General features: G+C 41.1%; 1 long non-coding RNA gene across 1 annotated transcript; it reads left to right on the top strand.

Annotated features, from left to right (window-relative positions):
• Positions 1-53,427: 53,427 nt before the first annotated feature.
• On the top strand, positions 53,428-57,767 carry LOC131401683 (uncharacterized). The gene is made up of 4 exons (XR_009217836.1): positions 53,428-53,465; positions 55,960-55,995; positions 57,511-57,632; positions 57,707-57,767. It is a non-coding gene; the product is annotated as an uncharacterized LOC131401683 (long non-coding RNA).
• The last annotated feature ends 14,322 nt before the right edge of the window (positions 57,768-72,089 follow it).

Raw genomic sequence — 72,089 nt, 5'->3', positions numbered from 1 at the left:
TTTCTGTTATATGACCATACCACAGTTTATCTCTTCTATTGATGGACGCCTGAGCTGTTTTCAATTTTGGCACTATTGTGAATGAAACTCCTACAAGCATTCTTGTACAAGGCTTTTTGTGAACGTAAATTTCTGTTGCTCTTGGATGTATACCTAGGAGTGGAATTGCTGGGTTTCAGTTAAGAAACTGCCTAACAGTTTTTTAAAGTGATTGTACCATTTTACACACCAAAATATGAGAGTTCCAGTTGTTTCTCATCTTCACCAACACTTGGTGTTGTCTGTCTTTTTCATTTTAACCATCCTAATGGGTGTGTGGAAGTATCTCATGGGGTTAATTTGCATTTTACTGATGACTTATGATGTTGAGAACTTTTTCATGTGTTCACTGGCCATTTCTTCTTTGTTCACTGTTTACTCAAGTTTTTTGTCCTTTTAAAAAAGTTGGATTGTCTGTTTATTATTGAGTTGTAGAAGTTCTTTATATGTTCTTGACACAAGTCTTTTGTCAGATACATGTGTTGAGAATATTTTCCCCAATCTGTAGCTTGCCTATTGATTTTCTTGATGAATAAGTGTTGAATCCTGGATCCTAGGAAAGAGCTTGCAAATGGATCAACTCTCCCTTATTCAACTTATGTTCCAGTCCTCTTGATCAAGCACCCTAGACTCCAGTCTCACACACACTCTTCTGACTTATACTGGTCCATGCTGGGTAGGTTTTGTAGCTCCTTGGGGCACAGTCCCTTTGCTCCCTTGTGAGCCTCAATGTGTCAGCAGCTGGCTTATGTTGTGACTTAATCCTAATTTTGAGATTAATTCACAGTTGTAGGGATTAAAGTCCTGGTGGCCAGGAAGGCAGATTCTGAATATCCACACCCCACTGAGCTGGAGGTGGGTGGGTGAACATTGTCTTGTGGGGAAGCAGCCTCTGTATCATCTCCAAGCAAGTGGGAGACAGGAGGTTAGTGAATAATGGAAAGGAGTGGGCTACCTCCGGAGGCTCAGAGGGTTCAGGGGAATCTGGGAATTCAGGATCTTCAGGGACATCAATCTAGATAACTCCATCCATCTTTTTCCCAACCGGGCCCTGACCTTGGTACAGCAGACCTATATTTGTTGGGAATTTATCCATCTTTGGAGTTTGGCTGTTCTGACCATTAAGTCTTGGGCCTGGTCCCCAGTTTCTATGCCTTCCCACAGAGGAGATGAGAGCCTGTTTGTATACTGCCAAAGTGGCTATGGTGGTTTTAAGATATGTCCACAAGTTCTTTGATATTCTTCCCTTCAAAAGGTGGAGGCTAATTCCCCTCTCCTTGAGTGTGGGCAAAACTTGACTACTCACTCCTAACAAATAGAAGAAAGTGAAAGTGATGTTGTACATTTCAGAAACTGGGTCAGAAAAGGCACTGAGGTGTCTTCCTTGCTCTCTCTTGGATTTCTTGCTCAGGAGGAAGTCAGCTGACATGTCATGAGGAAACTCAGGCAACAGATGGAGAAATCCTTGAGGTGAAGAACGGAGGCCTCGTGCCAGCAGCCACATGAGTGATTTTAGAAGCAGATCCTTCAGCCTCAATCAAGTCTTCAGATGACTGTAGCCTCAGCTGATATCTTTTATTGTTGTTGTTTTGTGTGTTGATTGTGAAGTGTTGGTTAGAAGTGAGCTCGTTTTACTAATAGAGGCAATTCTCACTTTAAAGAACATTTTTTTGATGCATAGATAAAAGGAGGGTATGTTGGGAGAATAAAAAAATAGTAGATTAAAGATAGACTTTGAAATACTGGACACCAGAGATGTTCTAGAATGACAAACTCAAAGATGATGGTACATTGTACAATAAGACAGGGGTCAGCAAACCATGGCCTTTGTGTTGACAACCTGTTTTTGTTTTAAATAAACTCCAGGTGTTACAATATTATTACGGTGGTAGAGTTTTTATTTTATAACTTTTTGAGATATATGTCACATACCATATGATTCACCCACTTAAAGTACACAGTGCAGTAGTTTTTAGTATATTTACAGTTTTACAACCATCACTACAGTCTAATTTTAGAACATTTTCAACACCGCAAAATGAAACCCCGAGCACATTAGCATCTCTCCCCATTCCTGCTCCATCACTTGACCCGGCCCCAAGCAACCACTGTTCCGTCTCTAAGCATTTACTATTCTAGACCTCTGCTCATTGAGTTCTGCAGATCTTCCAAGTGTTGACACGTTTCATTATACGAAAACAAAACAAAACAAAATACCATACAGTGCTTAACACTACCCCTGACCTATCAGAAAAGTCTTACATAGTGGAAAGCTGTCAAGCTCTTTGTATCAAGTGTAAGTTTTCCATAATTTTGGCTGAGAGCTTGAATTTTGTCATTGTCAACAAATACCGTCAGTTGTTTTCCTTGAAGTGATAGGCTCTTGGAGGTAATTTTTGAGAAAATGTGTGCCAAATACCCAAAACTGAATAACCCCAGTTTGTCAGTCGTTCTTCTAAGTAAAAATGACGTTCTATCAAGAGTGGCTAGGTCAGCTCAGATTGTCACACAAGTGCTTCTCCTCAAGACAGCCATTGTCCTTCAGTGCGTAACAGAAGTGCTTCCCGCACACTTCCCATTTCATCACATACTACGTATTATATCAAAATATTAAAAAGAGGTATAGTCAAGGTCAAGATTTAATAAAGTCAATAACATATGGGCCGGCCCCGTGGCATAGCGGTTAAGTGTGCGTGCTCCGCTGCTGGCGGCCCGGGTTCTCATCCTGGGCGCGTACTGAGGCACCGCTTCTCCAGCCATGCTGAGGCCGTGTCCCACATACAGCAACTAGAAGGATGTGCAACTATGACATACAACTATCTATTGGGGCTTTGGGGGAAAAATAAATAAATAAATAAAATTAAAAAAATAATAATATTTACTGCTCCATCAAGAACGTTCTTTACGGGCCAGCCCCGGGCGCAAGCAGTTAAGTGCCTGCGCTCCGCTGCGGCGGCACGGGGTTTGCCAATTTGGATCCTGGCACTCACCGGTGCACTGCTTGTCGAGCCATACTGTGGCAGCATCCCATATAAAGTAGAGGAAGATGGGCACGGATGTTAGCCCAGGGCTGATCTTCCTCACAAAAAAAGAAGAATGTTCTTTAGTAAAACTGGCTTTTTTTTTTTTCCCAGCGTGAGGTCATGCCTGTGAATACTATGATGACTCTAATATATTTTGGTGCCACCACCTTGATTTGTGCTGAGGCGTCATCTCTCTTCAGTCATATCTGCTCCCCTCCACCTGGGGGCACATGACATCTGTCCCAGCTTCCAGTGAGACAGCTAAGTTTTGCCTGTTTCTGAACTTCATATAAATGGAATCATAGAGAATATGTTTTTCGTGCCCGGCTTCTTTCACACAGCATTATGTTTGTGAGATTCATACGTGTGTATGGCTACAGTTTATTCTCATTGCTATTTATATTTTCCTTGTAGAAATATTTGTCCCTTCTGTTGTAGATAGATATTTGGGTTATGGCCATGTTTTTGTTTTTGACTCATGTGAGTAGTGCTGCTCTGAGTACTGTACCTGTCTTTGATGAGCATATGTGCATGTTTCTCTTGGTATTTACCTAGGAGTAGAATTGCTAGGTTCTAAAGTATGTGTATTTCAGCTTAGCAACTGCTGCTGGTTGGTTTTCTATGATGTTATGTTTTTGAAATCATGAAATTAGATTGGACAAACAACTGTGAGTTATATATAACAAAATAAAAGATGGGAAAATGTGTACTAGATTGGAGAGGCTGTTTGGGGCCACACGCTTCGGAGCCTGAATGCCATGTGAAGGCAGAGTGGGCCGGGTGGTACAGTGAAGATGGGGTTATGTTGAATCCACTCCTTACATTCTGTGTTACCTTGGCCAAGTTACTTAACCTTCTTCAACATTAGTTTCCTCATCAGTAAAACGGGGATAGTCCCCACCTAAAAGTGTTGTTTAGATGATGAAATAAATAATGTATGAAAACTGCTTAGAAGAGGGCCTGGTACCTAAGACATCCCCCAAAGTATTAGTTTCTTTCCTCCCAAAGGATTTTATTTGGAAATATTAGGAGATATTGATAATATTTGAGCAGGAAGATACATCATGAACTGTTATATCCCTTAAAGTGTTTAATAAGCTAAAGGTAAGTCTGAGACTGAAGTGTTGGAGTTGCAATCCGCTAGTTTTCTGCTGGCGGGTATATTTTATGCCTGGCACAGAATGGGAGTGAGTGCATTTTGAGCTTCATTCTCAAGATATTGTTCTACGGAATGCACAGACCTGCCCATAGATCTACAGGGCTTTGAAGAGTAGAAATAACTTATTGTCATCACATAGCAAAAGCATTTCAGCATTCTTCTTTCTGTAGCATCTGCCCCAGAGGATGAAGCCCTAAAAGAGAGACCAAGGATGCAAATAATTGGTCTTTGTCTCAGCTGTAAAGAGATGACCATTGCTGTCATAGCCAAAGAAAGGCAAGGCCAAAGGAGCTGAAGTCCCAAAGTCTTAGGACCTAATAGCATGAGCAGTGACGTCAGATATAAGGAGAAGGTAAGGAACAGCATCAGATGAACCTGACTGGAACAAAGGGAGGTGGCCTGGAGATGCTGGTGTTTTGTCTGGATGTAGGGGAGGAGGGAGCAGAGTGGAGGGCACCTCCTGCTTTCCCAGTGGACACAGGCTGAGTAAAGACTTGTCTTCTTCAGTCTCATCATAAATGTGTCAGCCTGTGATTTAGTTATCTGTGGTCTCTTCCAATTAAACAAGATACGTGCAGCCATGACCATCCTGGAGATGCTCATCCAGAAACTGTTGTTGGAGGATAACTGTTCACAAAGCTTATGTAAAAAAAACATGAGAGCTCCCTATAGGGAGGCTGAGTGGATTAGTGGCATCTTCCTCTCATCCTTCAGTCGCACACCATGCCAGAATAATCTTCCTAAAGTACCACATTGATCATGGGAAGCCCTACATCGAATGCTTAAGTGGCTCTCATTGCCTATAAAATCAGTCAGACTTCTCACCCTGGCATTCATGGTCCTTGCTGAGCTGACCTCATTCTGTTGTGAGCCTTCTTTCTGATGACTCAGTAAAACATAATTTCTTCTTTAGGAAAACTAGTTTACTTGAGATTTTATGACTTTTTAATTCTTTGTGCTTTTATAAATCCTACTCATTCTTCAGGGGCCAATTCAAATTTATTTTCTGTCTTCCCTGAAGTTTTTTCTTTCAAGCCCAGCTGCCAGTATTTTCCTTCCTGTGAATTTCTGTAGCAAATAATTTGTTCATATTTAATTTGGCAACTAATCTTGTTCCATCTTGTGATGATATTTTATGGTGGACTGTTGTTTACACCTTTTTCTCTTTGCTTACATTTTCATTGTTTTATTTTTTCTCCAACGAATTCATGAGCTCCTTAAGCCAGAGTCCCTGTTATCAAGTTACTTTTTAAAAGAATGAGGTTACTTTTCATGTCTCACTATATCAAGCTAGTGATTTACAAGTAATAGGCCCTTAATGAGAGTTTCTGTGTTTGTGTGTGATTATATGTGTCTTTTGAGAGTAAAAATGAAGATAAATAAAACTATATGCCAGAAAACATCAAGGATATCTTACAAAACCAAAGATTTTCATAAGAAAAACAGAACTGAATTTTCCTGGAGCCAGACATGATGAGATGTTGCACAGAACTGAGGATGCCACGTCTACTGTGCAGAGACTGGATTGTTGGAGGCAGGTGTGGAAGCAGAGAGATGAGTGAAGAGGCTGTTTCACTCATCCAGGGGAGAGAGAATTGTAGCATATGCCACTGTGTTAGCAGCGGAACTGCAGAGAAGTTGATAGACTTGATGTGTAATTTTTGACAATACAATTGATAGAACTTGTTGATAGATTAAATGTTTGGGGAGAGCTAAAATCAAGGAGATGAGAGAAAAATCAGGGATGACTTTTGGAGGTGGTCAACGTTGTAGAAAGAAAAGTAGGAAAGTGTCGGGTCATGAAAGTTGAATATAGCTGGGAAATCAGCTAAGATGAAGAAAAGAGCATCTATTGGATTTAGCAACGTGAAGCCTAGTGGCGATCTTAGCAGAACATTTTGGGTGTGTTGTAGGAACAGAATACACATCACTGTGTGTTGAATAGTGAATGAAGACTGGGAGGGGAAGAAGTGGAAACATGGTGATGAGAGTCTTTGGAGAAGCTTGTCAGTGAAAGAGAGCAGAGAGAGAGCCATCACTGAAGGAGGCCAGAAGGTCAAGGAAGCAGGAGATAAGACAGGCTTACTAAGCAAGTCGGTATTCTGTGTCAAGGACCCTTTGTGGGCAGTGTCAGCAGAAACATGTGGACTGATGATGAGTAACGATGGTTTCTCCACCTTTGTCCTCAATGCAGATACATACCATGGCTCCACAGAAGCCCCCAGCTGAGGACACGGTCCCAGGGCCAGGGTGGACTCAGCTTCTGAATTGAAGGAGATTATTTCTGACACCTAGAGAATGGGGGAGCCTAACAGACTTTAAGGTCCCAAAGAAAAAAGGCAATGGCATGGTTTGCCACCTGAGCGTGTGCACTGAAATTTGAAACCATTACACTTCTGTGGTGTTCCCAGTGGTATTCTTCTGTTATTTCTGCTGCCTGGACTCCTCTCCAACTTACATCGCCCCTTCTGCACTTTCTGTCATTCAAGAGTCAGCTCAGTGGCCCCAACTTCTGGGGTGAGAGTACCCCTCCATGCTCCGATGGCACCTGGGTGCCCACTTCCATCCGACTTACTGTGTTGGGTTGGGATGGCACCCACCTGTCTCCCAGTGTGCATTCTCTTTCTCTCTATGCCCCATCATGAGCCTGAAACCTGGAAGCAGAGCAGCTGAAACACAGTTGACATCTGGCAGTTAGGAATGAGCCCAAACTCCCGAGTCATATTTGAGCGCCACCATTTCTTGACTGTGTGGCCTCAGGCACATTATTTAACTTCTTTGTGTTTTGTTCTTTATCTGTAAAATGGGGGATACTAAAAGCACTTACCTCATAACACTGTTGTGAGGATTAAATGAAATAATACCTATAAAGCAGAACCAGGCATATAGTAAGCGCTCAATAAATGTTGCTATCATTATTAAGACATGGTAGATATTGATACATTTTTTATTGAAAGAATAAGTGAGTAAAAGGAAGAATAAAATCTGATGTAAAAGGAACCAGAACATGTGTCAGCCTGTTTTTCAATGCCTCTTCTGTCAGGCCGACTTGAGTACATCTCTGGTGAATTGCATAAGTTCTCTGAGCCAATGTTCAGGCCATGTACAAGGAGGAGTGAGGACAGACAAGCAGTGGTTTCCTGGGGGTGCCTGGAAACTGACAGAGCCGTCTGGCCAGTCTGATCAATGAGGATCAAAGGAAAGCTGCCTCTCCATGGGAAGGACAGTATTACTCTTGACCTCTCCCTGCTCTCTCACTCCTGGTACCTCCCAAATTAAGTATCTATGTACAAGACCTTGTCTCCAGCTCTGCCTTTATTGATAAAGTTGAGACACAGATTGATAAAGGAGAAGTATGTAAATGCGATTGTGTGAATCAGCGTTCTCCAGAGAAACAGAACCACTAGGAGACATAGGAGTGCCATGACCTTCCGTCTGCAAGCTGGAGACTCAGGAAGGCTGGAGGTGTAGTTCCAGTCTGAATCCAAAAGCCTGAGAATCAGGAACAACAATGGTATAAGTTCCAGTTCAAGGGCGGTAGAAGACTGATGTCCCAGCTCAAATCTTCAGACAGAGAGAGAGAGAGAGACAGAGAATTCAACTTTCCTCGGCATTTTTGTTCTATTCAGGACCTCAGTAGGTTGGATGAGGCCCACACACAACAGGGAGGGCAATCTGCTTCACTTAGCCCACCAATTCAACTGCTAATCCCTTCCAGAAACACTTTTACAGACACCCTCAGAAATAACGTTTAGCCAGCGATCTGGGCACCTCATGGCCTGGTCAAGTTGACCTATTTAACAGCCTAACTAATGATCACAATTATTAATATAGTTATGGGATATTTACGTATTTATGAAATGTGTATACCACTTTCAACTGTTCTTTGATAAGCAGGACTGTCTTCTGATATGAGTTTATGGCCTTTCTGATTTCTTGGTTTTAAATAGCTGTTCTTTTACAAACTGGCAATGATGATAGATAGTAGTCTCTTAAAAAATCTTGACTTGTCAGAATTAAAAAATCCATAACCCTACTTGAGTCTCTTGTATTTCTAAAACATTTAACTTTGAAGGGATATCCAAAAGACAGAACTCTTTGTTTGAGATTTGGGGGCCAAAGGGTATGGTGATGAACCCTGCAACGGGAAGCAGAGCCACGAGGTGGTGATGCTGGCCCGTCAATTTTGTTGCTCTTGTTCGTGGAGAAACAGGCTAAAACAGCCTCAAAGCTGGTTTTGGCCAATGAAGAGATAGATTAGGGTGACAACTGGGCTTTTCCGTTTTATTTTCAAGACCTGCTTGGTTTTGTATCTTGGCTGTATCTTGGTAAATACTTGCACATTTGTCCCAAGGTTTACATGGCAAAGATGGACTTACAGCAAAATATCAGCTCCCCTAATGTGTGAAAAATGTCTGCTCATGTTAGCCAAGCTCAGTTGTCCCCCACCTATGCTGACATTTTCCTGTGGACGTTCTGATTTCTTAGTTACTTTGGGGTAGCTGAAATTCTCTAGTAGGAAAGAATGAACTTAATTAGTCTTATGTATTTTAATTTCTCATTATACAAATAATATATGAAACAGTACCTTTGTAAAACATTAATTAATTAAAAGTTATATATGGATCAAGCTAAAGGCTCCTTTAACCACAGCCCCACATATATCTGTTGCTGTAGAAAAAATATTCTTTTCTTTTTGCTTTGTGTGTTTAAAGAAAATGGTATAAGATGCACCTCATTCTGCAGCCTCCTCTTTTCACCCAAAACTATATGGGAGATACTTCTGTAACAATTTGCTTGGATCTACTCCATTCTTTGTCACTCTGACACGTTACTATGAATAAACTACGTCTTGTGGAACCATTCTTCTTTTGGTGCACGTTTGGGTTGTCCCCATTTTTTGCTATTACAATATTATGAAGAGTATTCTTATACATGTTTCTTTTTGCATCTGTGTGAAGGTATCTCCTGGGCAGATACTAATAAACAGAACTGCTGAGTCATAGAAAATGCTCATTTGAAAAATTCAACAGGTATTTTCAATTTGTTCTCCAAAAGTTGTGCTTCAGTACTGTATGAGTGGATTCATTTTTCCCTGTAACCAACACCTGAAACAAACTTTGTAAATGTTTGTCAATCTGATATCGAAGGCATGTCTCTTTGTTGATTTATTTCGTATTTCTGTCATCTCTGGGAAGGTTGAACACTTCTTGATTACTGGCATTTCATATTTCCTCCACTGAGAATTGTTTGGCTGTTCGTATCCTTTGCCACACTTCCACTGGATGGTTTGTCTCTCATCAGTTTACAGGAGTTCTTCATATAGTCTGCAGAGAAACCCTTGATTACATGTTGGAGTGTTTTCTTCTGTTTTTTTACTTAATTTACGGTGCCTTTGGTCTTACAAAGTTGTATTTTGCTGTAGTTAGTTTTATGAATCCTATCAATTAGAGTTCTGCTTTCTGAGTCTCATTTAGTAAGACTGTCTATTATCCAAGATATAAAGATGTTCTATAATCTTTTTAAAACAATCTAATACTTTTAATATTCATTACACTTTCATTGTTTATTATATTCAGATTTGGAGTTGATTTTTAAGGAGTGGTATGAGAACAAATAGAATATATATATTTATTAATATTTTGTCAAATGAATATCTGATTGTCCCAAAATAATTTACTGGCTATTACCAGACTTTATTAACATACGTAGTGAATAGTTATGTCAAGTGCTGGTAGATCAAGTAAATCACAGACTGACAAATGACTGTAGGATTTAGCAATGTGGTGGTCACTTGTGACTTTGGAATAAAGAGTTGTAGTGGAGTGGTGGGGGTTCATTGGAATGGGTTCAAGAGAGAATGAGAGAAATCAGAGATGGTGAGTACACACAGCCATTCCTGAGGTCAATCAGTTGTTCTTTTAAACCAATCAGAAGATGTTTTTTGACATTTTTAACAAATGGCTCAAAACAATGAAACTCTTCATGTAGATTTTAAAGCAGATTAGAAAGCTTTCCATGTTTAAGTTCTGAAGTATGAGTTTCATACACTCATTGTTTTTGGCAACAGAACAGAGTCAATCTTCCTTATTCAGTAATTTGATATTCGTGAATTCACCTAGTCACTAAAATTTACAGGTGAATCCAAACCCAACACACACTGTGTTTTCCCTGGTAATTCCTGGACGGGTGCAGAGTGGCAGAAAGTTGGAGTTGCCTGAGGCGCACATTCACAGCTGAGGTACAACAAGGTGACACTCTTGTTTCAGCTCTCAGGTCAACAAGTGTCCTTTTCCTGGTCTATTAAATGGTACGTTTTTCACCTTTTTTGCCTCTTGCTGCTGTTTTTCCTCTTTGTAATGATCCACAAACATAATGCTGAAGTGTTGTGTAGCGTTCCTAAGCACAAGAAGCCTGTGGTGGGCCATATGTAGAAAACACTTGTGTTAGATGAGCTTCCTTCAGGCATGGGTTATGGATAGTGATATTGGCTGGGAGTTCAAATAATGTGTCTACAGTCTGTACTAAATAAGATCTTTTCAAAAGAGACAAACATAAAACAAGGCTATGCATTGATAGGTTCCCAAACATGTCACAACCAAAGGCTGCAGAAACCTAACCTTGTCCTTCCCCTAGGAGCACTGGTTCAGTCTGGCTCATGCAGTGTTTGCTAAAAATTGATAGAATGTAACTCTTCCAAATAGGGAGGACCAATGGTAACATGATGAAGATATTTTCAAACCTCTCTTTTAAAAATGATGTCTAAAAAGCAGGTACTTTCTCAACTAATGGTTGACTTGTCATCTTTACTTTGAAAGGACAGTGTTTTTAACAGCATCTGCTCAGAAACATATCTTTGATAGACACATAAAAAATCTCAGCAAATTGGGGACAACTGTCTTTTAGCAAAAGAAAATGTGTATGGAATACATATATTAACTTCAAGACAGTAGTTACTTTTGGGGAGGAAAGAGAGAGGAAGAAGAACGGTGCCTTCCACTGTGTATGTAATATTTCTTAAAAAACGACATCAATAAGGTGTGCTCTGTTAAATCTGAGCAAATAATAAATGGTTTTTATTATGCCATTCTCCTTCTAAGTATACTTAAAATAAATATGTAACTAGAACTGAGATGAAATAACACTAATGTAATATATGTTATTTGCTGGAGTGCTTCCACCATCTGATGGACAGCTCGTGATTGGTTGGTGATGTCACTGACCCCATCCAAAGGTCACGACATGCTGTTTATCAGCTGTGGAGCTAGAAAAGGCTTGGTCACCAGCAGCAGAGCCAGAGTTACCTCGACCTACAAAGTTAGAGCCACATAGCACCAGATCCTGCTCCAGCTGTGGACTAGTGACAGCTCTGGCACCAGCTCTAGAGCTCAGTTGCGGCCAGCTCCAGAACTAGAGCTCCCTCCAGCTCCCACAATTGACCAGCTCCAGAGCAGCCGCCATTTCCATCACTGGCTCCTGCACCAAGTCTGTCAACAATGCAGAGCTAGAGTCGGTCTCAGCACTGAAGCCAATTCTAGAGGCAGGTCTATCACCATCGCCTGAGACAGACCCTGCTCCAGCCCCAGAACAGGTCCAGCTCCTGGGCCAGTTGCACAGACAGAGCTGGTGGGATCTCAAACATCAGCCACAGCAGTGGCTCCAGCGCTAGAGCAGCTGCAGCACTGCACTCATCGCCAGCAACTAAGGCCCGCCCGGCTTCAGCTCCACCCCAGGGCTGTCCTTCACCTTGCCTGTGAGGGGAGGATGTCTTTTCACTTTTCTATGTTTTATGATTTCTTATGTTTTATGTGTTCCAATTTAGATTCAATAAAGTTTAGTGTTTTCATCACTTAAAGTTGTACAATTCAGGGCCGGCCATTAACTACATCTTCTATGCTGTGTACCGTCACCGTTATCTAGTTCCAGATCATTGCATCACCCCACCAGAACCCCTGTACCCATGAAGCAGCCATGCCTCCATATCCACTCCGCCACCACCTGACAAGCACTGATCTGCTTCCTGTCTCTGTGCATTTCCCTGTCACTGGTGTGGCTGTCCTGAGAACAGCCAACCCTCCTTGGCCCCTCCCCCCCATGCTGAAGACCCCTGAGGATGCCAATGTGTTCAGTGCCATGAACCCAATGTCTAGTATGACTTTGACCTGAAGAAGCCCACCGTCACCAAGGGGGTGAGGTCAGGCATGGAGCCAGTTCAATCCTGCTTCACATGAAGAAGAGGGACTCGATATTGCCAAGGGCACCTTCCCCTCAGTCCCTAGTGCTGTTCAGCCACAGGGCCACCCTCCCCAGGGTCTGGCTAGCTGGGGAGACAAGCACGTACAGACTAGAGTGACAAAAACCAGGTGGCCATCTTTTCTGTCCAACCCGCTGGCCCAGGCTAACCAGGAGCAGTTTCACCCTGAACCTCTCCTGCTGCAGGCCTGATACCTGACAGTCAGCAGGCTGTCCTGGCCTCCCGTGGACGACTGGCAGCCTTAGGTGCCTTCTGCCCTCTAGGGTGACATTTGCCAAGGAGTGCTGCCCACGGGCATGAAGCCCTGCCTACCACTGAGGCACTGCCCTCTGTGCACCTCCGTCACACCTTCCCAGGTGTGGGTCACTTGCATCTGTGACTTTAGGTGTCCCAGAGTCCCCACTCCCCGGGGGCGTGACCTCTGCAAATGCAGCCCTTCCATCCAGCCTCCAAGCCTCCAGGCCCCAAGACAGGCTTCAGGACCAGGGGCAGCTCCCACTCCAAGTGCTGGGACATCTCAGGTGGGGCCAGGACATCAGTGGCAGGGACATTGTCCAATGCTTAGAGAGCACTTGGCTGGTACCTCCAGCTCCAAGGTGGAGGAGAGCAACATGAGTTTTGACCCAGAGTCCCCTGATGGCAAAGAAAAGAAGGTGGCTGCCCTACCCATAATCCCTGACAGCCCATTCCCAGTCCCTTCTTGTCCGGGACCAGTGTTCCTCATCGACACCTACAAAGGGGCCAAGAAGCCCAGGAGCTGGATGCCGGCCTAGGGTGTCCTGCCGGGTCCAGAGACTCTGCTGATCATGCCAACGCCCACAGTTATGGAAATCAACCGCCCCCTGGTCCCTGATGGTCTCTGGTTTCATCTTGGCCTCCAGCAACACCTCTTCCTCCTCAGCCTCCACCACACCCATGGCAGCTTTGGTCACACACAAGCGTTGTGTCTCAGGCTCTTCAACCATAGCTCCTCGCTGGCTCTCTGCATCTAGCCAGTGGGTGATGCTGCATCATCCCTGTCCACCTGGAATAAACAACAGCAACATGGACAGGAGCGTCTTGGTTAACCCACTGGTGGGACGTGCCTTTGGTCCCATCACTCAGAGCTCTCTGAGCACAGATCTGTCCTGAATGGCTACTTTGACAAGAAGCCCTCTTTGGGCCCTCCAGGCAGCATCCCCAGCCCGGGCAGGAGGTAGGCGACTGCCACAGTGCCCACTGTACATGGGAGGAAATGGAGGCAGCCTTCTCGTCCTGTTGGTTCTTGGGGATCTGGTCTTGAGTGGAGGTGGATAAGGTGCCCACACCAAGCTCCCTCCAAATCTAGGTTCTAACCGCCTGAGGCTCTGATGAGACTGCTCATTTAAGTCCACCCAACCTGTAGTGAGGCCCGACTCCTTGCCTGAGTCACGGCCCTGTGTGATCTGGTCCAGACACTGTCCCCAAAGTGCACCCCTCACCGCACCCCAGCCTCCCTAGAGCCTTCCTCCCCAAAGACCCTGCCAAGGCCCTGCACCCTTCAGAGCTCCTAGCCTGCAGTGCCGCTCCCCCGAGCCCCCATCCAGGATGGACTCACCTCTGTGCTGGGCTCACAGGCCACCTCCTTAGGCTCCTGTGCTAGCAGAGCCTTTAGGGTCAGATTGACCTGGGGTCAAACCCACAGCTGAGTCACCTCACAGCCCTGTGACAGGCAAGTTCATGTGGTGTCTTCTCAGAACCTCAGTTTCCTCCATGAAAAATGGGGTCAGTGACTCTGACCTCAGGAGGGTGTGTTGGGATTCAAGCAGGGAGAAGAAGGTGCCCAAAGTGCTTGGACACAGGAGGTCGCCTGGCTGGGGGAGCCTCACCGCAGGACAAAGCCTCGATGGTCAATGCTGGGCTCAATGGTGGTGAAAAGCAAGGATTTCTAGTCCCCTGTTCACGTCTGGACTTGGTCACTGAGAGCAGAGTGACCTTGAAAGCTGGGACCACTGGTCATCAGTAAAATGGGGTGCAATCACTCAGCACCCAGGGGGCTCCCTAATGACAGTAACTTGCTCCAATACTTGCCCAGCTGGGCTGCATTCAGCTCCTCCTACACCCGCCAGGGCTGAAGGCAGGGACTGGCTGGACCTCATGTGGCCAGGAAGGGGTGTAGAGGAGGAGGGAAAAGGGCGTCCTGGCCTTCTCCCTGTCCGGGCCTGCGTCCACCACTGTCTTCATGTCCGCAGGATCAGCCATGCATGGAGCTGGACCCTGGGATGCAGTCTGTGGACCAAGACAGTGAGGTAGGTGTATATTCAGTGACTTTCACGTCCCCAATGTCCAACCTACTCAATTGTGCACTCTGGGGCCCACCTGGCTTGTGTGGCATGTTCCCGGGACGTAGGGGATGTGAGGGTCACCGAGCAGTTGGCTGGGGAGGGGACAGACGAAAGCAGCCATGTCAGGGCACCGTTGTGTTACACGTGTGTGCTGCGGGCTGTGTCACCCAAAAGTGCTGTCTGCAGGGCCCCTCTGTGTGCCTGACCGTGGACAGGAGGCCTGGTTGCCCCACAGGAGAGAGGCCTGTGAGACCGTGAGGGTATCCCTGCCACACTCATGTGGGCAGAGATCCCGGGCCATGTCCATGCTCATTGGGGTTGATGTTGCTCCATGTCCAACCCTCATAGGACAGTTGGGAAACTGAGACCAGGAGAAGCAGGGACAGGCCCTGGGCCCACGAGGTGGGCAGAGTCCAGAGGAGAAGAGAGCATTCCAATCTCTTAGGCCAGCCTCAACACTTCCAAGGGGTTTGCTTTGGGAATGAGAGCTCCTAAGTTCCTGGGGGACCCCTTCCAACGTCTCCCATGTAGGGCCCTTTCCTCTATGCATCCCCACGTGGACGCACACAAACACACAAGCATACACACACACTCTGACTGCCCAGCCTTGTGTCAGACGGGAAATGCACATTGGGGAGCTGACAAGAGGAAGGAAGAAAGAGGTTGGAGGGAGCTCTGCCATGGGGCAGGGGCATCCGGTCCTCTAACCACATGCCCAGGCCCATAGCATGAACGGGAGAGATGCCAGACTGGTGGGCAGGGTGTCGCCAAGGTGCACAGGGGGATGCAGGGGTTAGGGCCATCCCTAGAGCAGCCTGCAGAGAACCAGGTCTGGCGTCCTGTGTCCACCATTCTGGGCACCGGGAACTAGGATGTGACCCACTAGGGGGGAGGGGCTACAGGAGAGAAGGCCTGATCTTCGGCCTCTGTAAATTGGGGTGCATAGATGGGGTGACTCTAAGGGTCCCACAGGCTTGTAGAAGAGTCTATTGACCTTCGTTCTCCATCCATGACCCACTGTTCTCTGAGTCGTTGTAAAATGCATTCCATTCCCTCGAGGTCTTGCTGAGCAGAGGGTAGCCTGAGAGCTTGGGGCCTAGGGACCCAGGTATTGCAGAACATGGCAGAGCACTGAACAACTTGTCTAGGGACCAGGGACAAGGCCATCCTTGTTGGAGCCTCGGGGTCCTCCTTTGGAAGTGAGGTGGAGTCATTACCCTGGCTGGGGTGAGGAGGCCTTGTGAGTCAACGGGACACGCCAGGGCCAGTGTAAGGAAAGCGGGGAGCAAGAGAGGCTTCTGAGGTCCCTCACGTGCCCCCTGGAGTCCACAGTTCCTGCTCCTTTGCACCCTCGGCACTGGTGGAACCACTGCCTTGAGGACCCCAAACAAAGAAAGGTGTGTGTTTTGCTTTCTGCTTTCCTGCCTGGAGCTGCAAGGCTAGGGCTGACCACCAGAGGTGTCCTGTGTCCACTCGTGCTCAATGGAGCAAGTGGAGCAGGGAAGGGACGCCCAGGCCTCATTCTGGGTGTTCCCCTGTCCAAAGCAACCTTTGATTACTCGGACCCACGTCCACAATGGGAGCTGCTCAGAGGCGGGAGGGTTCTGAGATCCTCTCATGATTCTTTCAGCTACTGTGGCCCCAGCACTCACCCTGAGCAGGGCCCATGTTAGTCCTGAGGGCAGTGCTGAAAGCACCCACATGGTCCCTGTCCTCCAGGAGCTCACAGCCTGCAGGTGGAAGGGACAAAATCATGAACAAATCCATGTGAAAAAGAAGAGCAGGTGCTACAGGGCAATGAAGCAGGGTACTGGAGGAGGGAGGGCCTGGAGCCCCAAGCTGGGTGTAAAGGGCCTCCCTGGGCACATTTGTGCCCTGAGCAGAAGGACAAGAGGAACCAGCCCTGCATTGTCTGCAAACAGCGTGCTGGGGGGAAGCTCAAAGGCACAGAGACTTGGAGTCAGAAGAGAATTTGACGAGAGAGGAGGTGAGAAAAAAGCCAGTGCGGCTAGAGTTAGCTGGGGAGGAGAGAAGTGAGGGAGAGAGGATGGCAGGGCCAGACCCAGGCCTGGAAGGAGGTACTAGCTGTCTATGCTGGGTGACAGCATTAGCCTCACTTAGCACTTACAAGACCTATCATTGAGCATCTGAGAGTGTCTCTACCAGGGTCCAGGCTTAGGTCAGCTGGGAGGCTCCCCATCAAGGTCTAGCAGGAGGCTGGGGCTGTGTTCTCAACTGAAGCTCGATAGAGGCAGGAGCCATCTCGGAGATCATTCAGAAGTATCGGAGCAGTGGTAGGATTCAGTTTGGATGGGGGGTTTCAGGCCTTTTCTGTCTGTGGGCCGGGACCCTCTGCCAGGTCTTTGCACTTGGGGGTGTCATAGGGATGGCAGCTCATAATATCTAATCTGGCTTCTCCTGAATAGTGGATCAGAGAGACAGAAAGAGAGTGAGAAAGAGACAGAGACACACAGAGATAGAAAGATGGGGAGGAGAGACAAAGAGAGGAGACAGACAGAGACAGTGAGACAGAGAGGAAAGACAAAGAGAGAGACAGAGAGACAGGGAGGGACCAAGAGAGATACAGACAGCCAGAGACACAGAGACAGAGAGAGACAAAGACAGGGAGAGAGATAGAGACAGAGAGATAGAATGAACACAGGAAAGACAGAAGCAGGCAGAAGTCACAGACTTTTCATTAAACCGACCAATGACATCCCATCACTCGGCCCTATTCTGTTGGTTAGAAGCCAGCCACAATATCCATTCTCCTCAAGGAGAGGAGATTACATAGGATGTGAGCCTAGGAAGTGGGAACGCTGGGAGCCATTGTGGGGGCTGCCCACCACATCGGCTGAGATGACCGCCACTCAGGCACTTGGAACTGAGTCTAAACATAACAGGAGGCCTTGGAGGGTTGCAAGCCAGAAGGAGATGATGTCTGAACGTCATTCATTTCGACCCTCCCTAGGGACACTGGGAAACAGGCAAGAGGGGAAGTGCCTTTCCCAGACGATCAGCAGACCCAAACCTCTTTGCGTTGTATTCTCTGCCACAGCCAGCCTTTTCTGTCATCCTTGCACTGCAAAGTCTGTACAGGAGCTACGTGTGGGAGCAGCCCACGGTTTCACAGGCTCTGAAGGGATCTCTAGGTCTATACACCTGATGACATCCCTAGGAAGTAGATGCTAAAATGACCCCCACTACACAGACAGGGACACGGGGGAGGCCCTGAGAGGCGCAGGGTTGTCCAGGGTGACATCACTGGCAAGAAGCAGGAGCAAGACTGAATTCAACTCTGTGTCCTCAAAGCTGGGGCCCAGGTTGCGTCCAGACCTCCCCAGAGGCTGTGGGGTGGACTGTGTTGGTGTGACTGTGTCTGGACAGGGTGTGGAGATGGAGAGTGAGCAGTCAGCAGCCCGGGGGGCCCTTAGGAAGGTCTTGTGTGAGGAGGAAGCTTAGGTAAGGGGATCTCAGGAAGTGACCACACAGAGCCCAACAGAACTTGGAACCCTGGTAACTAGGCAACAACATCCTAAACACAGCCCCCAAGTGAGCTCACTTGTCTAACACTTGTCTAGAAGGAGCAACATGTTTAGTTGCTGCTTCCAATGCCCAGGGGCCGGAGCCCCAGGAAAGCCCCCAAACACCGATGCAGATGCTGGTGCCCCTCTCACGGCCGACGGCTGTGGCCATTTACCCGGAAGGATGGAAAGGTAACATCGAGAGGCCCAGGGAAGGCCATTCCAAACCAGGCTACCACTGTGGTCCCATCAGGGCAGCCCTACATCCCCTCCCCATGTGTGCCTGGAAGGGCGGGTTCATGTGGGTAGACCACCGTGAGCAGGAGCAGTCGGTGAGGTGTTAGAAGCCTGGGGGGGGTTTGGTCTGGTTCAAAGCCAAGGTCAAGGCTGGCTGGGTGGGACATGGAGTGCTGGGGTGGCACCCTTCTGCCTGAGGTTTATCACAAGCCCCTGAGGTGTATGTCTCTCCTCAGGGGTGGAATACTGTGCAGACACAGGTGTGTTCCTGATCTGGGAGAATTAGGTCCAGAGGGCAAAAGCAGCAGCAAGGACAGCTGGGCAGGGCTCTGATGCCTCTGGGACGGAGCCAGTCACTGTCTTTGCAGCGCTCCGGACAGGAGATCAGCGTGGAGCTGGTGGAAGGGGATATTCCATTCATCTCCCCGATGGAGGCGCCGGTGTCCCACAGGACTGGATCAGCAGCTACAGGGAGAGGGTCTGCAGTGGCAGTGATAAAACCCTCAGAGCCACCAGAGGACCCAGTTTCAATCCCGGGAGAACAATCCTATCCACCATGTCCTGCAGCAGACCAGGAGGCAGCTGAGGGCCGAGCCTCCAAGCAGAGTGCGCCATCCCCTGCACAGGCTTCTGTAGGATACTAGGAGGCAGAAGAGGCCCAAACCTCTGTGCAAGGAGAGCCATCCCCTGCACAGCCTCCTGCAGGAGACGAGGAGGCAGCTGAGATCCCTGCCTCCATGCAGGGAGCGCCATAACCTGCACAGGCTCTTGCAGGAGACAGGGAGGCAGTTGAGGCCCCAGCATCCGTGCAGGCAGAGCCATTCCCTGCATCGGCTCATGCAGGAGAACAGGAGGCAGCTGAGGCCCCAGCCTCTGTGCAGGGAGAGCCATCCCCTGCACAGGCTCCTGCAGGAGATAGGGAGGCAGCTGAGGCCAAATTCTGCAGCCTGGGAGAACTGGCTCGTAAACCTCCCTCATTAGCACCTCCAATCCCACCTGTTCCACCTGCTCCGTTACCACACATTTCCTTCCCCACACTGCTTCTTGTATTTGTTTCTTTCTTGGTTCTTTTCATTGCTTTGTTTTTATTGTTTATAACTTGAATATTTAAAATAAATTTAACTTTCATCTTTTAACAATTTATTGTTTTTAATTTATATTGTACACTTCATGAGCATCAAGTACATTCACAATGCTGTGCATCCATCACCATTGTCTGGGTTCAGAATATTTCATTCTCCAAAAGGAATCCATGTTCTAAAAGCAGTCACTCCCGATTTCTCGCTCAGTCCCTGGCAACCCCTAATCAGTTTTCTGTCACTGTTTCTTTTTTTTTTTTCAATCTGTTCTGAATGTTTCCTATAAGTGAAATCATGCCGTAGATGAACATTGTGTCTGCCCACTCATTTTCACACGGCCTGATAGCTTTTCATTTTCTGTTTTTATTTGAAATATAATTTCTCTAAATTGATAGGAAAATCCCAGATGGAGTCTAGACTTGATGTATCAAAGAAAGCCCTTTTGGTAAATATGTGCATAATCTTGGGGTACAGACTGTTGTTCTAAGTGGGACACCAGAGCCAGAAGCCACACATGAAATGCGTTGCTCTTCGTGTGGCCAAAGCAAAAACAAGAAAAGGGTTGAAAGCTGGAAAGACAAACCATAAACCGGAATGTATCCTCATAACACAAGGCCAGGGAAAGGTTACGCCTACTTGTGGTCCAAAAAAATTCTTGAAAGTCAGAGTTTTAAAAAGAGATTAATAGCAAACACATTCTACACCAACGAGAGGTGCTACACAGGGGCAGCATGTGTCAGAGATGCTCGAGCTCCCCGAGGAGGAGATGCACACATGGAGACACTGTGGAGAGGGCACTGGGCCCCATCAGATGGGCAGGGCTCCAGTGTGGTGACGACAAGCCCTGGTGACAATGTGAGGAAGCAGAGGCCCCAGTAGACCCCAAGAGACAAGTGTGAAAGGACACTCCTCTCTGTGGACTAGCCTGCAGGACCCATCGCTGTCCCCAGGGGCACACCTGTGCTGGCAGTGCAGATCCCAGGACTTCATCCCACAGAAATTCCTGCCCAACTTTTCAAACAAACAAGCTGATTAAGAAATGGGCAGAGGAAAACATGCAAATGTCCAAGTACATGAAAGGCGCTCATTATAACTAATAATCAAAGAAATCCCACTAATATTAGGCAATCCCACTTCTAGGTATGTATCCAAAGGAGATGAAAACAGAATCTTGAAGAGATATCTACACTCCCATGATTATTGTAGCATTATTAACAGTAGGCAAAATATGAAAGCAATCGAAGTATCTATCCACAGATGAATGGGTAAAGATGTGGTGTACACTATTGAATATTATTCAATCATGAGTAAGAATAAAATTCTGCTATTTTCAACAACATGGATAGAATACGAGGGCACTATGCTAAACGAAACAAGCCAAAGAGAAAAAGGCAATGCCTGATATTGCTTATATGTGGAATCTGAATAAAAAAGTCAAACTTATAGAAACAGAGAGTTGAAAAGTGGGCTGGGGTTGGGGGAAATAGGGAGATGTTGGTAAATGAGTACAAATTTTCATCTCTAAGACGAATAAGGTCTGAGGATATAATGTAAATCATGTTGACTATAGTTGCTAACACTGTATTGTGTAATTGAAACTTGCTAAGAGAGTAGAGCTTAAATATTCTCAACAATAAAAGGAGATAAATGTGTGAAGGGATGGATGTGTTAATTAACTAGATGGGGGGATCCTTTTACAATGTATAGGTATATTAAATCATCATAATGTACACTTTAAATATCTTACAACTTTATTTGTCAATTGTACCTCTATAAAACTGTAATTTAAAAGAGAGACAGAATGAAAAGAAACAATGAAATAAACAATTATCTATATATTTCTAAAATTGAAATCAGACACGAGTCTTTCTATCCATAAATGTTTTGCATCGTAAAATAAATAAATAAAGAGAAATAGTGGAACAAAAATATGAGTCAAACGTCCTAACACAAAGAGAAGAAACATGCTTGAAAGTAGTAACAGGAGAGATAACCTACAAAGATGACAATGAATTCTCCATTGTTTTTTGATTTTTGGTGTTTTTTTGGTGAGGAAGATTGGCCCTGAGCTATCATCTGTGTCAATCTCCGTCTATTTTGCATGTGTGATGCTGTCACAGCATGACTTGAGAAGCAGGGTGTAGGTCCATGACTGGGATCCGAACCCGTGAACCCCAGGCCACTAAAGTGGAACACATGAACTTAACCACTATGCCACCAGGCCGGCCCCTGAACTTCTCCAGTTTTAATAGCCATAATCCATAGAAATAAAACATTAAGTGTTCAGGGGAAAAACATATTCAAGCTAGAATTCTATAGTTAGCTAAAATATTTTAAATGAACAAGTGTAAAACAAAATAATTTCACAAGTCAAAATTTGATTTCTAAAGTGTACACTTGAACATGAAGAAAAATTTCCCCTCTATGACGATTTGAAAATCAAAATAAAAGTGTAGGAAACTTGTAAACATATGAGAATATCCAAACAAGTTGAATACAGAATGAAATAAACACAAAGAAATTTCTATCACAGGTTTCGGTAACTAGATATATTAAACTATAATTCCATACATTTTAGTTAAATCAGAGGGCAAAATCTGTGCTAGCAATAATTTTTTTTTTTGTTAGTGAATAGTTGCCCTGAGCTTAAACCTGTTTCCAATCTTCCTCTTTTTTTTACTTGAGGAACATTGGCCCTGAACTAACATCTGTGCCAATCTTCCTCTATTGTGTATGTGGGTCATTGCCTCAGAATGGCTGATGAGTGCTGTAGGTTTCCTCCTGGGATTGAAACCCATGAACCTGGGCCACCGAAGTAGAGCACGCCAAATTAACCACTGCACCATGGTGCAGGCTCCTAGCAGGAATTTTAATTGATGACAGAGGATCTATTGTCAAGACAACTTTTCATTGGGAATGTTAAAAATTGATGTTACCTTTACAACCTATTTTTTTTTAAATGTTGACTATGCTTTTGTCAGAACCGATTAACACCAAAGCATAGACAGCAGCATAGAGATTGAGCACAAGCCACTGGACATCTGAGAAGATGGATCATGTTCTCATAACAAGGATGAAGAGGATGAAAAGATTAACTCCACTTAGTACATGATCACAAAGAAACTCACCAGCAGAAGGATGGTCTGGGTGGCCCTTTTCTCTCTAGAGGCTTTTGGGGAGAGGTTGTTGCTGTGAATGTGCTGGGACCATATCGGATGCCTGAATAAGTGAATCATCATATACGTACTTGGGACCAGCATAATTCCTACAAAGAAGTAGTCCCTGGATATCAGAGTGGGAAACAGGTCACTGATGAGTAGAGATCACTGGGGAAAGTGAGCAGTGTTTACTGAGAATCAGAAGATTAGTCTGGGTCACATTGGAAGAAGCAACAGTGTAGATCAGGTTACCATTGCAAGATACACTTAAGGACCATAGGAAGAAGAAAATATGCACAATTTAATTTGTGAATTTATGTTTCCACCTAGCCAGCCAGGATGTGCTGGGGCTGATGGTAATGGCCGAGAGCATGCTCAGGAGGACTACAGATGGAGATACATCTAATCACCCTGCTTACAAGAAAATACACCTTACATTTGAAGTCCTTCCAAAAATTTAGTTACTAAAATGTCTGGCGACACCAAAAATACTAAAACGAGAAGCATCAGTATGCACATGAGGGTCAGGGGACTGTTGGTGAAGTATGTAGACTTCTGACTAAGACACAGAATTGTGAAGATTCAGAAGAAAAGGAGGAAGCTGTTCGTTGAGGATCCAATGCCAGCTTGGAAAAGAAACTTTTCTTAATGGTAACGTGAGTGGAAAGTGTGTTCATCTTAATGGCAAAGATGAAACGTATATTTTGTTTGTCTGAAAGAAATAAAAAACATCAATATTACTTATTTCTTGGTCGAAGTCATATTTATCATCTTTTTTATTTCATCCAATAACTTTTGATATATCCTAAATATCTCCTATAAATTCTAAAATAATCAGCCTCACTATTATTTTACATGTGCAATATTATAATAGATTTGAGAAATAATAGGTATGTAAAACCTACATATTACATTTTGACTCATAATCATGCCTGAGTAAGGTGTCCACTATCTATACTTCTTTAATTCCTGGGTATTCCTCTTTAGTAAGCATTTCTTTGTTATTTTTCCTTCTTTTGTTTAATATTTACCACCCATAACGTTGATAGGCACAGAAAAATTATTCAGTGTTTTTTGTGCAAGTGAAGTGAAGTAAGTGGGAAAAGATTCACCAAAAAAAAAGAGAACGTTTCCACGTTTTCTGGAATTTGTAAAATTCTGACTTATTTTCTATAACCAACGCTTGGGAGAGATAATGGAGTAATTTCAAGAATTTTAAGCAATTTTTTGGGGGGTTTCAAGTGAAAGGAGACTGGAGTCCCTTAATGTCAATCTGTTTTTTTAAAAAGTCCTAATGGGACATGACAATATTCAAATCCTATATTTGTTTACTGTTACTTCTGTAATAATTTACTAATAACTTGATGATTTAAACAACAGAAAATTTTTATCTACAGTTTTGGCAGTCTGAAGCCTGAAAAGATTTCACTAGTTTAAAGTCAAGGTCTCTGCAGGGCTGCATTCCTATATGGAGACTTTAGGGATAATCTATTTCCTTTACTTATCATACTTATAGAGGCCACATATTTCTTGGCTTGTAGGTCCCTTATAATTTCAAAGCCAGCAATAAACAATTGAGTCTTTTTTACATAGCCTCACTCAGGCACTGTGTCTCTTGACCCATTGTTCCACAGTTAAGGCCCTTTGTGATTACGTTGGGCCCATCCAGATAATCCAAGCTAATCTATCTTAAAGTCAGTTTATTAATAACTTTAATTCAACCTACAAGTTTAATTCTTCTTCAAATAATCTAATATATTGATAGGTACTGAGAAGCAATATGTTGACATATTTTGGGGGCTATTATTATGCTTAGCATAAGTCCTCTTAATGTTATCTCCTCAAAATCGTCTTGACTCTCTCCCAGGTTAGTTTCCATCTCACATACCCTTTATGAAAACTCTCTTCATCTCAGTAGGGAATTTCTAAATTTCAACTAAATTATCAAGAGCATAAACACAACTTTTCTCCACCTTATGATATCCATGTGGTGGCATCAAAATGAACAAACACTGATCCTTTTCTTGAGACTGTCCTTCACACAGGAACACACACCAAAAACTTGAAAAATACTTAGGTCACCAGTAGTAAAGATTATTCCCTTTAACTCTTCTAAGTGATGAAATGTTTATTTATTTATTTATTTATTTATTTATTTATTTATTTATTTATCTATTTATGTATTTATTTATTCATGCATACTTATATATATACATACTTTGGTGAGAACATTTATTTTCTACCCTCTTAACAAATTTCAATTAAAAAATACAGTGTTATTGACTACAGTTGCACCCTGTTATACATTAGATTCCCAGAATTTATTTATCTTATAACTGAATGTTTGTACGCTTTTACTAATTTCTCTCTATTTCCCCCACACCGCAGTCCCTGGAAAACACATTCAACTCTCTGTTTCTATAAGATTGAATGATTTTCTTATATTTTTCACACATAAATGATACCAAAGAGTATTTGTCGTCCTCCGTTTTGCTTATTTCACTTCTCATAATGAACTCCAAGTTCATCCATGTTGGCACAAATAGAAGGATTTCCTTGTTTTTAAGGCCGAATGACATTCTTTTGTATATGTATCTATATACAACATGTGTATATATATCACATTTTTTATCCATTCTTCTGTCAACAGACACCTTGTTTCCATACCTCCTTTAACTCTTAAGCAAGATATATCTAACATCAGAACCTATTGTGAAAATTTCACTAAAGAATTTTAAAAATTATTTTCATGTATCACTTGCCCTGGATGCAAGCAGCAATATTGTCTCCAATTAACTCAATCTAGAGTTTAGAAAAAATCATATGTATAACATCAAAATAAAGAAAAAAAACTAACATTCATTCATATTCTTCTTTTGAGGTTGGTGAATGTTTGGTTGTGTTTTCAAGGTTGCTTGAAATATAAATATAAATGTGAAGGCAACTTTACCGTATTCGTTTATTACTTCTAAAAGTTTTCTGGTGGATTCTTTAGGGTTTTCTCTATATAAAATCATGTCATCTGCAAATACTGACAGTTTCACTTCTTCCTTTCCAAATTGTGTCCCTTTTATTTCTTTTTCTTGACTGATTGCTCTGGCTAGGACTTCCAGTACTATGTCAAATAGGAGTGGTGAGAGTGTGCATCCTTGTCTGGTTCCTGTTCTCACTCAAGTGAGGCTCCTGAGTTAACTGATGCTGAGCCTGGATTGGGGAGGACAATAGATCCCATAAATTGGAGTTACCAGGCAGAATACAAGGGGCTTACTTACATTTCAATTTCAGATATAAACAAATAATTTTTTAGTAGAAATATGTCCCAAATATTGCAGAAAATTTTGCATGCAAATACACAAATATTTCCTGCTTATACACACACAAAAATTTGTTGTTTAACTGAAATTCAAGTTTAACTGAGTTTCTTGCATTTTTGTTTTCTGAATCTGGCAACTCTACTTTGGAATAATTGTGGGATTTGGAATAACATGGTACAGACTGTGGAAGAAATAGAATAGGATAAAAATTTATTGATGACACATGTAAGTTGATCAGAGTGTAAAGGAGAACTGGGCTTGAACTGATTCATAAAAAAATCATCATTCTTAATTTACAACACTGCACTCACGTTGAGAGGTACAATGAGGTGCTCATGGGTTTGAGGGTGAAGCCCCTGAGCACACTCAAGAGACAGACAATGCAGATCATGTTCATTTTTATTATAGTGTCTATATTTTACGTTAAAAATTAAAATTCTATACCCCAACGAATATAATAACTGTGAATAACTATGGGAAAATAACACCATTAAATAAACCAGGAATGAAATACTGATCATAAAACTGATGGGCCTAGATCAGACACCTGAAGGAAAGAGAAAGAATGTAATGAAAGTAAGAAGTCATTTTTAAGAAACTAAACACTACTTTATGAGACAGCAAATATTTTATTTTGAGAAAATGAATTTTGGTAATTTTTTTCCACGTCTTTATAACTACATTTTATATTTAGGATTGTTTTATTTATGAATGATATCATTTCTGTACAGGTCTTTGCACTCTGTCTGGTTTTGATAAAATTATATAACCTCCATCATAAAATAACATATCAGGCTTTACTATATTATTACATGAATCAATAATTTTATTTTCACCATCAATTTTGTCATGTTATATGAACAGCCTTGTAAAATCTGTTATGAGTGATTTTACATCAACAACATAAAGCCATCATGAGAATTGCAGGTGGCAAGTAGCAAGAGTTAGCAACATGGGAAACACAGTTGGCAATTTGGGGAAGGAAAATACTTTCCAATGTAGGTGAGTTCCATCAAAAGACCTTTATGAAATGTAACAATACTAGAAGAATATATAATAAGCATTACATACTTCTGAATAATTGGAATACATGTACTATTCTTTGGCAACTGAACAAAGTGTACGATGCAGTTGGAAGCACAATGTTTGCTGACAAGATAGTCATAATTGCAACCCACTTAATTTTCAGCTTTCCTGAGAAAAAAGACAGATTGTCAACGTGTCACTGCAGAGGTCAGATACAGAGAAACAAGGCGATGAACACTTATCACGTGGTACAAATTTTAAGAAAACTAGCAAATTGTGTCTGGAAATGTGTTTTTCTACTTACAATCAATAAGATACCAGAAAAGTTTAATAATGTTTTTGTTTCCTAAGGGCTTGTAAAGTCTTCTAACATAACAACCCTGTGATTCACAGTAACAACAATATGAGAGTTATAACAATTACTAACTATATCAACTGTTGAATTTGGAAGAAAATGGAGACCGTGTTTTCTGTTTCCCAGACACTCTGTTCAGGATCAATTCAGGCCAACAGTCTCAGACATTCTCTCTCCTAAATGCCTGCAAATCTTTGACCTTTTAAGACAAATGTTTTCCAGACAAGCTTAAAATTCTCTAATATTCATAGACATTAATAGGGGTTTTATATTAATCAAGTTTCTTGAAATTTTGAAGCCCTCTTGAGCCAGAAATTGACCATCACCATCATAATCACTTTCTCCATTTTGTTTACAACAGTATCCTGATACCATCTTCACTCTCTTCCATTTTAAAGACATGTGGTACTAAAAACAAAAGAAAAGAAAAACTATCTTTACTGATACAGACAATGTCAACATGAAACTTTCACAATTCAACCATTAAATTGAAATTTACTTGCCATTTTTTGTGAACATATGCTCTAAAGAGCAATTTATAATTTAAAACTTTCAGAAGAAGCACTATATATTAACTTTGATCCTACACTCGTAAAAGTGCTACAATATGTCAGACACTGTGCCAGACATAGACCAAAGGTCTCTCAGGGTTTAGATGTTAACATTTAGAAAATGGCTATAATAACTTCAATATATTTTTTAAAAGAGAGAAAAAACCTATTAAATATCCATCTCACTTTCTGGTTTTTCTATTTTAGAAAAGGAACTATTAAAATTAAGGGCCTTCTGTATATCTTCTTTGGAGAAATGTCTGTTCAGGTCTTTTGCCCATTTTTTAATTGGGTTAGTAGTTTTTTTTGTTGTTGAGATGCATGAGTTCTTTATATATTTTGGAGATAGAGCCATTATCAGATGTATGGTTTTCAAATATCTTCTCCCAATTGGTAGGTTGTCTTTTCATTTTGTTGATGGTTTCCTTGGCTGTGCAGAAGCTTTTTAGTTTGATGTAGTCCCATTTGTTTATTTTTTCTATTGTTTCTCTTGCCCGGTCAGACATGGTGCTTGAAAATATGTTGCTAAGACCGATGTCGAAGAGCATACTGCTTAGGTTTTCTTCTAGAAGTTTCATAGTTTCAGGTCTTACATTCAAGTCTTTAATCCATTTGGAGTTAATTTTTGTGTATGGTGTAAGGTAAGGGTCTACTTTCATTTTTTTGCATGTGGCTACCCAGTTTTCAAACACTATGGTTGAAGAGACTTTCTTTTCTCCACTGTAGATACACAGATGGCCAACAGACACATGAAAAGATGTTCAAAATCATTAACTATCAGGGAAATGCAAATCAAAACTTCAACGAGATATTACCTCACACCCGTCAGAATGGTTATAATTAACAAGACAGGAAACATCATATGTTGGAGAGGATGTGGAGAGAAGGGAACTCTCATACACTGCTGGTGGGAGTGAAAACTGGTGCAGCCACTATGGAAAACAGTATGGACATTCCTCAAAAAATCAAGGATAGAACTACCATATGATCCAGCTATTCCACTGCTGGGTATTTATCCAAAGAACTTGAAAACACCAATGCATAAAGACACATGCACCCCTGTGTTCATTACAGCGTTATTCACAATAGCCAAGACTTGGAAGCAACCTAAGTGTCCATCAAGGGACGAATGGATAAAGAATATGTGGTATATATACACAATGGAATACTACTCAGCCATAAGAAATGATGAAATCCAGCCATTTGTGACAACATGGATGGACATTGAGGGTATTATGCAAAGCGAAATAAGTCATAGGGAGAAGGTCAAATACCTTATGATTTCCTTCGTTAAGTATTAGATAATAACAGCAATAAACAAACACATAGAGACAGAGACTGGCTTGGTGGTTACCAGAGGGGAAGGGGGGAGGGGAGAGGGCCAAAGGGATAATTTGGCACATGTGTGTGGTGATGGGTTGTAATTAGTATTTCGGTGGTGAACATGATGTAATCTATGCAGAAATAGAAGTATAATGATGTACACCTGAAATTTCTACAATGTTATAAACCAATGTTACTGCAATAAACAAACAAAAAAATAAAATTAAATTAAATTAAGGACCTTAGGGACAACTTGAAAATAGAGTATAAATAATGAGTTAGTCATAGAACGTTAAAATTATTTAGAAGTAGGTCATTGGAAATCATTTATAAAGGTGTTAAGAGCTCTCGCCATCATTTCATAGCCTCCGATCCAACCCCTTTCACTGAGAACTCTGGAACTTCTGATAGACAATTACAAACTCTCAACTTCTTCTCAGAGCATTCTCTCAAATTCTGTGTCCTATCTGAAACCACTCTTTCCCCCACAGTCCACCTACATAATTGCTGTTGATTCATTTACACTCCTTCTGACATCCCACTGCTATTTCTAAACACTCGTTTTTAAAATTTTGCTTATTTGAAGCTTGTATAATTTGGCAATGTCACCTTCTCCCTCTTCTAGTCACTGTTATATACTGACCTCATCTCGGTCCTTTTCCATTATTCACCAAAGATATGACTACCTGACCACAAAATTTGTAATCCCTGTGAGTCTTAACTATACACGTCGATAATTCATCCACTACTTGGCTCCTCAGTTCTTTGCTTCCCTTCCATAAAGGAACGGCCATGCTGATCCTTCCATCATCTGACATTTTCTATTATCAATAATCGAAAATTGAAACATCCACCTCTCTGAATACTACCTCATCTTCTTTCAGTTTGCTTGTTCAATTACGTTCACTTCATCTCCCGCAATTATTCTTCAATCTCGTCAGGATGTACAGTGCCATGAGGCCTTTAGCCCTTTCCTTACATCACTTCCTTTTGTATTCACTGTGATCCATCATCCCTCCCAAAATCACTAATATCCTAAACTCCCTTGAAATATGTTTATTGTTGTTTTGTTTCTGCACCTTTCTAGAAAAATCTCAATCCTGCACCAATCTATTACCCCATTTCACCATTCACTTAATTGAGCAGCTGAATACTGCTATAGAAAGCTATGCTAGACTAACCTGGCATCACTATAAATTCATAACTAAAAGCCTTTAAAATGTACCAATCCTAACTTACACATTCTCTGTCAACTTTCTTTCCCTAGTGACTATTCCAAATCTTTTCCACTCTTCTCAAACCATGGATCCTCCTCATAGTCCCCTTCATTCTCAGTAGACAACCTTACCTCCGACTTCCAGTTACAAATCTATCTTCCTCTCCTTCTCTCTGTTCTTACCTTAAAGGAAGTGTCCTTCCTCCTATCTGAGGCAATCAGACCACTTGCATTTTGGATTATATTACTTCCTGTATTCTCAACTAACAATCCTGTCCCACTTCTTTTCAACGAGATCCTTTCCAAGGACTTTTAAATGAGCTCATCTTAATAAAGGTTTCCCAGAAACCCACATCCCCTTTCAGTTTCTGCCCCATCTGTCCTCTTCCCTTTACCAATATACGTTTTGGAGAGGTGCTGATTCTCAACACAGTCTCCTTTTCCCCACAAATCACTCATTCTCAATGTTCTCCTTTCACTCCACAGAATAAATCTAGCTAAGGTCATAAATAATCTACAAGTGACCATATGACATGATGAAACTTTGTACCTTTGGCTCTCGTTAAACTAGTCTCTCATTTCCCCTCTATCTTTCCTCTTATTCCTTCCCAGTTTCCTTTCTAGAAAAGTTGGGGATCCTGCCTCTACCAGATCACTAGTTGAGTTTCCCAATACTCCTCACTAGCTCCAGGATAAATACAAAAAAGTTTTAACATGACTGTCTTAGTTAGACTCTACCAAAGTACCGTGGACTGGGTGGCTTATAAATAAGAGAAATTTATTCCTCACAGTTCTGGAGGCTGGACATCCAAGGTCAGGGTCTTAATATAGCTGGGTTCTGGTGAAAGCCCTCTTGCAAGTTGTAGGCTGCTGACTTCTTGTGTCCTCACGTGGCAAAAAGAGAGCCAGAGATTTCTATGGGGTCCCTTCTATAAGGGCACTAATCTCTTTATATAGATTCTACCCTCATGACCTAATTACCTCCCAAAGTCCTCACCTCCTAATACCATCAAATTGAGAGTTAAGATTTCAACATATGACTTTCTGGAGGACATAAACATTCAGTCCATTGCAATGACCTACATAATCCTGCACAATGTGGTCCCTGGTTCCTTCTCTAGCCTAACATCATACCATTCTTCATCTATCTTTTTATTCCTATCCATTCTTTCTTCCAGTTGCTTGAAATTGCCCGGTTCCTTTTGCATGGCCTTAACACTTGTTTTTCTCCTCTAATTAAAACTCTTTTCACCACCAATCTCCCCTTCATTTGGTTAATGCTTTTCTATCTCTCAGCTCAAGGATCATGTCCTCAGAGAAATATTTATAACACCACCTCTGCCCGCAGGTTAGGTCAGGTCCCGTTTTTATGTGCCCTTATGGTACCTTGATCATTTGCTTCAGAACGTTGATCCCAGTTGGTGATTATGTATTCATCAGAGTGTTTAATGTGTTTGCCTCATTAGACTGTAGACTCCATAATAGTGTCCCACAGGGCCTTGAGGAGCCGTTCATTTTTCAATCCGTTATTCACACTGTTCTTCAGATTGGACAATTTTTATCTATAACCAATTATATGAATTCTTTCCTCATTCATTTTTATTCTGCTATTGAGTCTGTGTAGTGAATTTTTTATTTACTGTATTTTTTAGTACAAAATTTTTAGTTGCTTTTTTTATATACTTAAATTTAAACACAAAGGATGTTTTATTCTTACGTGAGAAAGTACACATTTCAAACATTAATATCATTCATCAATCAGACTCATTCACGCATAAGAAATTTTTGTATAGCTATTATAAAGTCTCTGACAAATAATTCTAAATATCCTCAGTACGAAGCATCGGGTTTCTTTAAGCATACAGCTTGATATGTCATCACCTAGAAACCACAAGGAAGAACACATGGAAGTCTGCAAAGGAGCAGCAGGGTTTAAGGGGTAATTTGGATCATGTTGAAATAGACCTCTGCAATAAATTTCTTATTGCATGTTTGCTCAACTCTCTGAGAAAGAAAGTGGTTATATGAACATGAAACAAACCGAAAATCTTGAGATTCATGGAGCTTTCATAGACCCAAACAAATGCATCTGTTTAATATATTATACTTAGCACTTAATGTTATTGCCAAGTTTGGGTTTACACAAAACACTCATATGAATATCTACAATGTAGCAGTTATTTCTGAACTTGTACTTCTGGAAACTCACTGGGATGGACGAGCATATTTTCCATGCTGTCATTATTGAAAAACATCTTGGCAAAAATAACAGAAAAGTAAACGAGGGCTTTGGAGTATAGTTGGGAAACGCATAAAGATTCTGGAACTAAAAGTCACAGAATTTCCTCAGCTAAGTGTTTATTCTGTCTTGGCATAAATACAATGAAAATATTCTAATATTAATCACAATGAATCATATCCCAAGAATATGGGAGCTAATGGTAAAGGGGGCTGGAAGAAGTTTCCTCACAGGCAGAAAGTTTTACGAAACCATTTACAGGGAGTCAAGGTGTTCTACTTTTCTGAAAACATCAAAAATATCATGACGTGTTGAATTATGACAGTGGTTCCTTTTTTCATGGTAAACATTCTTTTTACTCAAAATTTTATAATACACATCTCATGTTCTAATCACAGTTATTTTAGTAGCTACATAAAATTCATTCAGATTGTTTTCTAATATACTTAACCATTTCCATATTGTATAAGTTATTTACAGATTTTTTAAAGTTATTTTAGTGAGGTAATAATGGTTTACAACATGTATAATTTCTGGTGTACATTGTTATTTATCAATTTCTGTAAAGACTGCATCATGTTCACCACCAATAGTCTAATTTTTATCCAACACCGTATACATGTGCCCCTTTACCTCTTTTTCGCAGACCCCCACCCCCTTCCCCTCTGGTGCCCAGTAATCTATTCTCTTTATCCATATGTTTGTTTATCTGCCAAATATGAGTGAAATCATGTGGTATTTCTCTTTCTCTGTCTGGCTTATTTTTGCTTAATATAATACCTACAAGGTCCACCCATGTTTTTGCAAATGGGACGATTTTGTTTTTGTTAGGGCTGAGTAGTATTCCATTGTATATATATATACCACATCTTCTTTATGCATTCATCCATTAATGAGCTCTTGAGTTGCTTCCACGTCTTGGCTACTGTGAACAATGCTGCAGTGAACGTGCAGAGAAAGTGCTTAAGTCTCTTTGAATTGTTGATTTAGAGTTCTTTGTTTTTTTTTCTTTTTTTTATTGATGTTTTAATGGTTTCTAACATTGTGAAATTTTGGGTTGTACTTTTTTTTTGTCCATCACCATATATATGACTCCCTTCACCCCTTGTGCCCACCCCCCACCCCCACTGCCCCTGGTAACCACAGTCCAGTTTTCTCTGTCCATGTGTTGGTTTATATTCCACATATGAGTGAGATCATACAGTGTTTGTCTTTCTCTTTCTGGCTTATTTCACTTAACATAATACGCTCCAGGCCCATCCATGTTGTTGCAAATGGGACGATTTTGTCTTTTGATAAATACCCAGTAGTGGGATATCTTTATCATATGGTATTTCTATTTTTTAATTTTTTGAGAAATCTCGATACTGTTTCTATAGTGGCTGTACTAGTTTGCATCCCCACCAGCACTGTATGAGGGTTCCCTTTTCTCCACATCCTTTCCAACATTTGTTGATTTTTGTCTTAGTAATTATAGCCACTCTGACAGTTGTGTAGTGATATCTCATTGTAGTTTTGATTTGCATTTGCCTAAGAATTACTGATGTTGAACGTCTTTTCTTGTGCCTGTTGGCCATCTGTATATCTTCTTTGGAAAAATGTCTGTTCATATCCTCTGCCCATTTTCTGATCAGGTTGTTTGCTTTTTGGTTGTTGAGTTGTATGTGTTCTTTGTATATCTTGGAGAATAATCCCTGGTCAGACATATGATTTGCAAATATTGTCTCCCAAGTGGTGGATTGTTTTTCCGTTTTGTTCATAGTTTCCTTTGCCTTGCAGAAGCTTTTTAGTTTGATGCAGTCTCATTTGTTTATTTATTATCTTTTCGTTTCCCATGCCTGAGTAGACATGGTATTTGAAAGGATGCTGCTAAGAACGATTTCAAAGAGTGTACTGTGTATATTTTCTTCTTGGAATTTTATGGTTTCAAGTCTTACATTCAAGTCTTTAATCCATTTTGTGTTTATTTTTGTGTATGCTCTAAGATAAGGGTCTACTTTCATTCTCTTACATGTGGCTTTATAATTTTCCCAACAGCATTTATTGAGGAGACTTTCCTTTCTCCTTTGTACGTTCTTGGGTCCTTTGTCAAAGATAAGCTATTCCTAGATGTGTGGTTTTATTTCTTGGCTTTCAATTCTATTCCATTGGTCTGTGTGTCAGTTTTTGTGCCAGTATCATGCTGTTTTGATTATTATAGCTGTGTCGTATATTTTGAAGTCAGGGATTGTGATACCTCCAGCTTTGTTCTTTTTTCTCAGTGTTGCTTTGCCTATTCAGAGTCCTTTGTTGTTCCATATAAATTTTAGGGTTCTTTGTTCTATTTCCATAAAGATGTTATTGGGATTCTGCTTGGGATTGCATTGAATCTGTAGATTGCTTTAGGTAATATGGACACTTTGCCTTTATTCTTCCAATCTATGAGCATGGACTATCATTTCATTTCTTGCATATCACCTTTGATTTCATTCAAAAAAGTCTTATAGTTTTCAGTGTATGGGTTTTTCATCTCCTTGGTTAAATTTATTCCTAGACATTTTATGTTTTGCTGTTGCAATTGTAAATGGGATCGTATGCCTGAGTTCTCTTTCTGTTCGTTCGTTATTAGTATATAGAAATGCAACTGATTTTTGTAAGTTGATTTTCTATCCTGCAACTTTGCTGTAGTTGTTGATTATTTATAATAGCATTACGGTGGATTATTTATGGTTTTCTATATGTAGGATCATGTCATCCACAAACAGCAAGAGTTTCACTTCTCCTTGTCAATTTTGGTACCTTTTATTTTTCTTTGTTGCGTAATTTCTCTGGCCAAACCTCCAGTATCATGTTGAATTGGAGCGGCAATAGTGGACATCCTTGTCTTGTTCCTGTTCTCAGAGGGACAGCTTTCAGGTTTTCCACATTGAGTATGATGTTGGCTGTGGGTTTGTCATATATGGCCTTTATTATGCTAAGGTACTGTCCTTCGGTACCCATTTTATTGAGAGTTTTTTTAATCATAAATGGATGTTGGATCTTGTCAAATGTTTTTCTGCATCTATTGAGATGATCATGTGAATTTTATTCCTCGTTTTGTTAATGTGGTACATCACATTGATTGATTTGCAGGTGTTGAACCATGCCTGTGTCCCTGGCATAAATCCCACTTGATCATTGTGTGAAGATCTTTTTAATGTATTGCTGTATTCAGTTCACCAATATTTTATTGAGAATTTTTACATCTATATTCATCAGTGGTATTGCCTTGTAATTTTCCTTCTTTGTGTAGTCCTTGTCTGGTTTTGGGATCAGAGTGATGTTGGCCTCATAAAATGAGTTAGAAAGCATTCCATCTTCTTAAGTCTTTTGGAATAGTTTGAGAAGGATAGGTATTATATCTTCTTTGAATGTTAGGTGGAATTCTGCAGAGAAGCCATCTGGTCCTGGACTTTTGTTTTCTGGAACGTTTTTCATTACTCTTTCAATCTCTTTTCTTGTGATTGGTCTTTTCAGGTTCTCTATTTCTTCTTGATTCAGTCCCGAGAGGTTGTATAAGTCTAAGAATTTATCCATTTCTTCTAGATTGTCAAATTTGTTGGCATAAAATTTTTCATAGTATTCTCTTATAATCCTTTGTATTTCTGCAGAATCTATTGTAATCTCTCCTCTTCCATTTCTAATTTTATTTATTTGAGTCTTCTCTCCTTTTCTTTAGTGAGGCTGGTTAAATATGTGTCAATTTTTTTATCTTCTCAAAGAATCAGCACTTAGTTTCATTGATCCTTTCTACCATTTTTTTAGTCTCTATTTCATTTATTTCTGTTCTAATTTTTATTATTTCCCTCCTTCTGCTGACTTTGGGCTTTGTTCTTCTTTTTCTGGTTCCGTTAGGTGTAGTTTAAGATTACTTATTTGAGATTGTTCTTGTTTGTTGAGGTGGGCTTGTATTGCTGTGATTTTCCCCCTTAGAACCACTTTTGTTGCATCCCATAAGAGTTGGTATGATGTTTTCTCACCTTCACTTGTCTCCAGGTATGTTTTGATTTCTCTTTTGATTTCCTCATTGATCCAATGGTTGTTCTGTAGCATGTTATTTAGTCTCCACATATTTGTGACTTTCCCAGCTATTTCCTATAGTTGATTTTTAGTTTCATAGCATTGTGGTTGGAAAAGATGCTTGACATGATTTCCATCTTCATAAATTTATTGAGGCTTGCCTTGTTTCACAACATATGGTCTATCTTTGAGAATGTTCCATGTGCACTTGAGAAGAACGTATAATCCTCTCATTTTGGATGGTATGTTCCATATATATTTATTAGGTTCATCTGCTCCAGTGTTTTATTTAAACCCACTATTTCCTTGTTGGTTTTCTGTCTGAATGATCTATTCATTGATTTAAGTGGGGTGTTGAGCTCTCCTACTATTATTGTGTTGCTGTTAACTTCTCCCTTTGGGTCTGTTAATTGTTGTTTTATATACGTTGGTGCTCCTGTGTTAGCTGCATATATATTCATCAGTGTTATGTCATCTTGGTGGAGCGTCTCTTTTATCATTATACACTGCCCCTCTTTGTTTCTCATTGCCTCTTTTATCTTGAAGTCTGCTTTGTCTAATATAAGTATGGAAACAGCTGCTTTCTTTTGCTTACCATATGTTTGGAGTATCATCATCCATCTCTTCACGCTGAGACTGTATTTATGTTTAGAGCTGAGATGTGTTTCCTGGAGGCAGCATATTTCTAGGTTTTGTTTTTTAATCCATCCTCCAGTCTATGTCATTTTATTGGAGAATTCAACCCATTTACATTTAGAGTGATTATTGATATATGTGGGCCTAAGACTACCATCTTATCTCTTGTTTTCCGGTTATTCTATATTTCCCTTGTTTCTCTTCCCTTGTATTTCTGATTGCCATTTCAGTTTGCTGGTTTCCTGTGATAGTTTTCTCTTTATTTATAATTTGTGTTACTGATCTGAATTTTTCTTTACTGGTTACCATGAGGTTTGTATAAATATCTTGTAGATGAGATAGTCCATTTTCTGATAGCCTCTTATCTCCATTAACCTAAGCGAATCCCATCCCTCCCTCTTCCCCTTCTAAGTTATTGTTGTCAAAAATTATTCTGTTTTGTGTTGTGATTTTGTGATTAAAATGATGTTTATAGTTATTTTTGATAACTATAGCTTTTCTTCCCTTTATCTTTTATGTTGTGTTTGCTAACCTGTTCTGACAGAGTGCTGCAATTTTCTGATTATGTCTGCATATTTATCTCCTTGCACAAGGCTTTGGAAATCTTTGCCTTTTTGTTTCTGGTAGGAGGGCTTCCTTTATCATTTCTTGCAATGGAAGTCTAGTGGCAATGAACTCCTTCAGCTTTTGTTTATCTGGGAAAGATTTTATTTCTCCATTGTATCTGAAGGATAATTTTGCTGGATAGACTATTCTTGGCTGAAAGCTTGTGTCTTTCAGTACTTTGAATATATAAGTACAATCTGTCCTAGGCTGTAAGTTTTCTGCTGAGAAATCCACTGAAAGCCTGATGGCAGTTCATTTATAGATTGTTCTCTTCTTCCCTGCTGCCCTTAATGTTTTTCCTTTGTCATTGACTTTTGCCATTTTTACTGTTATATGCCTTGGAAAAGGTCTTTTTGCATTGATGCAATTAGGAGTTCTATTGGCTTCAAGTACTTCTAAGTCCAATTCATTCCCAAGGTTTGGGAAGTTATCAGCTATTATTTCTTTGAGCAAGATTTCTGCTCCTTTCTCCCACCCTTCTCCCTCTGGAATACCTATAATCCTTATGTTGTAATTCCTAATTGAGTAGGATGTTTCTCAAAGAGTTTCTTCATTTAATTAACTCTTAGTTCTCTCTCCTCCTCCACCTGATGCATTTCTAAATCTCCGTCCTGTAAATTACTAATTCTGTCCTCCATAATATCAGCTCTGTTTTTAAGGTTTCTACATTGTTTTTTATCTCATTAATTGTGTTCTTCATCTCAAGAATTATTTTTTTTAGACTTTCAATCCTTTTGCAAAAGAATTCCTTCTATTCATTAATTTTATTCCTGCGTTCATTGAACTCTATTTCTGAGTTTACTTGTAACTCATTGAGTCTCTTTATGACAAATATTTTGAATTCTCTGTCATTTAGATTGTAAATTTCTGTGAGTTCAGGGTTTGTTTTGGGAGATTTGCCATTTTCCTTCTGCTGTGGAGTGTTAATGTAGTTCTTCATGGTGTTTGATTAACTGATCCTTTGCTGGTGCATAGTGGTAGTATCAGGTCGCAGATTCCACCTTCCACCTCTGGGGAGGCAGGACTTGTGTTTTCTGAACCTGCTGCATCTGATAGAAGGTGTGTCAATAGGGCTTATCTGCATTATCCCACTGACAACAGCCCCTTGGTGGGTCACAGATGCATGCAAAAGTCCTCTGTTGTGGAACTGCTGCCTTGGCCAGGAATGGCCAAGCTGGTAGGCTAGGAGGATGGGGAGGTGAGAGCCATGTTTTTCCACGTGTGTGGGCCTTCTCTGCACACACGGGAAGATTTCCTGGGCTGCTGACCTTTGTTGGGGCATGCACAGGGTGGCTGAGCCACATCACTTGGTATGGAGCATTTCTGAATTCCAGGATGCAGTGCCCAAAGCAAAAGAATGCTCGTTGCTGCTTGAGGATCCATGACCCAGATCACTGCCACTGCAGAGGGGGAGGTGATCTGCTCTCATTCTTCCACTGCTTCCTGGGGACCCAGTACCCCATTTTCGGATGTATAGCTGAGTGGTTCTCTCAGATGTTCTGTTGTGCTTTGTAGGGAATCTTCTGTTGGTTAATGAATGCCCATTTGGTTGTAAGTTAGGGGAAGGGGACTAATGGAACAGCTCACTCCACCATGATGCTGACATCATTCTTATTTGCTTCACTTTTACTGTGTCTCTTTGTCTGCTGTGAATATCTCCCCATTGATTACAACTATGCTTATCTGTAGTACATGAAATATAGTTATAATGGCTGCTTTAACATGTAAAATTTCTCCCTTAAACATGATTCCCATTATTGTATTTTAGGATAGGAGAGTTATTTCATTTGGGTATAGAATTGTAATAGTGACATTGCGACAGAACAGCGGTGACTTGAGCATAATGAATTGCTGTTGTTTCGTACAGGTTGCAAGTAAATCTCTAATGATTGTAGGGGCTATTTAGCAACAGTGTCAACTCTTTTAACTAAAAATAATCAATTAAAAACTTTCACTGTGAGAGGTAAGTTTTTAAGATAAGACTTAATTACAATTCATCCAAGGGAATTTAAAAATTCAGGGATTTTCAAAACCTAGTTCTGGCCCTATCCTGTGATATCTTAAATGCCACTGGGGAAAGGAAAATTTATTTGAACATTCCTGCATTTTTCTAGAAAGGCTACTGTTAGTTAAATAAATATTTCTTCATTGAAATTTAAAATGTCTTTTGGAAGCAAGGAGATTGATCCCCTTTTTACAGATGAGAACCCCAATACTTTGAAATATATTTTAATTTCCCCAAGACCTTTTCAATTCTACTTAGATGGTCCTAGACTTTTATAAATCCAAAACCTATGAATAATGTGTCTTGAAACTCTTGCTCTCAGGTACAAGGAAGTTAATGTGATATCAGATCTAAATACACACATTTATTGTGAATATATATTTATTTATGTATATATATATAAGCTTATATATGTTTATGTATTATATAAATATTAGTTATACATTTATATATAAATTATATCAATTATTGTATGAATATTGTTTACTAGGAGCTTTCATTTTTTCTCTCTCATTTAATAAAATATTTTGTTCAAAGTTAGTAAGAAGAAAGCTATCTTTCTTTGTCTCTTCTTGAGTTCAAGGAAACTCCCTAGCACCCCTAAAGCAAACCTCATTGCTCAAGGTGCAGCTCAGGTTTAGCCCTACAGTGCTCCCTGAACATGGAATCTTCAGGAATGGTTTAAACAAATCACCATGTGCTCTCTAAGGGCAGACAGGAATGCCTTCTTACTTAAGTATGCAAAATAGTAAACACTCCCCAAATTGAACTTATTCAGAGGATTACTGATATAGAGGGGAAAAAATCTAATTGTTGGGCAACTCAGGAGCCCCACCCGTTCGTATATGAGTTTTCTGTCCTCAATTTCCATCCTCATATCATTTCCCAATTATGTCTCCCTTTCAGCTCCACCCATTCCTTAAAAACACCCAATTTAAAAACAGCACTGGAGCTCATGTGTCACTGGCTGAGAAAAGAAACTCTGTGTCACAGCATGAAATTCTGAACTATATCATTTCCCAAAGGTCTTGGACTTCAGGTGAATGTAAGGGAGTTTGTTCCCCAGGATCCACGTGGTCAAGGTTTCATCATACATGAGGAGCTGATAGACTGGGCCGTGGTATTCAAAAAGACTGCAGAAAACTCAATCTTTGATTAATTCTTCATCTACATCACAAGATAGAGACCGTATATGAAAATAATGGTGAAATTATTTAACTCATAACAAAATTCTCATTTATTGATATAATTTTTCTTACTGTCCAAGAGATATTGAAAGTATACTTTTTTAAAAATAATTTTATTTATTTATATATTCCCCCCCCTCAAAGCCCCAGTAGATAGTTGTATGTCATAGCTGCACATCCTTCCAGTTGCTGTATGTGGGACACGGCCTCAGCATGGCCGGAGAAGCAGTGCCTCGGTGCGCGCCCGGGATCCGTACCTGGGCCGCCAGCAGCGGAGCGCACACACTTAACCGCTAAGCCACGGGGCCGGCACCTGGAAAATCTTTTAAATCAGTATGTGTCTTCATGTTGGGAACTCTTTTCTGCCGATTGACCTTGATTTTATTTTGCTTTGCCTGGGTACATCAATCATGTCAAATCTTAGAGGTGATCTTTAAGATAATTTTTTAGATAATTTAAACAATATTATCAATATTTCAATATTATTAAATAATAAAATATTATCCAATTATATAGTATTGTTCAGTATGATCAATAATTCTCTTCTTTCAAACTCCCCCCTATGGGTGTAGGATGTTCTGTCAGCCAGGATTCAGGAAAATCCCTCAGGAAGAGAGCTACCTGCTGCTTTGATTGTGTATTGTGCCCAGAGAGAGAAATATGTAATCAGACAGGTATGAACTGCCAAAATTACATAATTACAATCACTTTCTTTCAGCCCTTCTTTGTCTCTAAATAAAATGTAAAGGGTCTGGGTTTAACCCATAGCATCTCATTTCTTCTTTATCTTCTATTATTTCATTCACTCATTCAATACATTCATTTAGGTAATTAATACATCATTTCCATGTTGGGAGTTACCTTGATCTGGCTTCTTTATACTCACATTGTTAGGTTCTGCTGAAGCAGCTCTTCTCAAGCGAATACAGCTCTTAAACCACATGTTGTGTTAGGCAAACAATTAGAGATTCCATAACACCATATACTCATCTTGATCACAGAATAACACACATGGAATTATGATGGAAGTAAGTGTGGGTGTCTTTAGGACATGCCTCCTATTCATATCTTTACACCCAAGGTGACGAGCACTATGCCTTACACATAGTAGGTGTGCAAAAACCGGAACTAAAGATTCAATAAATGAATGGATATATTATATTATTATTACTCTAGTAGAAGATATAAACCATGAAGTGAGTATGCAAACTTGATAAGATAAAAGCCCTTCTTTCCAAGAAATCATAGTGAGGTATGTGTGAAAAAAGAATAACAGGGCAATTTGAAAAGTACCATAATAAAGGTAGTTAGAAGTTAGCAGAGTCAATAAGAAAAGATAGTCTTACTTGGATGAATCAGATAATTCTTCATGGAAAGCTGATGTTTGAATTGAGTTTTTAAAAACATGTGGGGATTTGTCAATTCAAGAAGAAGAGGGATTCTTGGCAATAGAAGTTTGGACAACAAAAGGTATGCAAAATGAATAAGTTCTGGCAACTTACCGTCCAACATGGGCCTATATTTAACAATATTGTATTGTAGACTTGAAAATTTACTAGGAGGGTAGATTTATGTTAAGTGTTCCTAGCTCAAAAGAAAAAAAGTATTTTAGAAAAGGAAGTTAAATTAAAAAAATAAAGAGGACAGGAGGAAGCATTTGGAGGTGATGAATAGGTTTAAGGACTTGATTGTAGTGATGGTTCCACTGGTGTATATTATCTGCAAACACATTAAGTTGTATACATTAAATATGTACAGCTTTTTGTATGTCAGTCATACCTCAATAAAGTGTTTTTAAAATGTTTTTATGTGGTATATTCAGACATATGGAATAAGACCAGTATGGCTGGAATGAGATGATAAAAGACTGATCATGGATGATATGATAATGGACTAGGTAAATAATGAAAACAAAAAAGCCCATCATATTTAAAGTACAATATTCCAGTCTTACCAAACAAAACAGCAAACAATTCATATGTACTAATTACCAAAGTTATCTCTTTACATTGCTAAATGTTCTGTCCAGTAAAATAATGCATGAAATAACATATTACAGAAATAAATAGTGGTCTGGTAGAGAGAGCATGTTTACAAATTATGTTTGTTGTTAGAATGCATCTGGCTATAAATTAAAAAGAAAACAAACTAAATGTGTCTTTTAAAAAATATTTATTATATCCCATAAAAAAGACCAGAGTAATTTACTATGATGATTCTTTGTGCCAGAAAATATAAAAGCACAGTGTTGCATTATAAAGATGGAGAGGGAAATATGTGTCATTCTATTTGTTATTTACATAATGAATGTTGTCATAAATATCACTTTTCAAAAAAAAAAAAGTGAAACAATTAAAAAAAAAAAGGCCAGAAATAAAATGACTCGAGGATTAGAGAATTCAGCAGCTCAAAACTATAATCAAGCACAGATGATATTCTCATATTTTGTTCTATCATCTTGGGTTCCCAGCTTTCTGTTCAGGCTGGGCTCCTTGTGGTCTCAAAGGCTGAGCTGTTTAAAGTATTATACCATAGTAAGAGAACAGAAAGATGAAAAAGAGTGGGCATCTACTCCCCCTGACTTTGTAAGAGTAACTCAAAAACACATCCTCCAAGTGAGGCCAATTATAATTGATTTAGAGCTGTCAGCCTCCCCTCAATCACAGGGCCTCATGCAAGAAGTTGAATGTCAAAGCACAACTGAGCTGCTGGTAGAAAGGGGATAGATGGGTCATGAATAAGCCACCAGTGGAATCTGCTTCAACGTTTACTTACATAATGCAAAAAATATTTTAAATTAGAATGCAAAAATATCTAATCAATTAGTGGGATCTAAAATAATGTAGCAGGCTGGCCCAGTGGTGTAGTGGTTAAAATTCAGCATGCTCCACTTTGGTGGCCCGGGTCCATGGGTTCAAATCCCAGGCATAGACATACACCACATATCAGCCACGCTGTGGTGGCCACTCGCATGCAAAATGGGGAAGACTGGCACAGATGTTAGCTCAAGGTTAATCCTCCTCAATCAAAACATAAATAAATAAATGAATAAATAATTAACCAAATAAATAAAAGATGAAAATAATGTATCAATAATAAGGATTTTCCTACATATCAATAGTAAAGTGTTTGATAATGCAGTATGAAAGTCTCATTTCTCACTCTCAAAAACACAAAAATGTAATGCACAAAGTATATTAGTTAGAATGTGTTCAACTGAAAGTGATAGAGAAACTCATAGTGGCTTTAAATCATGACGTGTGTTATTTATGTTACAAGAATTTCAGAAATAGACAAATGCAAAGGTTTTTTTTTTCTATCAACATTTTGATAATAAAGACTCGGGCTGTATATAACTTTTGCTTCAATATGCTTAGTGTGTGGGATTTTATTTTTACAATTGTCTGTCACTGCACAACATCCACATGGGAAAGAAAGAGGAAGAGTCAGCTATAGCATCCTATTTGATGCACATTTTATTTAGTGCAAGAAAGAGACCATACAATCAGATTGTCATTGATTTATGTCCATGGCGCATAACCCACAAGTGAGGTGGAACACACTCTGGCAAAAATTAGCTTAGATCTGTCACAATTGGCTTAGTTCACTCAAAATTGGTGTTCTAATACCTAGGCATAATGGAGGAAGTGTACTGAGTAGGTAGTTACTGTATGCTATGCGAAGTATAGTTTTAATTTTGGCTAAAAATGTGTTTGAGAAATGCAAAAGAAAATGAATAAATTTAGCGCCATTAAATTTCCCAAATGGAATGTCTGAATATTACAAAAGTCTGTATCCTTGTCTAAATAATTTTTAGCTTTAACGCAATTCAAACCACTTTACCGAAGGAATTTACTTTGAAGGTTAAGAATTTTACTACATTTTTTATGAAACAAAAATCGAGTTAGAAAAATCGAGAAACAAGATTTATATAGAAAAGTGATTCAAAAAGAAAAGCTGTAATTACAGTAATTGCATTGTTCTAATATTATTTGTAGAAATAGGAACGAGAAAAGAATACCCACTTTCAACAACAAGAATGGCTGCTTCATGCTCCGAGGTCAGAGTTGAGTAGTTGTGGCAGAGATCTTATGGCCCACAAAGCCTAAAATATTTGTTCTCTGTCACATTACAGGAAAAGTTTGCCAAATACAAATTCATAGCTCTGGGCAAAGCCCTTGAATGATGGCTGATGGGCATGCCTAATATGTGTTGCTGCTGCCTCATCCTCAGCTGAGATGACGTGTTTCCATGTGTTCTTCTTGCCTCACAGTGCTCCCCAGAGCGATTGAGATCTAGGTGAGCACAGTGGTACAGCACTTGATGTCCCTGATGCCCTGCCTTCCTTTCCCTGCCTTCTTTCCCAGTACCTCACTGGTGTGTTGCAAAGTCCCCACCACCTAAAATATTCGCCCCTAAACCCTCAAGTTTATGGACACTTCCAACTAACACAGGACCCAAACTTGGAACTTTTGGAGGTGGATTATCACTTACTTGAAGCTAAAAGCATTCTGACATAGGACGGGACTGTTTAATGTGAATATTATTAACGTAAGTCTCTGCAACATTGTGTCTCACAACCAAATAAGGTGTGGGCTGTGGGCCTTATAATGCCAATGAGACTTTTGTTTTTTGTCTTGGGAATATGGAAGAGTGGCTGACTGAAACACCAAGACTTTCCTTTCCTTTTCAAATAGAGATCAATGTATAGGACGTCCAGGAAGCCAGTATGCAAACAATGAGAGAAATCGCAGCCTGCTGAAACTTGTGACATTTCTGGCATTTGAAGATTCTTTAGGGAAGACTCTGGCTTGCACCGCTCCTTGTTGCTCTGTTGTCATAACAGTGGTCCCTGGGGTCTTTGTGAAGCACTGAGACACTCCTGTAAGCAAGAATTGGACTCTCAGCTACATCTTACTCTTCTCCCTCACCCTCTGCTTCCTCTGCTCCTTACTCTTCATCGGCTGACCCAACACAGCCACCTACATTATTCAACAAATCACATTTAGAGTTGTTTTTACTGTGGCTGTTTCCACTGTCTTGGCCAAAACTATTACTGTGGTTGTGGCCTTCAAGGTCACTGCACCAGGGAGAAGGATGTGGCAGTGGTTGGTGTCAGGGGCACCTAACTTCATCATTCACATCTGCTCCTTTATCCAGCTGAGTCTCTGTGGCATCTGGCTGGAACCTCTCCTCCCTTCATTTACACAGATGCAAACTCTGAACACCGCCACATCATCATCATGTGCAACAAGGGGTCAGTCACTACCTTCTACTGTGTCCTGGGATACCTGGGCTCCTTGGCCCTGGGCAGCTTCACTGTGGCTTTCCTGGCCCGGAACCTGCTTGACACCTTTAATGAAGCCAAGTTCCTTACGCTCAGCATGCTGGTGTTCTGCAGTGTCTGGGTCACCTTCCTGCCCATCTAACACAGCACCAAGGGCAAGGTCATTGTGGCCGTGGAGGTCTTCTCCATCTTGGCCTCCAGTGTGTGGCTATTAGGCTGCATCTTTGCTCCCAAGTGCTAAGTTAGTTTCCTAGGGCCGGGGAGAAACACATCAAAAGTGTTAAGGAATAAAACACACTCAGGGAGAAAATAATCGAAATGTAAGTTATTTTCATAGGTCACAAGAACTTGCATAAACTTGAAAAATAAACTACTATATTTTTCCAGACCCAATTTCAGTACCAACTAAACTTACCTTACATCTCTACTTAAATTTTTGCTTTATGTTTCTTTTGACTTTGTACAATTTTCCTTGGACATTCAAATGAACAAATACACAAACGTTCATATTAATTTTCCTCTAAAATTATGTGTGAGAGATTGTAAAAATGGCCACACATCAGTCCTTTCTCTCTGTCTGTTTGGTCATAGCATCCCACGTTGACTCTGGGTAGACTTGGCATTGTAACTTGCTTTGGCCAATGGGATATTACCAAATGACATGAGCAAAGGCTTGAAAAACACTTGTTCATTGTTGTTACTTGTCCTTCTCTGGCTGCCCTTGGGAAGCCTGAGGCCATCAATATGTGAATGAGTCTAGACAGACTCCACATCTCCATCACCCTAGTAGCTTCAAGTCAACAATCAGATGTGTAAGTAAAACTGTCCTAGACCATCCAATCCCAGCTGAGCCACCAATAGGTCAAGATCAAAATAACTTCCCAGTTAACCCACAGAATCTTGAGAAAAAATAAACTATTCTTATCTGAAGTCACCAAATTTTAGGGTGATTTGTTACACAGCAGAAGCTAACTGATATATTATGCTACGATTTAAATATGTCCTCTCATTATTTGTATAATTATCACAGATTTCTATTTCTTTATCCAATATCATAGACTAGAATATTCTTCTTTAGATTAAGTCTCTGAAAGAAAATCAGACACCATATCACGTTCCATTTTACTTTTCCTCCTTCCTCTTTTCAACCAGACATCTTTAAGCATATATATTAAGAATATCTTCACTAATTTTAAGATTATGGATATTCTTCTATATTCTCATCCACCACTGTTATACGTGGGGATTTTACTTTTAATTTTAGCTCTATCATCCATTTGGAATGATTTACTTGTGAATAATGTTAGTTTATGGTCCAGTGTTTTATTTTACAAATGGATATCTTTTAGTCTATAAAACAAACACTGCATCATTTTAAAGGTTGATTTGAAGTATATGGAATCTGAATAATGTTTGGAAAACTATCTTTGAAACACTGTTTTCAGTCACAAGTATAGTATATCTCTCCATTTAATCTGAGCTTTTACATGCTTTGTATCTCTTTATAATCTTCCTCATATAACAAATATGTAGTTCCAATTATTTTAACTACTCATCTTAAATAATTCATTGCTCTTAGGAATGGAATAATTACTTACATGTTTAAACTAATTCTTACTCATATAACAGTATTTTTGATGTTTCATATAGGAATCTAGCTTCCTTTCACATTACTGCACTTATTTACCAGTTCTAAACTTTATAAGTTATGTCCCACTAAAATAATAGATTTTCTCTTCTTCTCTAATATTATTTACCTCTTATTCTGTTGATTCTCGTTTTTTCATGACTCGGTTCTCCAATATCACACTGAATCTCAATAGTGTTTGCCAGGAGCATTGTCCTCTTCTTAAGTGTAGCGTAAACATCAGATAAATTCCTTGTCAGGGCAGAGCAGGCATCTAAGAGAGAGAAAGTAAAAATGTGAAGGGGAAACATTTCAAGCTGGAAATCAACATACTTGCTTCTCTTGGCTGTTTGGAGCTGGAGATGTTATGCAATGTGGCCAGCTGAGAATCAGAGGATCTCTCTCTAGTCCCAGGAATTAGTCTTGGTCAAATCTCTCAACCTCTTTAGACCTCATTTTCTTCACCTGTAACATGAAGAGTTGGATGAGTCTTTTTAAGTTCTAAAATCCAGTGACTCCAAGATACCCTTCACCCAGATGCACTTGACAAAGACTAGAGAGAATTTTCACTTGTCTTCTTCTGCAGCAACATTATTATTCATATCACCCCTTAAAGACATATCAAATGTATACTTTCGCATGACACTGATAAAACAGGTTCCATACCAAATCGCTGTTCATTGGGATAACAAATCTATAGTTAATTGTTTAGAGGTAAGTATAGAGATGGGCCCTGCTAGAAACAGCAATCAATGGGCCAAAAAGTCTTGCTTTATGTTACAGCAAGGCTGTGGAAACACTCCCTAATACACCAGAATGCTTAAGTACTTAGAAAGTATGAAATAAATTGGAGCCTTGTATCCATGGTTACGAGCTAATAAGGATATGATTTTTAAAATTTTGTTAATGATGCCATTTGCCTGCTATGGGGCTGTTCTCTGGTGAGTAAAGAGCAGATGTATTCAAGGCCACTTTCATGTCTTTAATAAATATTTACTCAGCGCCTGCCACTTGCTGCAAGATAGCAGTGATCTACCCTAAGAGCATTTATATTCTAGTAGGGTGTCACAGACCATAAACAAAAAGAGAATTTTGAGGTGATCAATAAAGTTACATATACGTCAGACTTTTTTCATTCTGGACTATTCCCCTTTTTTTACTGTTTCCCAGAACTCTAAGCATGGACTTGAACACCCAGAAATCATGGGTCTCAAGTTTCTTCTCACAACACCCCTGTTTCAAAGACATAGTGTTGATCATCTGAGAGTATGTCTCCTTAAGACTAAGTTCCTAGGAATCAGCATTATTTCATTACTTTCTTGAGAGGACGGATGATATTATGAAGGGAAAACAAAATATCATATGGTATTTATACACGAAATGATGTTTCCACTCTAATTGTTTTATATAATGTGGTGTGGTTTGGGGCAAGTCAGTTACTCCTTCTGAAACAGTGGTAATAATACCCAGAAAAGCATTCTATAGAGATTAAATGAAACAAAGTATGAGAAACTGCTTTGTAAATTGCAAAGCAATCTATTTCATCTTATTTATTGCAATAACATTTTCATTTATCCAATCCTTTTTGACTCTACACAGCCTGCCTAGACTGAGTTTTATCATTTATTCAACAATAATAATGGATCAAATTGGTTGAGTATTAGAAATTTCATATGGTTCAACTTAATTAATAGGCCATCAAAATATTTAATTTAGTTATAATTACAGTTAAATTTTTCATGTTGCCTTACAATGTGCCAGGCACATTCTAGGCATCTGACATGTATTCACTCATTTAATGCTCACAACAATGCCATCGAGACAATACGATTAACCCCTATGGTATGGATGAGGAATATTAGAGGTTATATAATTGTCCAAGTTCACACAGCTGGTACCCAGGCAGTCTACCTCCAAAATCTCTTTTAGGGTTTCCACTAGCGGTCGTGGAGCTTACATTGTAAAAGGATCACCCTGGTTCCTGGTTGGCGAATGGACCAGAGGGGACTAAGCAAGAAAGCACATGGCTACTGAAATGATCCAGGCAAGCAATTCTGAATACAGGATTTCCTTCCTTTTTAAGGCTGAATAATATTCCATTGTATAGATGCCTCAGACTTTTTTCATCTTTTCACCCACAGATGCACAATTAGGTAGTTTCCATCTCTTGGCTATTGTGAATAATGTTGCAGTGCATTTTGTCAAACGATTTCCTGGCACTTAGTGAGTTTGAAAAAATTTTTCTTATACACATTAGTTACTGTAATGAACTACCTTTCTAAATGTCTAAAGTTTAAATATTTGTCATTCTACAGAAATGCCTTGCCTAATCATGATTTGTGTTGTTATCAGTTCATGAATGATCTAAGATTTTTGTACAAAAATTTGTTATAATGGCTTTTTTTTCATGTATTCAGGAACCTGGCATAATATGCGTATTCCCTGATTCTTGATTTTTAGTTGAGTTTTCTAGTAAGCCTTTAAGATAGGAAGTATCTTCCTAGATGTGAGGCAGAGTGCAGAAAAATAATAAAGTGATTGTTATATTTAATTATATCAAAAGGATATAAAACTGTCTCTTTGCTAAATTGTTTTTACACACCCTTTGCTTATTTGTAAGAATGGCACATATCGTTTTATTAATGAAAAGAGAATTCAATAAACAATTTTAACATAAAACCATATCTATTGAGAACTTATATGAAAATTTTAGCAATATGCTGTCACCAATTTCCTCATTTGCAAAAAGGAGATAGATAATACCATCTTCCTTATGGGTTGCTATGAAAATACTCAAGAGTAATGTACGTAAAATACTTATCACCACGTCGGTGGGAAAGCGATGCCCCATTCATTTTTCCACCGGGATGATGACAGCTTTTTTTACGCTTGAAGTCTGTAGTTTTCAAAATATGTTCTACTGTTGTAAAGTGAATCCTTTTTACAAACTCTTTGTAGAGTTAGATGATCCCTTTGGAATATAAATTCAGGCTCCCGTGTGTGTGTGTCTATACGCACATCTCTCAAATAATACTTCAAGCCTTATAATGAAAAGCTACCTTCCCCAATCTTGACTCTGGTTCCAAAAACAACTTCAATTTTCTGGTTGAAAATCTATCTTTCTAAATTAGCTACTCATACAGCATTTTCATTTTTCAGCTTTAGACTATTTATACTTTCTTTCTTCTCTGAAACAATCAGCATGAAGAGTTCTTTCATATGTGAAAAATATAACTCCCCTTGCTCAATATAACTATTTAATGAATTAGGATAAATCAAAATTCAATGTCTACTGTTTCATGACATAAATGTTTACCATTTTATAGCATATGAATCTTATCCAGAGATGTGCTACGTCAGATATTATGAATACATTTTCTGTCTCACTTTTCCTTTGACCTTTTATATGGGAAAATTCTCTTGTTTCTTTGTTGTCTTCCTCTGGATTCATCAGCGGTTCATCTCCTTCCACCGAAAATTTAAATCTCTTTCCAGTAACTTCTGACGCATGAGACAATTCATGGGCTTCAGGTTTTGCTTGGGGACATCCCTCTTGGGCTTGAACATATACACAGGCTCACATATGCACAGTATGTCTGGAACGATAGAGGAGAAAAGGATGTTTATCTCTGTGCAAAAGGACTGGGAGACAGTGGTAGAGTGAGAATATTTTACTGACTTTGCACCACTCTTTGAAGTTTTCCTATATGTGTATCTAGGACGTAGTGGCCTCTCTGCCCCCCGTTTTTAAAATTAAAATAGTGTTATATCCTGATCTCCTGGCTTGGTACAGCAAGGTGTAGAGAAATGTGAATATATGATCCAATATTTTAACGAAATTAAGTAAAGCAAACTGGCACAAAAAATTTATAATTTTAAATATGGGCACATCATTCTATGAGTTTGTGTAAAAGTGGGGAAAGGAATGAAGAAAAGCTGTTCAACATCCAGCTACCTGTACAGTCTAGGGGGTCCAAGGAAAGCCCCGCCTCCAGCCCTGCCCCTGGAGCTCATTTCCTCCCCCTTTGACATCCACCTGACTTATTCCAGACCCACCCCCGCCTCTTCCCGCCCCTGGAACTGGTCTCCGCCCACAACCTTCGGATCTGGCTCTGCCCACAGCCCGGTCCCCGCCCACACCCTTGTCCCCACCCACAGCCCCGCCCCTAGACCTGGTCCTGTCCCTGTTGCTGACCCAGCCCACTGCCCACCCTAGCACTCACTCTAGAAACTAGACACCTCCCTTAAGGTTGGGGTGCGCGGCCCCGCCCCGCCCCGCACGCCGCCTCGACCCGGAGCCCCCAAACGTCCGTCCTCCCCGAACGCCCGCCCGAGACCGGAAGCGGAAGCACGGGCGGAGCCGTGGATGGAGCCTGGGGCTTCGCGGTGTGTTCCGTCTTCTAGGCGCGGATGGGATTCTCGTGGACGTTTGCCCTCAGGGGCGGGCCCCGGTGAGCGCTGGGCGGTCCTGGCTCGGGTAGGGGTCCAGGGAGGCGCCTGGGGCGCGGGCAGCCCCGTCAGTGCCCGGCGTCTCTCTGTCTCCCCGCAGGTCAGTTTCCCCTGGGCTGTTCGCTCAGGGCCCCCGAGGCTGCTGTTCCTCCTGGCTCCGGGCGCCAACGTCCCCTCCTCAGAGTCCCCATCACCGTTCTCCATGTGATTTTGTCCCCAGGGGGCTTATCCGCGTCTGCAGGCGGTGTTTGGGTTGTTACAAATGGGGGCGCTCCTGGCATCTAGAGGGGGAGGCAGGAATGCTGCTCAGCGTCCTCCAGGGCCCAGGACAGCCCGACACAGAATTGCCAGGCCCCAGATGTCAGTGGTGCAGAAGTTGGGGAACCTGCTTCAGGGCCTGAAAAACTCCCGAGCCCTGAATGAAGGGTGGAAATTGCTGACAATTCAGCGAGTCACTTACAAGGTCCCTAAATGACAAGCTTGTTTAAAGGGTCCAGAGTCACCAAAATGTCTCTGTCCAGCCAAGTGAGTTTAGTGACTCAAGTGCACACAGTACGAAGCTGCTTTCTCCCATCTCGGGGAGCAGGTGGCTGGATAGGAATCGGGAAAATCCAGTCACAGCCAACAGTTACAGTTAAATCAGTAAATACAAAAAAAGAAGAGTGAATGGGGTGGCCTTTCCATCCAACACCCTATAAAATGCCTCAAAAGATTGTTTGCGCATTTTTCCCCCCTCAGACATGAAAAGCATCTGTGGAGCTCAAGTTTGAGGTGAAACCAGGCTCAGGGGCCACCTGTTCTCGCTGATCCATGGATTTCTGTGTGACCAGGTGAGTACCCTGTGGACCTGGTACCAAGAGGTTCCGGCAGCCTCCGCTGTGCAGAAGACCTGCCAGTGGGGTATCCTGGTCTCAGGTTGTCACCACATGGACTCACTGAGAGTGAGGGTATCTTGAGAAAAATTATTGATGTTTTATGGATTATATTCAAGTGAAGGATGGTAAACTGTGCGTGGTTCTGTGTGGTAAATATTTCAGTAAGTACAGTTATATGCAAATAAGAACATATGAAACAAACGTAAATAACTGCAAATGTGGATTATAGTAGAAAATATAGATTTACTTGCATTGCATAATACTCAAAAGTCAGGATTTATACATATTATAAATACAAAAATGTTTTGCGTGTGTATGTAGTATTAGAAGACATCCCATGAAATACTAGCAGGGATACTCAGCAACATTCCTTAGAACCATTCAATTTGACTTCTAAAATCCTGTAAATCCTCCACAAAAATTTGAAATAGAGGAGCATTCAGGGAAAAAGATGATTTGAACTTCTTTGTATTAATAAAATATTTAAAATTTAATTTGCCAGTAGCCAGATTCATTTTGAGCATTTTTTTTTCTTTATGACATTTCAAATCATTTGGAGGAATACTAAGCAACACTGTAGATTGAAGGGAAGGGCACTAGTCTCCAAAAAGACTGTCCTCACCACCTTGCCTTCTAAAGGGAATTAACTTTGATTCTTGAAACTTTTCTAAAATAATGGTCTGGTGATTCACGTTGCAGAGAATCTTGTTAAGTAATTTTGTATTTAGTTGTTGGCTTCTACTAATTTTCTGTGTGTGTGCCTTTTTCATTCTAGCTTTCTTGTGACGTTCTTGAGGGGAATTTGTGCTTGTCATGCAATAGATAGTCTCTGAGTGTATAATTTATGGTGACCAACCATCCTCGTTTATTCAGGACAGAGGGGTTTTCCAGGACACAGGATGTTTAGTGTTCAAACCAGGGCAGTGCTAGACAAACCGGGATGGTTCCTCATCTCATGAGCCAGGCCCTGGGCCACATGCATGGGGACCTTGTGAACCAGAGAGACCTTGTACCACCTTCATGGAATTTATATTGTATTTGGGAATTTGGATTTTGAAATGTTAATGATGAGAGTGATGTGTTGGAGTTTGGCACAAGGGGACTCAACCTGAGGGGGCAGGGAAGCCCTCTTGAGAAGGACTGATATTTAGCTTGAGAGCTAGAGTTGGGACTGGATTTAGCTAGTTGGAGGGTTAGACTGGAGTGAGGGTGTGGGAGTGTGTTCAAGAAAGTGTTTCAGGCAGAGGGACCCGCAGGAGGACACCCCTGAACCAGAGAGCCTGGTGTGTCCATGAACTGAGAAGAGGGATGGCTGAGCCAAGTCAACACAGGGGGAGAGGTGTGAGCCAGACCAGCGAGGGGGACAGGCTGGACAAGGTCAGGAGTGACTTGGGGCTCTGTTCTAAGACCAGTGGGCAGACTCTGGAGAGATGTGAGTAGAAGGATTATGTAATTAGTGTTTGGTCTAAACACGGGGGTTAAAATGGACTTCATGGTTAAGAATGAAGACTTAATAGGCAAGATGGGAGGTGCTGGGAATAAGATTAGGAATAAGATGATTGTTCCCTACGCCTGGCTGATGGCTGTGGAGCAAGAAATAAGTAGAAAGAAAAGACCTTGGAATGTAGAACCGAGAGAACGTAACGGTACTTTCTTGCCTGCATGTATCAGATGGCACAGGGCACTGACTGTGCTCCTCGCTGCTGTCTGTGCAGACCTGCAGGTGCCCCCTCGCACAGGTCTGTGTGTTCACCCCTCTTTGCCACTCACATGCCCCCCCCACATCGTAAATGAAGTCAGGCCTTACTTGTGAGGGGGTTGTCTCACACGGGAGACACCTAGGAGAGCCCCTGCAAGCATCAGAGCAGCCCCTTTAGCATCTCCTTCAGCCTCCTCCCTTGCCCTCTCTCGCCTTCCACACCCAGAAGGACCTCTGCTCAATAGTCCACATCCCCATCTTCTTATTCCCCCAGGCTTGAGAAGGGTGGGGCAGCCACTGGGGTGGACATCATTTGCACCTTCCACTCTGACCCGCGCAGGTCCAGGGCTGGACAGAGAGTGACTCTACTGGGAGTTGAGCCATGAGACCCAGGGCGTCTGCCACCTGGGCTCCTTCAACCTGGATGGGGACAGCCTCTATGTCAGTGGTGAGGGGCTGTACTACAGCCATGCTGTCTCTCCCAGTCGGAGTTCTGTGTTACCTCCTTTGCTCTAAAGTGAGCTATGATCCATCTCTCTATCCACCTGGTCTGGGTTCAGACTTCTCATCACTGTGTGATCACTGGGTCCAGCCACCTTCCATCTCGTTGCCGCCCCCCTGAACAACTCACCCCTCTTCCCCTCTGTTTTCCCCTCTGCTTTTCCCACAAAGGTCCCTACATCCTCCCTCTCCTTAATCCTTTATGTTCACCCCAACTCTTGCTCAGCTCGTCTTGCCTTCTCTCCACAGGTTTCACCTATGGAGCCGTGGCCCCGACAACCAACAGTGAGTATTCCTGGCCCTGATCTCCTGGGTCCAGTCCGCCTTTGTGGATGGGGAGCACATGTTCTCCTACACCTGCTGTCCTTGGTGAGGGAAGGACCTGGAAGGGCACTAATTCATCCCTTCTCTCCCTCCCGGGTTCTGGTGGAGAGTCCCAGCCCAGGGTGAGAAAGCCTTAGACAGAGACATGTTCTCCACACATTCTGACCCACGTGGTTTACACTTTAATTCTGCTAAAGCGCCGTCCTTGGTCCTCCTTTTCCAGGTATCCCATCCGTCTGTCCAGTTTTCTGCCTGTCCATCTGTCTCTCCTCCGAGTTCAGTCTCTCTTGTTCACCTATCTCTCTCTCTTGGGCACCTCTCATCCACAGGCATGCTCATCCCTCTACTCACACAGTCACCCGTCCCCTCACTCTCATTTATGCTTCATCTGTGAATGGTGGTAATGGGACAGCCACTGCTGGAGCCCGGGTTAACTTGAGGGCTCCTCCCACTCTACCCCTCCCTGAAGAGAGCCCTGGCCACAGCTCCTGAGCCAACCACCACGTCCCTCCATACTTGATCATCACCTGTGCTACCAGAAGCCACCACAGGTATCGGGGGCCCCTTTTGCTTCCCAAGAGAAGTTCTCCGGCCCCAATCCCCCACCAGCCAGTTGTGATCCAGGAGCTGGGAAGCCAGGGTGTGAAATTCTGGTTTTAGGGCAATCATGCTGATCACAAAGATTCTACCAACGATTCAGTCTAAGGCTAGCCCTCAGAGAGCCCCTAGTCTTGTGAAATTAACACACCATTATAATACAATGTGGGATGTTTCGGGGAGAGACACCTGGCATAATTTGGAGGGGAAGAGCTTGCTAGAGAAAGTTTCACCAGAATGAAGTCTTTAAGAATGAATAGGAGGGACCATGGCAAATAAAGGATGAAAGGTTTTCCTGGCACAGTGGATTCCATGAGCAAAGGCTCCGGCCAGAAACAACATGCTGTAAGGGGAGAATTGAAACCAATTTGGTTTGCGTGAAGCATGAAGTTTAAACCGCAGTAGATGGATAAAATGATACTGAACGGTCAGCAGGAGCCAGATTGAGTAGAGCCTTGAGTGCCAGGTCAAGAAGGTTGAACTAAACACTGAAGGCCATAGGGAGCCATGGGTGGTACTAGAGCAGTGGTGGCCCTAGTGAGGTATTCATTTCAGAAAGATTCTTCTAGTAGTCCATGTAGAACATCCTTTAGACAGAGCATCCAGTGAGCCTGCTGGGGTGTTGGTCTGGGTGAAAGAAGTCAAGACCTGAGCTGAGACAGGGATGGAGTATATGTGACGACCAGTGTGCAAGGTGAATGCGTATTACTGGGAGGGAAGAGGAGCTGAGCTGATATGCTGGTTCTGACTTGCGTGACGACATGGGTGGATGGTGGTGCCACTATGAGAGAAGACGACAGATTATAATGAGTGCAGGACTCTGGTCTGGTCTCAGGCCAGCTCTCAGAGATGGCCATTGCTCTCCCTCTTGTCTTGCAGCTTTGGGGCACAACCTGAAGACCCTCACAGTCACCTTCCCCATCTCCACACTCTGGTATTCATCAGACAGGAGCAATGGCTCAGCCATGTTCAACTCCATTGAGAGGGTCCTGCAGAGCCTGGTGGATTAAATCCCACCGAGCCCCTCCTCTAACTCCTGTCCCTCCTGCTCATCCTCCTCCTCCTTCCTCCCCAGCTGGATCATTGTTCAAGAGGAGCAGCCTGGGTCCCTTCTACTCGAGTTGCAGACTGGTCTCCTTCAGGTGAGACCCTCCCCTGAGCATTTGCCCCTAATGACCACTTTTGTGACTACCCCTCTTTGTCTCCCCACTGTCCTCCCATTTCCTCCTTCCAGTTCTGGCACCCACTCCCAGAGGTTTCAGGACCTCTCTCCAGAGTCCCCACATCCCTCTCTCCCCAGGTCTGAGAAGGATGGGGCAGCCACCAGTGTGACGCCATCTGCACCCACCACCCTGATCCCGTGGGCCACCATCCCTCTGTGCTGGGAGCGGAGAGTCTCCACATTTCAGCTCTTCCTCTCCGTGGCTCCTGGCTCTGCAGCTCAGAGTTTATCCATCCAGAGAGAGCACCAGCTACATTTCCGCATCATCGTCGGGAACCTCAGCAACCTGGAGCCCACATGCTCAGAGTACACCACCCTGCCGAGAGACACCCAGGACCAGGTGGGGTCTCCCTCTCCCTTCTCCCCTTGCCCTGAGGGCAGCGTCATTCCTCTGCCTGACTTACATCTGTTACGTGATTGTTTCACCCCTTCACTTTCCCTGCATGTGTGGCTTCTCTCAGTGTCCAGAGGTGATGTCCTAGCTGCCTTGTCCATTTCTCACATGGGTAAACTGAAGCTCAGAAAGGGGAGTATTGTGCCTAGCGTCACACAGTGAGTTAGGGGCAGAGCCAGGATTTGAAGACAGGTCTCCCTTGCCCCAAGGTCTGTGATATTTCACTGGCTCCAGTGGCACCCTGCATCGCCAGGAGACCTCCATCTCACCCACTCTCCCTCGTGTTTGTTCTAGGTCACCAAGCTCTACAAGGGCAGCCAGATGTGAGACATATTCCACTCATGCCTGGTCACCGACTTGATGTAGGTTGAGGAGATTGGAAACATTGGCTGAGATGGTGGCTGATGACTCTGAGCTCAAGTGACATATCCTTGATCTTGATGTCACTGACATGGTGCCCATTCTGCCCCACATCCCTGTCAGCTAATCCTACCATCTCCTTCCATAAGTTTTTGGGGAATGAGAAAAGCATTTTCATTTGGGGCCACCAACCTCCAGCCTCCTCCTCCTCCTCCTCTTCTGGAGACTTTCAACAAATATCAGCAGTCTAACTGTGTTCTCCAGTAGTGGAGCCACTAAGCACATGGGGCAATTTAAATTTTTTATACACCTATTGAGATACGGTTCACATATTGTGTGTGGGGAGGAGTGTATTTTTTAGGTTTTTCTATATAAAATATCTTCTCCTCTGCAAAACATATAGTTTGACCTCTTCCCTTCCAATCTGGGTTTCTTTTATTCCTTTTTCTTGCCTAATTGCCCTCTTTATAACCTCTAGTACCTGTGATTAACATATGAGATAAGGGAAGACATCATTTTCTTGTCCCTGGTCTTAGGGGGAAATTTTCAGTCTTTCACCATTGAATATGGTGTTAGCCGTGGGTTTTTCATCGATGCTGTTTATAGGTTGAGAAAGTTATCTTCTATTCCTAATTTGTTGAGTGTTTACTTTTTTTGACATGAAGGGTGTTGTATTTTGTCAAATTATTTTCTGTATATGTGGTTGAGATTGCGTGTTATTGGCCCTTATTCTATTAATATAGTGTATTACATAATCAAGTTTTCAGATATTAAGCCAACCCTTCAACTAGAGGTGAGAGATTAAGATGTTCTCAAGTCTTTCCCGGGCATGCCACAGCCCTGAGCCCATGTGGCCTTCTAGACGCCGGCAAATACACTGCAGCTTTTCAAAGGCCCCTGTGGACATCTCATTCTCCCAATTTTTCTTCTAAGATTTGGCTGACATCTTGCCTGCCTCAGCTGGTATCACTCCCTCAGGCAACTACAATAGAAAACAATTAGCCTTGATTGTTTTTAGGAAGTGCCCTGGGGACGGACTTTCCTCCCTGGGCAAGCTCTGAGTCAAGTGACTACAAGCCCTGACCATGGGGCTTTTTCAGGGAGCTTCCAGGCAGGTCAGCTAGTGAGAGTTCGGCGGGGATGGGTCTTTTGAGAGCTCCAAACCCATTATGGCTGCTGGGCTGCTGGATGTCTCAGCCACTATAGTTCTGAGAATGACGGTTTTCAAAGTTTTGGAGGATATTGTGAGAGCAGGATGGGATAGTGCAATTTATAGTGCCACAAAGCTGGCTCCCTTTATCAAGATTCCACCATGTTTCTTCACTAAACTCTCCTCAGATATTTATAAGGTGTTGATTAATTTCTAGACTTCTGAAAAGTTGATTTTGACAATTTTTACAGTGTTTTCATTGTTTTTATGCATTTGCGGAAGTCCTTACTCCAAAGTTTCAAAAATGTTCTCCCTGTGGTTATTTATTTATAAATTAATTAATTCAAATGAAATTATGTGAGAAATTGAGTTCCTCACTCACACACACTAGCCACATTTTAAGTGCTTGATAACAACATGGGGCTAATAATGAGTGTATATGGTATTGCAGACAAATGTTTACATTATTGCAGAAAGTTCTCTTGGACAGGACCCTGAAGCAGGGAATCTAGAATCAGGGTAGAATTCCAGACACCATTGTTCATCCCTTGTGCCCTTCCAGGTCTGTCCCCCACAGTAACCACACTGGAGCAGACTCCCTGTGTACCTTACCACCTTGGCACAGAGACTGGACAGAGTTGCCATCTATGAGGAATTCCTGTGGCTGACCCAGAATGGACCCAGCTGCAGAACTTGACAGTGGACAGGAAGAGTGTTCTTGGGGATGATACGGCTCCCTGGTCATTGGGAAAGAAAGTGAGGCCTTTCCGGGGACTCTGGATGCCTGGGGCTTAGAGAGCATTGAACTTTCTCAGGTTGGCAGGAGGTGGCGTAGTCCCCCAGTCTTTACTCACCATTGAGAGAGACAAAAGGAAACCAGTGTAATATAGAAGGCCCTCACTTTCTCCTAGACAGCTCTGTGACCTAAAGTTAGTCACCTCCCCTCTCTGGACTTTTGTTTCCTTATCTCTGCACTGACGCAACTGGACCAGATGGTCAGTGAGGGCCTCCAGCTGTGTGTGAAGCAGACTCATAGGTTTGGGGGTGGATGGAGTTTCTGATCCACAGGCTATAGTTTGCCAAGTCCCGCTCCAGATGATCACCAATGCGTTAGAACTTTCTGCAGTGGTGGAATGTTCTATATCTGTGCTCTCCAGTGCATAGCCGCATGTGGCTGTTGAGTACTCAAAGGATGGTATTGTGACTGGTCTTTATTTTTACTGATTTTTAATGTTACTGAGGTACTAGAATTTCTATTTTATTTACCTCAAATTAATTTTAATTCAAAAGATACTTCTAGCTGCTCCATATCAGACAGCACACCTCTAAGAGGTTGTCTGGGTAGAGGTACAAGTAGAGGGACCTGCACCCCTCTCCCCATGCCCACTGGGTGCTGTGTGTCCTCCCCTCCTGGAGTTTATCTTGTAGCTGGGAATAACAAGAATAGAGAATTGAAACTTATCGATTATTTGATGTGAACAAACTCATACTTGCAGGCGGAAATCAGGGAAGTCTTCCTGCAGGAAATTACATTGTAGGTTAATTCTAGAAAATGAATATTAAGCAAATAGATAAAGGAGAAGGGGATGATGTGTTTCTAGGCACGGAAGAACACTTTTGAGTTGGATTTTACAAATTTAGAGAGATCCCATAGGCTTGCCAACTGTGATGACCCATTCTGCCCCCAGCTGTAATAAGAAAGTCCAGCCCAAATTCAGTTCTCTGTGCCCAGAAGTATGAATTTGGTTTAATTTATTACACTTTTGTTCTGTGATAATGGTCTTGTATTTTGTAGCAAAGTATGCTCACATTTTAGAGATGGAAACTAAAATGGTGTGAAACATGATGATGTCTACTTGACTTTAATATTTCATTGAAAACATGGGATGAATCAAGGGTGGCAAGTGTTAATAATTTATACATTGATGCAATATTGTTTTAATTAGATGGAATATACATTGTTAAATCTAGATGATGGATGTTTATGAGACAGTTCCCTTTATTTTTCTGTGTCTAAAAAGTTTTATTAAAAAGAGTGAAACACACCCACATGCATTCTCTATTTCATTCACTTCCAGAGTATTCTCCCAACAGAGATGATGCCTTGACTCAGAAGCCTGGTAAACCTGCAGGAAGCCCCAGCCCATGGTAGGGGGCGAGTATCTTGATGCTGTGCCTCATCGAAGAGAACCATGCACACAGGGTCTTGGATGATGAGGAAAGTTGGCCAACCCTTGTCAAGGACGGTTGAGGCACAGTGGGGTCACCAGGAGCCCTGGGGCAATGACAGGATGTGGCTCACCCCACCACATGTCTCCACAGATCTCCCCTTCTGGGCCCTCATCCTCATCTGCTTGGCGGGACTCCTGGTGCTCATCACAGGCCTGATCTGCTGTGTCTTGGTAAGACATGACGTGTTCCTTGTCTTCTTACAATTGGGTTGTAAGAGCTCTTTATATATTATAAATACATGTCCTTTTCAAGGGATATGTTTTGCAGATGTTTTTTCCCAGTCTGTGCGTGGCTTGACTTCTCCTCCTCCACATGAGTCATTGGGGAAATGTAAGTGACAGTCATCATGAGATTCCACCACACTTAAGAGTGGCTAAAATTAAAATGACTGACTATAGCAAGTGTTGTTGAAGATGTCAAGTCACTGAAACTCTCATTGAGTGCTGGTGAAAAATAGCTTGGATGCGTCTTTAATATTTACATATGTCTACCCAGCCATTCCTCTCCTAGGAATCCATCTAAGGGAAATAAACACATATGTCTATACACAGACTTGTACACACATGTTGATAACAACCTATTTATAGTAGATAAAAATGGAAAACAACCCAAATGTCCATCTACTGGTGAACGGATACACAAAGTGTGATATATCCCCACAGTGGGATAATATTCACCCATAAAGAGGAATGAATTATTTTTTTCTTTTTCAATTATTCTATTGAAATTATAAAGGGTTTTAACATGGTGTAATTTCGGGTGTTCATTATTATTTGTGAATTTCCTTATAGACTGCATCGTGCTTACCATCGGTAGTCTAACTTTTATCCATCACCATGCATATGTGCCCCTTTAACTCTTTCACTCAACACCCAGCCCCATTCCCCTCTGGTAACCACTAATCTCTTCTCTTTATCCCTGGATATGTTTATCTTCTACATATGAGTGAAATAATGCTATTTGTCTTTGTCTGGCTTATTTCGTTTATCATCATACCCTCAAGGTCCATCCAGGTTGCTGCAAACAGGACGATCTTGTCTTTTTTTTCGGGCTGAGTAGTATTCCATTGTATATAATACATACCACATCTTCTTTATCTGTTCATCTGTAGCAGGGTACTTGGATTGCTTCCATGTCTTGGTTATTGTGAATAATGCCGCAGTGAACACAGGGGTGCATAAATCTCTTTGAATTGTTGGTTTCAGTGTCTTTGGATAAATACCCGGTAGTGGGATAGCTGGAAGGTATGGTATTTCTATTTTAAATTTTTTGAGAAATCTCCATACTGTTTTCCCTGGTGGCTGCACTAGTTTGCATTCCCACCAGCAGTGTATGAGGGTGACCTTTTCTCCTTGTCCTTTCCAACATTTGTTATTTTTTGTCTTGGGAGTTATAGCCATTCTGACAGGTGTAAGGTGATCTCTCATTGTAGTTTTGATTTGAATATCCCTAATAGTTAGTGATGTTATACATCTTTTCATGTGCCTGTTGGGCTTCTGTATATCTTCTTTGGAAAAATGTCTGTTCATAGCCTCTGCCGATTTTTAGATTGGATTATCAGTTTATTTGTGGTTGGGTTGTATGAGTTGTTTATATATTTTTGAGATTAACACCTTGTCAGATATATGATTTGCAAATATTTTCTCCCAGTTGGTGGATTGTCTTTTCGTTTTTTGTTTTTGTTTTTTTTGTGAGGAAGATCAGTCCTGAGCTAACATCTGTACTAATCCTTCTGTTTTTTTCTGAGGAAGACCGGCTCTGAGCTAACATCTATTGCCAATCCTCCTCCTTTTGTTTTTTCCCCAAGTCCCGGTTGATAGTTGTATGTCATAGTTGTACATCCTTCTAATTGCTGTATGGGGGACATGGCTTCAGCATGACCGGACAAGCGTTGCGTCTGTGAGAGTCCAGGATCCGAACATGGGCCGCCAGTAGAGGTTCGCGTGCACTTAACCACTAAGTCACGGGGCTGGCCCTGTCTTTTCATTTTGTTCATCGTTTCCTTTGCCTTGCAGAAGCCTTTTAGTCTCATGTAGTCCCATTTGTATATTTTTTCTTTTCTTTCCCTTGCCTGAGTAGACATGGTATTGGAAAAGATGCTGCTAAGACTAATGTCAAAGACTGCACTGCGTATATTTTCTTCTAGAAGTTTTATGGTTTCAAATGTTAGAGTCAAGTCTTTTATCCATTTCGAGTTAATTTTTGTGTATGGTGGAAGATAATGATCTACTTTCATTCTTTTGCATGTGGGTGTCCAGTTTTCCCAACAGCATTTATTGAAGAGACTTTCCTTTCTCCATTGTATGATCTTGGCTCCTTTGTCAGAGATTAACTGACCACAGATGGGTGGTTTTCTTTCTGGGCTTTCAGTTCTGTTCCATTGATCTATGAGTCTGCTTTTGTGCCAGCACCATGCCATTTTGATTAGTATAGCTGTGTAATATATTTTCAAGTTAGGATTGTGATGCCTCCTGCTTTGTTCTTTCCTTTCAGGATTGCTTTGACTGTTCAAGGTCTTTTGTTATTCCATATACATTTTAGGATTCTGTGTTCTATTTCTATGAAGAATGTCATTGTGATTCTGATTAGGATTGCATTGAATCTGTAGATTACTTTAGGTAATATGGACATTTTAACTGTCTTTATTCTTCCAATCCATGTGCATGGAATATCTTCCCGTTACTTCAGGTCATCACTGATTTCTTTCAATAATGTCTTATAGTTTTCATTGTATAGGTCTTTAACCTATTTGGTTAAATTTTTCCCTAGACACTTTTTTCTTTTTTTGCAATTGTAAATGGGATTGTATTCTTGAGTTCTCTTTCTGTTAGTTCATTATTAGAGTATAGAAATGCAACTGATTTTTGTAAGTTGATTTTGTACACTGCAACTTTGCTGTAGTTGTTGATTATTTCTAATAGTTTTCTGATGGATTCTTTAGGGTTTTCTATATTTACAATCATGTCATCTCCAAACAGCAAGAGTTTCATTTCTTCCTTTCCAATTTGGATTCCTTTTATTTCCTTTTCCAGCCTAATTGCTCTGGCCAAAACCTCCAGTATTATGTTGAATGAGAGTGGCGAGAGTGGGCACCTTTGTCTTCTTCCTGTTCTCAGAGGAATGGCTTTAAGTTTTTCACCATTAAGTATGATATTGGCTGTGGGTTTCTGATATATGGCCTTTATTGTGTTGAGGTACGTTCCTTCTATACCCATTTTATTGAGAGTTTTTATCATAAATGGATGTTGGATCTTGTCAAATCCTTTCTCTGCATCTGTGGAGAGGATCATGTGATTTTTATTCCTCATTTTGTTAATGTGGTGTATCACACTTATTCATTTGCGAATGTTGAAACATCCCTGCATCCCTGGTATAAATTCCACTTGATCATGGTATATGATCCTTTTAATATATTGCTGTGTTCCATTTGCTGATATATAGTTGAGGATATTTGCATCTGTGTTCATCAGTGATATTGGTCTGTAATATTCCTTCTTTGTGCTATCCTTGCCTGCTTTTGCTGTCATGGTGATGTTGGCCTCATAGAATGTATTAAGAAGTGTTCCATCTTCTTCAACTGTTTGGAATAGTTTGAGAAGCATAGGTATTAAATCTTGTTTGAATATTTGGTAGAATTCTCCAGAGAAGACAGCTGGTCCTGGACTTTTGTTATTTGGGTGGTTTTTGATAACAATTTCATTCTCTTTACATGTGACTGGCCTGTTCACTTTCTCTATTTCTTCTTGATTCAGTTTTGGGAGGTTGTGTGAATCTAAGAATTTATCTATTTCTTTTAGGTTATCCAATTTGGTGGCATATAAGTTGTTCAGTGTATTCTCTTATTGTCCTTTGGATTTCTGTGGTATCTGTTGTAATTTCTCCTCTTTCATTTCTAATTTTATGTCTTTGAGCCTTCTCTCTTTTTTTCTTAGTGAGTCTGGTTAAGGGTCTGTCAATTTTGTTTCAGTCTTCTCAAAGAACCAGCTCTTTCTTTCATTGATCCTTTCTACAGTTATTTTAGTCTCTATTTCATTTATTTCTGCTCTAATTTTTATTATTTCCCTCATTCTGCTGACTTTGGGCTTCATTTATTCTTCATTTTCTGGTTCTATTAGGTGTAGTTTAAGGTTACTTATTTGGTATTTTTCTTGTTTGTTGAGATGTGCTTGTATTGCTATGAATTTCCTTCTTAGAACTGCTTTTGCTGCATCCCATAAGAGTTGTTTTGTTGTCTTTTTCGTTTGTCTTCAGGTATTTTTTGATTTCTCCTTTGATTTGTTCATTTATCCAATGGTTCTTCAGTCATGTGTTCTTTAGTCTCCACATATTTGTGACTTCCCCATCTTTTTTCTTTTAGTTGATTTCAAGTGTCATAGCATTGTGGTCAGAAAAAAAGCTTGATATGATTTCAATCTTAAATTTATTCAGGCTTGCCTTGTTTCACAACATATGGTCTATCTTTGAGAATGTTCCATGTACACTTAAGAATAATGTGTATTCTGCTGTTTTGGGAGGGTATGCTCTATGTATATCGATTAAGTTCATCTGATCATATGTTTCATTTAATTACACTATTGACTTGTTGCCTTTCTCTGCATGATCTATCCATGGATGTAAGTGGGGTGTTCAGGTCCCCTGCTATTATTGTGTTGCTGTTAATTTCTCCCTTTGGGTCTATTAAGGGTTGCTTTATATTCTTTTGTGCTGCTGTGTTAGGTGCATATATTTTTATAAGTGTTATGTCCTCTTGGTGGAAAGTCCCCTTTATCATTATATACTGCCCTTCTTTGTCTCTCATAGTCTTTTTTATCTTGAAGTCTGCTTTGTCTGATATAAGTATGGCAACACCTACTTTCTTTTTTTTTGCCATTTGATTGGAGTGTTGTCTCCCATCCCTTCATTCTAAGCCTGTTTGTTTTTAGAGCTGAGATGTGTTTCCTGGAGGCAGCATATTGTTGGGTCTTGTTTTCTAATCCACTCCACCACTGTGTGTCTGTTGATTGGAGAATTCAATCGATTTACATTTAGAGTGATTATTGATACTTGAGGGCTTAATCCCACCTAATCTATATTTTCATTGTTTCTCTTCCATTGTGTTTCTGACTACCATTTCACGTTGGGGGTTTTCATGGAGGTTGTCTCTTTTTTTATGATCTATGGCTCTGCTCTGATTTTTTGTTTGCTGGTTACTGTGGGGTTTGTATGAATAACTCATAGATGAGGTAGTCCATCTTCTGATAGCCTCTTATCTCCATTAGCCTAAGCAGGTTCCATCACTTTCCTCTTCTCGTTATGAGTTATTGTTGTCACAAGTTATTCATTTTTGTGTTGTGAGTTTGTGACTAAGTTGAAGTGTTTATAGTTACTTTTGATGCTTTCCTTCCCTTCTTCTTTTAAGTTATAATTAAGTATTTGGTACCCTGTTGTGAAACAGAGCTGTAGCTTTCTGATTTTGTCTGTCTATTTATCTTTTTGCTCAAAGATTTGTAGACATTTGCCTTCTTTTTATTTCGGGTATGAGGACGTTTTTGATCATTGCTTGTATGGGAGATCTAGTGGCGTTGAACTCCCTCAGCCTTTGTTTATCTGGGAAAACTTTTATTTCTCCATTGTATCATAAGGATCATTTCACTGGATAGAGTATTCTTGGCTGAAAGTCTTTGTCTTTCAGTATTTCTAATATATCATTCCATTCTTTCCTTGCCTGTAAAGTTTCTGCCAAGAAATACGCTGAAAGCCTGATAAGCGTTCCTTTGTAGGTTATATTCTTCTGTTTTGCTTCCCTTAATAGTTCTTTTTGTCATTGGCTTTTACCAATTTTACTATTATATGCCTTGGAGAAGGTCTTTTGGCGTTGATGTTATTAGTCGTTCTGTTGGCTTCATGTATTTGTAAGTCCGGTTCTTCCTCAGTTTGGGAAGTTCTCAGCTATTATTTCTTTGAACAAGCTCTCTGCTCCTTTCTGCCTCTCTGCTCCCTCTGAGATACGTATAATTCTTATGTTGCTTTTATAATTGAGTTGTATATTTCTACAAGAATTCCTTCCTTTTCTAAAAATCAGAGTTCTCTCTCCTCGTCCACTGGAAACATTTCTATATTTCTATCCTCTAAATCACTAATTCTTGCATTCATAATATCAGCTCTATTTTTTAAGGATTCTAGATTTTTTTTATCTTTTTAATTATGTTCTTCATATCCAGATTTTCTGCTTGTTTTTTTTTTAATAGCTTCAGTCTCTTTGATGAAGTATTCCTTTTCCTCATTAAATTTATTCCTGAGTTCATCGAACTCTCTGAACATTCTTGCAACTTGGTGAGTTTATTTATGACAGTTATTTTGAACTCTGTCATTTAGATTGTAAATTTCTGTGACTTCAAGTTTCGTTTCTGGAGATTTGTCGTTTCCTTCTGCCCTGAATTGTTACTGTAGTTTCTTATGGTGTTTGATGAACTAATCTTTTGCCTGTGTATTTGTGGTAGTATCAGGTTGCAGATTCCACCTGCTACCGCTGTGGGGAAACGTGAGCTGTTTTTCTGATCCCACCCCATATGCTGGAAGTTGTGTGGGTACAGTGAGTGTTTCCACTTGCTGGGAAAACATTCCCACTAGGCTCAGAGCTGCTGCCACATGGAGGCACGTGCACAGTTGTGAGACCGCAGCACTACTATGGGTATTTGCGCCACCTGGGAAAGCATTTGCATGTGCTCATATATCTGCTGCTGCCTTTTCTTATGCTCATGCAACCTCTGTGTTTGGTGGGTGGGGCTTCTTCATGGGTTCTGAGCATTGGCCAATCATTGGGACTGCAGTGGCATGGTGCGTTTTCCAACCATTCAGGAAAGCATTCATGTGCGGTTCCAGGGCTCAGGCCAACCCCTCCCAGAGTTGCACCAAGGCGCATTCCTAATTTGGGGATGCAGCATTACTATTGGCTCTCACACCAACATGGGATGTGCTCGGGTGTGTGCACAGTGCTGCCAGGGAAGGGTTGGGGATAGGAATTAATTCATAGTACAGGCAATGACAAGCATAAATGTCAAAATATTTATGCTGAGTGAAAGAAGCCAGTAAAAAATGAGTACATAGTATATGATCCCATTTATAAACATTTTAGTATGTGTTTGCAAACGGCAGGGAAGGAGGAATTAAAATGAGCATACGTAAATTTGGCTAAGATAGCGTTCCTTTTCTTGATTGTGGTGATGGTTCAATAAGTTATAATCAAAATGTATCAAATTGAACACTTTAAATGTTTGCAGTTTTCTGTATGTCGTTAAAACCTCAATTAAGCTAGAGCATGTAGGGGAAAGAAAGGGAGAGAGAGCCGAACGAGGGAAAAGGGAAGGAAAAGAAGGACTGAGTGTGAAAATTAAGTGGAAAAAAAAAAGAGGGAGACACAGGAGGCATCGGGTCTCTGTGGCTTTGGCATCTCCTTGCCCTGGAGTCTCCCATACTGGGCAGCTGACTGGACCATTCTGATGCACTCTCCTCACCTCACAAGTCACTGTCTGCCAGCGGAAGAAGGAGGGTGACAATGAGGTCCAGTGACGATGCCTGGGTTATTACCTGCCTCATGGCGACCTACGGAAGCTGTGATGACTAGATATGACTAGAACTGAGGTCCCTTTTTCCCAGCTGGGTTCCAGAGGAGCTTGACTGGAAAAAAAGAAACCACATTGGACGGACACAGGCTCCGAGCCTTTCTAGACTTGACCCCTGACTGGCTTACAGGGGACTAAGTTGAAAGGTTTCACCTTCCTTAAGTCCTGAAAGTGACTGCAACTTCTGTCCTGTGGTGTCACACCAGTTCATCCCTCAGGGACACCAGAATTGGTGAAACCAGCACAGACGTTGCCATCATTTAAAATCGAATCCAGACTTCAGTGCAAGGTTTCTCTTCTTAGGAAACTTTGAAACATCCTTCCCCTTGACTCTGTGCAGCCATCACACCCCTCTCGGTTCCTCCATATTCCTCCCCCACTGAAGACCTGGCAGTCTCAGGTTCCCCCTTTTCTGCTTCATTCTCTGAAGCTCAGATTCACCGGGAGTTCCAGATCAGTCTCCCTCGATGGCTCCTCTCCCCACTCATGGCTCCTCTGTGACGAGAAACAGGCCAAGATGGGAAGAGTGGGTGAGAAATGACTCTGCGTTCAACTTGCGCCTTGGGAGCTGAAATGACTAGGTGTCTGGGAAGCCTGAATCCCAGAGAAAAACCAAGGCTCTGGGAAGAGAGTATCTGCTGTGGATGTAAAAGTGAATAATACTCGGTGGGAGAAATTGAAGGAAAAGAAAGAGTCTTTTTTCATCTTTCTCTGTACAGAGTCCAACTAGCCTCACAGCAGAGGCTTCCCAACAAGCAGACCAGAGCATCCCAGGCATGAGGCAGGCTGCGCTGTTCTGCAGTGGGTCTGTGGGAACAGATTATATTATCTGTACACACTGTGCAGACGACCACAGCTGAAGATACCCAAGGGCTGAGAATTAAAGTAACAGTGATGACACTCTCTCACAATTTTTGTGTATGAGCCTCACATTCTCAATCTGAAGCAGTGATTCTCCAAGAATGCATACTATGAAGATTCTAATGATTAATAATATTAATATGTTATTATTATACATTGCATACATTATACCTTATATACTGTACATTATAATTAAAAATTAATGTATAATTATTATTATACATTAATATTATATATTGATTATTATAATATCATTATAATGATTGATAATAGTTATCATTATTGACTAATTTCTTCTAAGAAACATGACTGGAAAGCTCTGCATGTATTATCTCAGTTACAGTCACAATTTTAGGGATTTATTCCCATTTTAAGCTTAAGATGTGGAGGCTCAGAAATATTAAATAACTTGACAAAGAAGGAAAAAAATTACTACAAACCTAAAGTAAACACCTATTCAAACTATGTGTCAAAGAAAGAAAGACGTTTTCTGACTTACAAAGAGACTCAAAGTTGACCTCCCACAGGCCTGCAGTGAAAGAACCGGTAAAGAATGTACATCAGGAAGAGGAAATGTGAACCCAGGAAAACATAACAGGAGTCATGAGGAAAGGAAAAAACCGTCTGTCTGATTTAGTATTAGTTTTAAAACAAGACATTAAAAACATTCGAACGAAAATTCCATATGATTACCACATGGAAGAATAGAGGAGAGAAAATTTAGCTAAAAGATAACTCATCTTTTAGGGAAGATATAAATACTAAGATACTCTATTATTGTTTAACACATTGCTCTCAGAAACTGATAAAACTGTGAGACAAAAGTTAGTAATGATAAAGAGGATTTGAAGAGTGCAACATACTCGATCAGGCAAATAGGCAAATCCCAACACCCTGGCTTGTTGTGAGACTTGTGATGCTGAAAACAGTCGTTCTCCTGACAGCATGATAACACAATGGCATATCAATTTTCATGAATCAAATTTCCAATACATATAAATCTAAAAAAAGGGACAATCCAGTATTTCATTGTATGCAACTGTGCTTCCACGTGCAACAAATACCAGAAAAATAGAGACCCAGAAGTAGGTGTCTTTTTTGAGAAGACAGAAATAACAGCTCTTTCGTGAAATATTATGTTAGAATCTCTTGCAATATTACACAAAAAGGACAATCCATTTGGACTAGGTATGTTTTCTCTGTGACTGTGAGGGCAAAACTCTAAGGAATCTCCTGATTGTGATAAATCTTGGTCTTAAAATACAAATAGATAACACTCAGTAAAGGAAAATGAGAGAACAAAATGAGAAAGAAAGATCTCCTTTCTCTCCTCATCTTAAACCTAATCTCTCACCTCAGAAAGATCACTGTCTGTATCTTCTGTCATGCAAAGGAATCAAAGAAAAGAAAATTATTGGTATATATTAAAGTTTCAAGAGGTCAAAGCAAGAAGACATCAGGACCCTTGCGGAGGCATTAATGTAGTGTGAGCTCCATGTCATCTGCGCCGTCTTCTGTTTTCTTCATCGTGTTTGTCGGGATGTCCTTCAGGGCCCCTCACTCACCCTGCCTCGCTAGTGAGTGTGTCTGCATCAGTGCTACCGCCAGTCTGTCACTTGACGTCTTCACTTTCCCTTC

This window comes from Diceros bicornis, assembly GCF_020826845.1.
Source record: "Diceros bicornis minor isolate mBicDic1 chromosome 13 unlocalized genomic scaffold, mDicBic1.mat.cur SUPER_13_unloc_1, whole genome shotgun sequence".
Lineage (NCBI taxonomy): Eukaryota > Metazoa > Chordata > Mammalia > Perissodactyla > Rhinocerotidae > Diceros > Diceros bicornis.
This window is presented reverse-complemented; position numbering and strand designations above follow the sequence as displayed.